The 72089-nt window shown below is 46.1% G+C and overlaps 4 protein-coding genes and 1 long non-coding RNA gene across 5 annotated transcripts; all 5 read left to right on the top strand.

Annotated features, from left to right (window-relative positions):
* The first annotated feature begins 9052 nt into the window (after window positions 1–9052).
* On the top strand, window positions 9053–32828 carry LOC125554185 (uncharacterized). Its single transcript, XR_015601602.1, has 3 exons — window positions 9053–9545; window positions 10121–10234; window positions 32628–32828. It is a non-coding gene; the product is annotated as an uncharacterized LOC125554185 (long non-coding RNA).
* On the top strand, window positions 31096–32565 carry LOC147976607 (uncharacterized). Its single transcript, XM_087519391.1, has 2 exons — window positions 31096–32503; window positions 32559–32565. The coding sequence occupies exons 1-2, from the start codon at window positions 31185–31187 to the stop codon at window positions 32563–32565; spliced, it is 1326 nt and encodes a 441-aa protein (XP_087375517.1). The 5' UTR covers window positions 31096–31184.
* Window positions 32829–32880: 52 nt separating the features above from the next.
* Window positions 32881–33887, top strand: LOC147976606 (uncharacterized). Its single transcript, XM_087520917.1, has 2 exons — window positions 32881–33630; window positions 33786–33887. The coding sequence occupies exons 1-2, from the start codon at window positions 32881–32883 to the stop codon at window positions 33885–33887; spliced, it is 852 nt and encodes a 283-aa protein (XP_087377043.1).
* A 9813-nt stretch (window positions 33888–43700) lies between these two features.
* On the top strand, window positions 43701–45473 carry LOC147976605 (uncharacterized). Its single transcript, XM_087520916.1, has 2 exons — window positions 43701–45031; window positions 45458–45473. The coding sequence occupies exons 1-2, from the start codon at window positions 43701–43703 to the stop codon at window positions 45471–45473; spliced, it is 1347 nt and encodes a 448-aa protein (XP_087377042.1).
* Window positions 45474–65064: 19591 nt separating this feature from the next.
* On the top strand, window positions 65065–66396 carry LOC147976604 (uncharacterized). Its single transcript, XM_087520915.1, has one exon. The coding sequence runs from the start codon at window positions 65065–65067 to the stop codon at window positions 66394–66396; it is 1332 nt and encodes a 443-aa protein (XP_087377041.1).
* The last annotated feature ends 5693 nt before the right edge of the window (window positions 66397–72089 follow it).

Below are 72089 nucleotides of genomic sequence, written 5' to 3'. Positions count from 1 at the left end.
TTGCACTTTCCCGATTTTCTCTTGATGCTTAGGGTTTCCCCCTTTTATCTACTCTACTATGATCTGCGCAGGTGCTTTCTGTCATACTAGCATTACTCCACCCTTCAAGCTAAACAACACAACACTCAAAATTTGAAAGCTTAGTTGTTCAAATATGATTGTGATATGATACTGATATTAGTTAACCAACACATTTAATTGGTTAGCTAGAGGTCCCACTTGAGTTTCCAAATGCATGTCGCGACATATTGAGAGACAGCATAATTGCATTTCTTTGTCACTTGTTGACCGTACTTTCTTGTCCATACCAAATCTTAGTTGTTATTTCAAAGCAAACATCGGTTGCTAACTACCTTTGCGTGGTTTGCAGCTTCAGATCTGCCATCCCACTGCCATGGTCAACACTATACTCATCATGCTTATGTTTTCCCCATTTTATGATGACCACAATTAGCCTACGTGGTTCTGTCATAATAGCACTGCTCCACCCATCGAGCTAAACAAGATTAGTTGTACAAATTCATATATGATATTATTGCTGATATTAGTAAAACTAAGAGATGTTTAATTCGTTAGATAAATGTTCCTACTTTAGTTTCGAAATGCATGTGAGCCACATATGGAGAGACCGGAAAGAATAGTATTTCTCTGTGCGCTCTGGTTCATCATGGGTGGCCAACCGACATTGTATTGAAAGACTTGTAATATCTTCAATATGCTTGCTCTTCTGCTCTTCTTTAATATGATACTCTTCTCTTGCGGTCGACTGTCAGGTCGAGTTGTTCTCCCTTAGTATATTTTGAATCTGTCAGGTCAGGTCGACTTGTTCTTCTTTACTATATGTTGAAGCTATCATCTGCGAAGTGTCATCACTTCTGGAGCTCTCATATTTTGAGTAGTAGGCCACATTATATTAATGCACACAACAAATTACAGCATGCATGGCATCTTCTAAAAGAATTGCAGAGATAGCACAAAGGGGTTTACAGGGAGGCAATATTGGATTAGAATCACTTCTGCATTACAAAGAAAATCTCACTTGTTTTTATGTTTTCATGCATGTCAGATATTGAATATTATCAAAATGAATATGAGAATGGGCGCACGAGAGGAATATTGCGGAACGATCCACTGGCTAACAAACTTGGCATGGTGGAGGATGGCCTATCTTATTCACCCATCAAGGTGCTTGCTCTAACTTTGCAAAGTTGTATTGGTCGCACATATTTTGCATCTGACCTCTAGCATTACTTCTACTTTGTTACACCATCTGCTTAGTTTAAGCATCATATATGAGTATATGCCATACCTATCCATTTTCTGTACCTATTCCATGTGTCGTCACACTATGTTTTTCCAGTCAAGTGTTGTTCTTTCATAATAGATGTCCAAAAGGAAGAGGGTGAGTGCAGATCCTCAAGGAGTACAAACTAGGTATTTGGAAAAGGTAGTGATACCTGTTAAATCAGATAGATCAGCAGCCACAGAAAACACAGGCCCAACTGTACCACACTTTACCCCTACTCCAGTGGCCAAACCCCTATTAGAACTGCTGGGAGCCCAGCGTCAGGTACTTTCTATGATATCAATTCAAAATTTGAACTCCTAAATTTCTGCTTGTGCCTTACCTTCTCTCTTGTATGAAAACTAAATTCAGATGAATCTCCTTGCTCAAAGGATCATATGATCTCAAAACAATAATGGGATCTGCATTGCTCTTGTCAGTACCTCTCTCCCTTTTGCCTTGTAACGTTGTACCTAATTAATTGCTATTTGATTATGTATCATCAGTCTGCACCTGAGCTTCATTATCCTCTGTTTCTTCCAATATTATTTGATCTATATTTACTCTTTGCAAAATGTAGAATAATGGCAACGCTTATAAAGAATTTTCTTTGGGGAATTTATTGAATTATCCTTCCATCAACATGGAGAAGGGCTTTGTCCAGCCCGTATTAACATGTAATGTAAGTTCATCCTTCTCAAGCCTTTAAACTTTGTTGTAGTATAGATTTGGATAGGCATCATTTCCTCCACTGCTGTTTGCTTTGCTGTTTACATCTGATTGGATGTTTGCAACAACTACCAGTTTCAAATTGTAGTTGTAAAAACATGTTCCTTATGCAGAACAGATCCATTTATTTGCTTATATAATTGTGAAATCTGTTACGTATCTCCTTGTTTCTCTTTCAGACTCGTATCTCTTACACCAAGCAGAACTTTAGGGAAGATAGTGAGCCAAACCATCTTGAGGACAGCGAGATGACCCCAAGGTCCTGTCTTGATGAAGATAGTGAGTTGAAGCTACTCACCAGCAGGTGTGAGACAACCTCTGTGCAGTCGCTGCCTCAATCAGTTCGACTTCTTCAGTCTAAACTTAAAGCGGAAAGGCTTGCTTCAACCCAGCTCCGACTTGAAGTCAAAGATGCAATGAAGATGTCAGAGGACTACCGTGCGGACCATCATGCCTTAAATCTAGTGTTGATGCATCTATCGTTGACACAACTGAGGTCTACTCAACTTCTTCAGCTGTTTGGGGGCCCCGACCTGGCCAGGCCTAGTGCCTTCTGAAGTGCTCTCAGTTTTGTATATTCTTTTGTCGGCGCGTTTATTTGCACTGGTGGCGAACTTCGATGCCCAGTGGATGTAATATGTGTGATAGTCGTGATAGCCTAGCATAAGTTGCTTGCTTATTTATTCCCTTGTTGTCTTGTTTATTTGTTTTCCTGTAGTCATTGCAGTTCTTTTTCCGCGGTTTGCTAGTGGCTGCAATAACCTATTTTTTAAAACTAGGCCACAATAACCATGGGCTAATATTTACTGTAGTGACACTGGGCCTCCTACGGGCCGTAGAAACAGTGGGCCTTCTACGGACCGTAGAAACAGTGGGCCTTCTACGGACCGTAGAAACATTGGGCCTTCTACGGGCCATAGAAACAATGGGCCTTCTACGGGCCATAGAAACAATGGGCCTTCTACGGGCCATAGAAACAATGGGCCTTCTACGGGGCGTATCATCAATGGGCCTTATACGAGCAGTATGATCGATTGGCCAAACATGGGCCAATAACAGGCCGCATTATGGCCGTAAACAGGCTAGAGTTGGAATCGTCCGTTCATGGGCCGACCATAACGGGCCATCGTTAATAGGCCGTATTTGATGACGCTATGAAAATGGCCCGACGTATTAACGGGCCGACTGTAACCACGGGCTGAATTTGGCCCACAAGCAGAAAATGACAGTAATGGGCCGTAAGTAAACGAATGCTGGAAAGGAGCCCAAGAATAAATGGGCTCTGAGAAGGCTGAAAGATAACATGGGCTGGAAACGGCCCAACAGAATAACGGGCCGTTAATGGGTATAAAGTGATACACTGTTCATTACGGGCCAGTTTCACCACAGGCCGTTAATGGGTGTAAAGTGATACACTGTTCATTACGGGCCAGTTTCACCACGGGCCGTTAATAGGCCAAGAGTTACATAGGGCCTCATATGGGCCGAAAGACGTCATGGGCCATACATGGGCCAGAAGTGAAAACGGGCTGGAATCATATTGGGTGGCCCAGATGACGCTATTGGGCCTAATTCGGATAGGGCGTAACGGGCCTTTGGTTAGCGGGCTATAAATGGGCTATATGCGAACATGCCGTTAACAAGCTTTACATGGGCCGACCCGCGACCTTTTGACCAATTCAAACGGGCCGGCCTTTTCACAGGAATGGGCCTCTGTTGGACCATGCCACGTGTCGACGTATCATAGGCGCCTTTTGTCCAATGAGTGGATGACATCTGTCCCAACGATGACACGTGTTTCCTCCAGCCAATGATGATTTTACACGTGGAAAATCCCCATTGGTCGGGGCTGTTAACGGGTTATCGGATCCAAAACCCAACCCGATAGCTTAACGGCGTTCCGTTACGGTGGATGCCACGTGTCGGTCACCCTTGACGAAAGCACTTCTGTGACGCGGGATTTATCGTCATGGAAGTGGACACTTCTGTGGTGATAATTTTGGTAATGTCATGGAACACTTCTACGACAGCACAGGTATGACTATCTTGATTCTGTCATAAAATCGTCATGGATGTACATGCATGACAGAAAATGCGACCTACTGTGACAAACACGTATCATCACGGAAGTGTATTTTTTTTGTAATGCCTCCACCATAATCCACCTCGGTCATATCACCGTAGTGCTTAGGCGAAGCCCTGCGCCGGTAGCTTCATCATCACCATCATCACGCCGTCGTGCTGACGAAATTCTCCCTCGACACTCAGCTGGATCTGGAGTTCGCGGGATGTCACCGAGCTGAACGTGTGCATATCGCGGAGGTGCCGTACCTTCGGTGCTAGGATCGGTCGGATCACGAAGACGTATGACTACATCAACCGTGTTGTCATAATGCTTCCGCTTACGGTCTATGAGGGTACGTGGACAACACTCTTCCCCTCTCGTTGCTATGCATCACCTAGATAGATCTTGCATGTGCGTAGGAAATTGTTTGAAATTACTTCGTTCCCCAACAGATGTGTGCCTTGCTATTAGTTTAGCAGGGAGGTACCAAAGTAATCCAAGAGTGGATCACTGGACAGCGGTCAAGAACATCCTAAAATACGTGAAAAGGACTAAGGATATGTTGCTCGTTTATGGAGGTGACAAAGAGCTCGTCGTAAATGGTTACGTCGATGCAAGCTTTGACACTGATCCAGATGACTCTAAGTCACAAATTGGATATGTATTTTTATTAAATGGTGGAGCTGTCAGTTGGTGCAGTTCTAAGCAAAGAGACGTGGCGGGATCTACATGTGAAGCGGAATACATAGTTGCTTCGGAAGCAGCAAATGAAGGAGTCTGGATGAAGGATTTCATATCCGATCTAGGTGTCATACCTAGTGCATCGAGTCCAATGAAAATCTTTTGTGACAATACTGGTGCAATTGCCTTGGCAAAGGAATCCAGATTTCACAAGAGAACCAAGCACATCAAGAGACACTTCAATTCTATCCGCGATCAAGTCAAGGAGGGAGACATAGAGATTTGCAAGATACATACAGATCTGAATGTTGCAGACCCATTGACTAAGCCTCTCTCACGAGCAAAACATGATCAGCACCAAGACTCCATGGGTGTTAGAATCATTACAATGTAATCTAGATTATTGACTCTAGTGCAAGTGGGAGACTGAAGGAAATATGCCCTAGAGGCAATAATAAAGTTGTTATTTATATTTCCTTATAAATGTTTATTATTCATGCTAGAATTGTATTAAACAGAAACTTATTACATGTGCGAATACATAGACAAACAGAGTGTCACTAGTATGCCTCTACTTGACTAGCTCATTAATCAAAGATGGTTAAGTTTCCTAGCCATAGACATGAGTTGTCATTTGATGAACGGGATCACATCATTAGAGAATGATGTGATTGACTTGACCCATCCGTTATCTTAGCATTATGATCGTTTAGTTTATTGCTATTGCTTTCTCCATAACTTATACATGTTCCTATGACTATGAGATTAGGCAAGTCCCGAATACCGGAGGAACACTTAGTGTGCTATCAAACGTCACAGCATAACTGGGTGATTATAAAGATGCTCTACAGGTGTCTCTGATGGTTTTTATTGAGTTGGCATAAATCGAGATTAGGATTTGTCACTCCAATTGTCGGAGAGGTATCTCTGGGCCCTCTCGGTAATGCACATCACTATAAGCCTTGCAAGCAATGTGACTAATGAGTTAGTCACGGGATGATGCATTACGGAACGAGTAAAGAGACTTGCCGGTAATGAGATTGAACCAGGTATGATGATACCGACGATCGAATCTCGGGCAAGTAACATACCGATGACAAAGGGAACAACATATGTTGTTGTGTAGTTTGACCGATAAAGATCTTCCTAGAATACGTATGAACCAATATGAGCATTCAGGTTCCGTTATTGGTTATTGACCGGAGATGTGTCTCGGTCATGTCTACATAGTTCTCGAACCCGTAGGGTCCGCACGCTTAACGTTCGATGACGATATGTATTATGAGTTATGTGATTTGATGTACCGAAGGTTGTTCGGAGCCCCGGATGAGATCACAGAAATGACGAGGAGTCTCGAAATGGTTGAGACATAAAGATTCATATATTGGAAGGTTACATCCGGACACCGGAATGGTTCGGGTCATTTCGGAGTACCAGGGGTTACCGGAACCCCCCCTGGGAAGTTATTGGGCCTTATGGGCCTAGTGGTGGAAGAGAGGAGGCAGGCCAAGAGGTGGCGTGCGCCCCCCCTAGCCCAAACCAAATTGGACTAGGGCTAGGGGGGCCAGCCCCCCTTTCCTTCTCTTCTTCCTCTCCTTCCTTCTTCTCCTACTTGGACTAGGCAAGGGGGAAACCTCCTCCTACTAGGAGTAGGAATCCCCCCGTTGGGCGCGCCCCTTGAGGCCGACCCTCCTCCTCCTCCCCTCCTTTATATACGGGGGAGGGGGCACCCCATAGACACACAAGTTGATCTTTAGCCCTGTGCGGTGCCCCCTCCACAGTTTTACACCTCGGTCATATTGTCGTAGTGCTTAGGCGAAGCGCTACGTCGATAACTTCATCATTACCGTCAACACGCCGTTGTGCTGACGGAACTCACCCTCGACCTTAGCTAGATCAAGAGTACGAGGGACATCACCGAGCTGAATGTGTGCAAATCACGGAGGTGCCATGCGTTCGGTACTTGATCGATTGGATCGCGAAGACGTTCGACTACATCAACCGCGTTACTAAACGCTTCCGCTTTCGGTCTACGAGGGTACGTAGACACACTCTTCACTCTCGTTGCTATGCATCTCCTAGATAGATCTTGCGTGATCGTAGGAATTTTTTTCAAATACTACGTTCCTCAACAGATTGTTCCTGTGTGGAACCGATGCTTGTTACCTTTGAGGACTGTGCATCCTCCAGACGGTAAGGCGTCATGGTCTAGAGCATCCAAGAGGAAATTGTGGATTGCCGAGCGACCGAGTCTGTGAAGGTTTGGAAGTCACCTAAAGACTTACCACGAGTGATTGGGCGAGGTCTATGTGACCTTAGCTCAAGGAGAATATGCTAAGGACTGTGTGTCCTCAGGTTTAAATACCTAGCCGCTCCAACCAGACGTACGACCGTCACATCAGTTGGAACTGGTCTACCAAATCATTGTCTTCACTGAGCTAACTGGTTCTATTTCCTCAACCCCTTCATTTCCTTATTTTGTGTTGTTGTACTTGATCGTTACTGTTTGAAGACTTTGACTGAAGACTTTCTCAATTTCCTCAGTTTAAATTCTTCAGTCAGTTTGTCTTCAGCCTGCTTATCCTGTGTTTACGCTTCTTGTACTCTGTGCTTGTTTTCATTTCATCATGATGACTATGCTACTACTCTATTATGCTTGCATCTGACTACTTATTCCGCTGCTAAGTAGTTCGTTGCTTAGGAATTTCCTCACCCTGAAATTCCCTAGTGACAAATTTGTAAAAATCGCCTATTCACCCCCTCTAGTCGATATAACGCACTTTCAAAGGGTAAGTGCAATAAGGATATCACAAAGGAGAACATTAGTGGAAGGATGATGACTTTGGATCATCACTATGAGGTCGTAAGCAAAATCCATTTCTCAAAGTGGTTTTGGTTGGTATTGGACCAATAATAGGCTATCAATGGATAGTGATGATGTTTGGGCTAAATATGTGGAGGTAACCAAGGCATATTCTTTATATAGTTTGCATATGTAGAATAACAAGGCATCAACTTTACTATTGGCTTGTGTTTATTGTGCAGGCTAACAAGACATGCAAGGAGATAAAGTCTTACAAGAACAAAGTAATCAAGAACTGCGAGTCCATTTGCATCATATATCAAAAGATCATGCTAATGGTGAGGGTGCGAAGACAAGTGTTGAGATTGCTGCAGAGCCATTAGAAGAACCGATCGAAGTCTCTACAGAAGTAGCGCCGAAGAGGCAGCGAACAGGTGATGCTATTCTTTGCATGCTTGGAGATATGAAGAAGGACTTAGTTGATGCTTTCAAGACAACTGAGTCCATTCCATTACCAAAAGTTATCACTCCCGCTGAAAATACTTGATGCACTTAAGTTGATACCTGATTTAGCCAAACAAAACATGCTTCGATGTTATGGAAAATTGGTACTCAATGATCGACTGTTTCAACTCTAAGGAGCTGCCCATCACCATGAGAAAGACATGGCTGCTAATGTTGCCTTGAAGACTAATGCTTTCCTGATATGTGTGTGTTCTTTTATGTTTTGTTGAACTTCGAACTATCTATTATATGTCCTATTGTAACCTGGAACTATATATGAACTACTGCCACGCACTATTTATGTCAAGCATTTGGACCTATCTATTTAAATCATTGTGATTTATGTCATGTACGAGAGTACGCGTTGTTTATTTTGTTTTGAGTTTTGTGTTATGGTATTGTAAGAAAATATTGTTTTCATTATATGACCATTTGCGTTTTCCTGATGCATTTCTAGAATATTTATTTATTTTCATTGTTATATATTTATTTATTGTCAGACTTCATTTTTGAGTCATGTGGAACAAGGTAGAATCTGGTAATATAGCTATGCAATTCCAGAGTTTGTCATCCAAACAAGATTTGATATTGAAATCTAGAGGCATTTCAATGGTTAATTCACTGGACAACCAAATAGCTGAATTCATATTCGTGCCATTTCAATTTCCTCACTAATTTAGAATTGAGACCAATTCAATACGGCGCTCTCTAATGTAGACATCCAAACAAAGCGTGTGTTTTCTTTATCGTGTATGCTAGCGGTGTGCTGCTATGTATCCGCCTTCAGGCATGTATCTTTTTTACTTTACTTTGTTGCTCGCTGAACATTATGTCACTCTGGCGGACATGATTAGTAAGGCCTCAGTTTAAGGCCGGGTAAGCGCCTCCTTTTTAAAAAAATCTCTATAATTTGCCACATTTTTAATATAGAAAAGCTAGTATTTTTTTTTGGTATAGGGAGGAAAACTACTCCGCTGACACAGCCTGGACCGAATAGACCAGCCACCACCGCTCACTCCCCACTCTCTCCTCCTACTCGTCGGCGGCAATGGCCAAGGGCGGCGGTTGCCTTTCCAAGAGCCAGCGCCTCTCACCCCCGCTGGGCCCGCACCGACGCGAATTTCATCCCTGCCCCCGCCGCACCGGCGCCGCGCCCGGTCCGCATCTACGTCGTCTTCTACACCATGTAGGGCCACGTCGGCGCCTCGCGCGCCGTGCAGTCCGGGATGGGCTCCATCCCCGATGCCCCCGGGATCGCGTTCCGCGCCGCGGAGACCCGGCCCACCCCGTGCTCGCCCGGATGGCGCTGACGGACGCCGGTGAGATGAATATGGGGGAACCCCCGCGGTGGACCACGACGGCTTCTTCTTCGCCACCGAGCTCCAGGCCATCTTCCGCTGCGCCGCTGCCACCCTCGCTGCCGCGGGCCTCGATACAGGTTCCCTCCCTCCGCGCCCCCAGCCCCTGATCTCCCCTGAGTGAGTCCCATCCGTCATCGCCCCTCTTTTGGGACCGTGGTGCACCTGCCGGTGAAGTTTGATATCTAAAGACATACATAATCACGGGTTTGAGCTAAAGCTAAATTGCAACTCAAAGGCTCCTGTATGTATACGGTTAGGATGTGGCCTAAATCTGGGATATAATCATAACTAACTCTTAGATACACTGTTAGGATCAAGCTTTTGGCATAAATTTAAATTAGGGGCTAATTTAACAAGCAAAAATGTCTCTTGTGGTTTACTACATTCGCCCAATGCTTTGTCCAAATGAGCCGTTCATAGAAGAAATAACTGGATGCACAATTTCTGCCATTTTGCATGCTGCTTATGTAATGATGTGATAAAAGAGATAAGTCTAGCTTTTCCAGGAAATTAGCTAAGATAGAAGAATTAACATTATTGTCGATTTCATATGATGACGTGAAGTGGTGACCTGACTGAAAACATAAAAACACACAAACTACTGCTCTGCTATTGGTATTCGGAAGAAAATTTTGGCATCCCAGAGAATTCAATTACTCAAGGCATTAACATATTCTTGCTGAATTTCTCAGGGGATTCTGCCGAATTATTTCAGCTCAGAGTGGTCATTTGCTTAGATTGATTTACCAGAAGTCTTACATCTTAACTTTTGGTGCTCAGAACATTGTACTGATCCTTGATGGCAGGTACTCAGCAGTTACCTTTAAGAACATTGTACTTATGCATCTCTATTTCAAACTCGTCGGGGCCGAATTTTGCGACCATGGCGGTGGTGAAAGCCTCCCTTGTGGGTGTGCGGTGCTGCTGGCGATACGCTTGTGCGCCACATGGTCACCCAGTGGCTGATCGGCACGCGGTACAACTCAAAATAGGCCACACACCGATCAATCCAGAGCTTGGGTGCTACGCCGGTGAACCTTGGGAAGTCGTGCTTGGGGGGCTTGACGTAGTGGTCCTCCACTAGCGGTGCGGGCGGGTAGGCTGGCGGTTGCCCGTGTGGAGAGGAACGCGTCATCGGTGGCACCTCCGTGAGCGTGACGGTGGGTCTTGTAGGAAACAACGGCAGCCCGTCGTTGACCAGCCGCGCAAATCGGTCGAATCCGTTGGATCCACGCGGCTCGCGTGTGAGTCCCCCCAAACCCCCCTGTGTTACTGAAGTAAAGCATTCGTAGGCACTGAAGTAAAAGGTGTTGGTGAACGTTGCAGAAAACAAAAAATTTCCTACGGTTTCACCAAGATCCATCTATGAGTTCATCTAGCAACGAGTGATCGGATCCATCTACATACCTTTGTAGATCGCGAGCGGAAGCGTTCAAAGAACGGGGATGAGGGAGTCGTACTCGACGTGATCCAAATTACCGGAGATCCTAGCGCCGAACAGACGGCACCTCCGCGTTCAACACACGTACGGTCAGCGAGACGTCTCCTTCTTCTTGATCCAGCAAGGGGAAGGAGAGGTTGAGGAAGATGGCTCCAGCAGCAGCACGACGACGTGGTGGTGATGGAGCTGCAGTACTCCGGCAGGGCTTCGCCAAGCTCTATGGAGGAGGAGGAGGTGTTGGAGAGGAAGAGGGAGGCACCAAAGGCAAAGGTAAGAGGTCCTCCATCCCCCCACTATATATAGGGGGGCCTAGGGGGGGGGACGGCCAAGGGGTGGGGGGCTTGCCCCCCAAGCAAGGGGCGCCCCCTTTTTAGGGTTTCCCCCACCCTAGGCGCATGGGCCCTAGGGGAAGTGGCGCCCCAGCCCACTTTGGGCTGGATCCCTTCCCACTTCAGCCCATGGGACCCTCCGGGATAGGTGGCCCCACCCGATGGACCCCGGGACCCTTTCGGTGGTCCCGGTACAATACCGGTGACCCCGAAACTTGTCCCGATGGCCGAAATAGCACTTCCTATATATAATTCTTTACCTCCGGACCATTCCGGAACTCCTCGTGACGTCCGGGATCTCATCCGGGACTCCGAACAACATTCGGGTTACTGCATATACATATCCCTACAACCCTAGCGTCACCGAACCTTAAGTGTGTAGACCCTACGGGTTCGGGAGACATGTAGACATGACCGAGATTGCTCTCCGGTCAATAACCAACAGTGGGATCTGGATACCCATGTTGGCTCCCACATGCTCCTCGATGATCTCATCGGATGAACCACGATGTCGAGGATTCAAGCAACCCCGTATACAATTCCCTTTGTCAATCGGTATGCTACTTGCCTGAGATTCGATCGTCGGTATCCCAATACCTTGTTCAATCTCGTTACTGGCAAGTCACTTTACTCGTACCGTAATGCATGATCCCGTGACCAGACACTTGGTCACTTTGAGCTCATAATGATGATGCATTACCGAGTGGGCCCAGTGATACCTCTCCGTCATACGGAGTGACAAATCCCAGTCTTGATCCGTGTCAACCCAACAGACACTTTCGGAGATACCCGTAGTATACCTTTATAGTCACCCAGTTACGTTGTGAAGTTTGGTACACCCAAAGCACTCCTACGGTATCCAGAAGTTACACGATCTCATGGTCTAAGGAAAGGATACTTGACATTGGAAAAACTCTAGCAAACGAACTATACGATCTTATGCTATGTTTAGGATTGGGTCTTGTCCATCACATCATTCTCCTAATGATGTGATCTCATTATCAATGACATCCAATGTCCATAGTCAGGAAACCATGACTATCTGTTGATCGACGAGCTAGTCAACTAGAGGCTTACTAGGGACATGTTGGAGTCTATAATTCACACATGTATTACGATTTCCGGATAACACAATTATAGCATGAATAAAAACAATTATCATGAACAAGGAAATATAATAATAATGCTTTTATTTTTGCCTCTAGGGCATATTTCCAACAGTCTCCCACTTGCACTAGAGTCAATAATCTAGTTACATTATGATGAATCGAACACCCATGGAATTCTGGTGTTGATCATGTTTTGCTCTAGGGAGAGGTTTAGTCAACGGATCTGCTACATTCAGGTCCGTATGTACTTTACAAATATCTATGTCTCCATCTTGAACACTTTCACGAATGAAGTTGAAGCGACGCTTGATGTGCCTGGTCTTCTTGTGAAACCTGGGCTCGTTGGCAAGTGCAATAGCTCCAGTGTTGTCACAGAAGAGTTTGATTGGCCCCGACGCATTGGGTATGACTCCTAGGTCGGTGATGAACTCCTTCATCCAAATTGCTTCATGCGCTGCCTCCGAAGCTGCCATGTACTCCGCTTCACATGTAGATCCCGCCACGACGCTCTGCTTACAACTGCACCAGCTTACTGCCCCACCATTCAAAATATACACGTATCCGGTTTGTGACTTGGAGTCATCCAGATCTGTGTCGAAGCTAGCATCGACGTAACCCTTTACGACGAGCTCTTCGTCACCTCCATAAACGAGAAACATTTCCTTAGTCCTTTCCAGGTACTTCAGGATATTCTTGACCGCTGTCCAGTGTTCCTTGCCGGGATTACTTTGGTACCTTCCTACCAAACTTACGGCAAGGTTTACATCAGGTCTGGTACACAGCATGGCATACATAATAGAACCTATGGCTGAGGCATAGGGGATGACACTCATCTCTTCTATATCTTCTGCCGTGGTCGGACATTGAGCTGAGCTCAATTTCACACCTTGTAACACAGGGAAGAACCCCTTCTTAGACTGATCCATATTGAATTTCTTCAATATCTTATCAAGGTATGTGCTTTGTGAAAGACCTATGAGGCGTCTTGATCTATCTCTATAGATCTTGATGCCTAATATATATGCAGCTTCTCCAAGGTCCTTCATTGAAAAACTCTTATTCAAGTAGGCCTTAATGCTGTCCAAGAGTTCTATATCATTTTCCATCAAAAGTATGGCATCTACATATAATATGAGAAATGCTATAGAGCTCCCACTCACTTTCTTGTAAACGCAGACTTCTCCATAAGTCTATGTATACCCAAACGCTTTGATCATCTCATCAAGGCGAATGTTCCAACTCCGAGATGCTTGCACCAGCCCATAAATCGAGCGTTGGAGCTTGCACACCTTGTCAGCATTCTTAGGATCGACAAAACCTTCCGGCTGCATCATATACAATTCTTCCTTAAGGAAACCATTAAGGAATGCCGTTTTGACGTCCATTTGCCATATCTCATAATCATAGAATGCGGCAATTAACATGATTCGGACGGACTTTAGCTTCGCTACCGGTGAGAAAGTCTCATCATAGTCAACCCCTTGAACTTGTCGACAACCCTTAGCGACAAGCCGAGCTTTATAGATGGTCACAATACCATCCGCGTCTGTCTTCTTCTTAAATATCCATTTATTTTCTATGGCTCGCCTCTCAACGGGCAAGTCAGTCAAAGTCCATACTTCGTTTTCATACATGGATCCTATCTCAGATTTCATGCCTTCTAGCCATTTGTCGGAATCCGGGCCCGCCATCGCTTCTTCATAGTTCGAAGGTTAACCGTTGTCTAACAACATGATTTCCAAGACAGGGTTGCCGTACCACTCTGGTGCGGAACGTGTCCTCGTGGACCTACGAAGTTCAGTAGCAACTTGATCCGAAGTTTCATGATCATCATCATTAACTTCCTCTCTAGTCGGTGCAGGCACCTCAGGAACATTTTCTTGAGTTGCGCCATTTTCCGGTTCAAGAGATAATACTTCATCAAGTTCTACTTTCCTCCCACTTACTTCTTTCGAGAGAAACTCTTTCTCTAGAAAGGATTCATTCTTGGCAACAAAGATCTTGCCTTCGGATCTGAGGTAGAAGGTATACCCAATAGTTTCTTTAGGGTATCCTATGAAGACGCATTTTTCCGACTTGGGTTCGAGCTTTTTAGGTTGATGTTTCTTGACATAAGCATCGCATCCCCAAACTTTTAGAAACGACAGCTTAGGTTTCTTCCCAAACCATAATTCATACGGTGTCGTCTCAACAGATTTCGACGGAGCCCTATTTAAAGTGAATGCGGCAGTCTCTAAAGCATAGCCCCAAAAAGATAGCGGTAAATCGGTAAGAGACATCATAGATCACACCATATCTAATAGAGTGCGATTACGACATTCAGACACACCATTACGCTGAGGTGTTTCAGGCGGCGTGAGTTGTAAAACTATTCCACATTTTCTTAAGTGTGTGCCAAATTCGTGACTCAAGTATTCTCCTCCACGATCTGATCGCAAAAACTTGATTTTTCTGTCACGTTGATTCTCAACCTCACTCTGAAATTCCTTGAACTTTTCAAAGGTTTCAGACTTGTGTTTCATTAAGTAGACATACCCATATCTACTCAAGTCATCAGTGAGGGTGAGAACATAACGATAGCCACCGCGAGCCTCAACGCTCATTGGACCGCACACATCAGTATGTATGATTTCCAATAAGTTGGTTGCTCGCTCCATTGTTCCTGAGAACGGAGTCTTGGTCATTTTACCCATGAGACATGGTTCACACGTGTCAAATGATTCATAATCAAGAGACTCTAAAAGTCCATCTGCACGGAGCTTCTTCATGCGTTTGACACCTATCTGACCAAGGCGGCAGTGCCACAAGTATGTGGGACTATCATTATCAACCTTACATCTTTTGGTATTCACACTATGAACATGTGTAGCATTACGCTCGAGATTCATTAAGAATAAACCATTCACCATCGGAGCATGACCATAAAACATATCTCTCATATAAATAGAACAACCATTATTCTCGGATTTAAATGAGTAGCCATCTCGAATTAAACGAGATCCCGATACAATGTTCATGCTCAAAGCTGGCACTAAATAACAATTATTGAGGTTTAAAACTAATCCCGTAGGTAAATGTAGAGGTAGCGTGCCGACGGCGATCACATCGACCTTGGAACCATTCCCGACGCGCATCGTCACCTCGTCCTTCGCCAGTCTCCGCTTATTCCGCAGCTCCTGCTTTGAGTTACAAATGTGAGCAACTGCACCGGTATCAAATACCCAGGAGCTACTACGAGTACTGGTAAGGTACACATCAATTACATGTATATCACATATACCTTTTGTTTTGCCTGCCTTCTTGTCCGCTAAGTATTTGGGGCAGTTCCACTTCCAGTGACCACTTTCCTTACAATAAAAGCACTCAGTCTCGGGCTTGGGTCCATTCTTTGGCTTCTTCCCGGTAGCTTGCTTACCGAGCGCGGCAACTCCCTTGCCGTCCTTCTTGAAGTTCTTCTTACCCTTGACTTTCTTGAACTTAGTGGTTTTATTCACCATCAACACTTGATGTTCCTTTTTGACTTCTACCTCTGCTGATTTCAGCATTGCAAATAATTCAGGAATGGTCTTTTCCATCCCCTGCATATTGAAGTTCATCACAAAGCTCTTGTAGCTTGGTGGAAGCGACTGAAGGATTCTGTCAATGACTGCGTCATCCGGGAGATTAACTCCCAGCTGAGTCAAGCGGTTATGTAACCCAGACATTGTGAGTATGTGCTCACTGACAGAACTATTTTCCTTCATCTTACAGCTGAAAAACTTGTTGGAGACTTCATATCTCTTGACCCGGGCATGAGCTTGGAAAACCATTTTCAGCTCTTCGAACATCTCATATGCTCCATGTCTATCAAAACGTTTTTGGAGCCCCGGTTCTAAACTGTAAAGCATGCCGCACTGAACGAGGGAGTAATCATCAGCACGTGTCTGCCAAGCGTTCATAACGTCTTGGTTCTGTGGGACGGGTGCGTCACCTAGCGGTGCTTGTAGGACATAATCTTTCTTGGCAGCTATGAGGATGATCCTCAGGTTCCGGACCCAGTCCGTATAGTTGCTGCCATCGTCTTTCAGCTTGGTTTTCTCCAGGCTCGTCAAGTCAACCTAAGTGTTTGCATGTGTAAATCTGTCTTACACCCGTTGTATGTGAACGTTGGAATCTATCACACCCGATCATCACGTGGTGCTTCGAAACAACGAACTGTCGCAACGGTGCACAATTAGGGGGAACACTTTCTTGAAATTATTATGAGGGATCATCTTATTTACTACCGTCGTTCTAAGTAAACAAGATGTACAAAACATGATAAACATCACATGCAATCAAATAATAATAGTGACATGATATGGCCAATATCACATAGCTCCTTTGATCTCCATCTTGGGGCTCCATGATCATCTTGTCACCGGCATGACACCATGATCTCCATCATCATGATCTCCATCATCGTGTCTCCATGAAGTTGCTCGCCAACTATTACTTCTACTACTATGGCTAACACGTTTAGCAATAAAGTAAAGTAATTTACATGGCGTTTCTCAATGACACGCAAGTCATACAAAAATAAAGACAACTCCTATGGCTCCTGCCGGTTGTCATACTCATCGACATGCAAGTCGTGATTCCTATTACAAGAACATGATCTCATACATCACATATATATCATTCATCATTCATCACAACTTTGGCCATATCACATCACAGAACACTTGCTGCAAAAACAAGTTAGACATCCTCTAATTGTTGTTGCAAGTTTTACGTGGCTGGAATAGGGTTCTAGCAAGAACGTTTTCTTACCTACGTGAAAGCCACAACGTGATTTGTCAACTTCTATTTACCCTTCATAAGGACCCTTTTCATCGAATCCGCTCCAACTAAAGTGGGAGAGACAGACACCCGCCAGCCACCTTATGCAACTAGTGCATGTTAGTCGGTGGAATCGGTCTCACGTAAGCGTACGTGTAAGGTTGGTCCAGGTCGCTTCATCCCACAATACCGCTGAAGCAAGATAAGACTAGTAGAGGCAAGAAAGTTGACAACATCTACGCCCACAACAAATTGTGTTCTACTCGTGCAAAGAGAACTACGCATAGACCTAGCTCATGATGCCACTGTTGGTGAACGTTGCAGAAAACAAAAATTTTCCTACGGTTTCACCAAGATCCATCTATGAGTTCATCTAGCAACGAGTGATCGGATCCATCTACATACCTTTGTAGATCACGAGCGGAAGCGTTCAAAGAACGGGGATGAGGGAGTCGTACTCAACGTGATCCAAATCACCGGAGATCCTAGCGCCGAACGGACGGCACCTCCGCGTTCAACACACGTACGGTCAGCGTGACGTCTCCTTCTTCTTGATCCAGCAAGGGGGAAGGAGAGGTTGAGGAAGATGGCTCCAGCAGCAGCACGACGGCATGGTGGTGATGGAGCTGCAGTACTCTGGCAGGACTTCGCCAAGCTCTATGGAGGAGGAGGAGGTGTTGGAGAGGGAGAGGGAGGCACCAAAGGCAAAGGTAAGAGGTCCTCCATCCCCCCCACTATATATAGGAGGGCCTAGGGGGGGCGCCGGCCCTAGGAGATGCAATCTCCTAGGGGGGCGGTGTTGGGGAACGTAGCATAAATTCAAAATTTTCCTACGTATCACCAAGATCTATCTATGGAGAAACCAGCAACGAGGGGAAGGAGAGTGCATCTACATACCCTTGTAGATCGCTAAGCGGAAGCGTTCAAGTGAACGGGGTTGATGGAGTCGTACTCGTCGTGATTCAAATCACCGATGATCCTAGTGCCGAACGGACGGCACCTCCGCGTTCAACACACGTACGGCCCGGTGACGTCTCCCATGCCTTGATCCAGCAAGGAGAGAGGGAGAGGTTGATGAAGATCCAGCAGCACGACGGCGTGGTGGTGGATGCAGGGCGTCACAGTAGCAGGGCTTCGCCTATACTACGAGAGAGAGACGTAACGGGGAGAGAGGGAGGCGCCAGGGGCTGGTGTGTCAAGTCCCTCCTCTCCCCCACTATATATAGGAGGGCCAAGGGGGGGTGGTGCGCCAGCCTAGGAGATCCAATCTCCTTGGTGCGGCGGCCAAGGGGAGGTTTCCCTCCCCCCCAAGGCACCTAGAGGTGCCTTCCACCATTGGGACTCTTCCCTTAAGTGGAACCCTAGGAGCATGGGCTTTTGGGGCTGGTGCCCTTGGCTCATGCAGGCCAAGGCGCACCCCCTACAGCCCATGTGCCCCCCCGGGACAGGTGGCCCCACCCGGTGGACCCCCGGGACCCCTCCGGTGGTCCCGGTACAATACCGATAACCCCGAAACTTGTCCCGATGGCCGAAACAACACTTCCTATATATAATTCTTTACCTCCGGACCATTCCGGAACTCCTCGTGACGTCCGGGATCTCATCCGGGACTCCGAACAATATTCGGGTTACTGCATACACATATCTTCATAACCCTAGCGTCACCGAACCTTAAGTGTGTAGACCCTACGGGTTCGGGAGACATGCAGACATGACCGAGAGTTCTCCGGTCAATAACCAACAGCGGGATCTGGATACCCATGATGGCTCCCACATGTTCCACGATGATCTCATCGGATGAACCACGATGTCAAGGACTTAATCAATCCCGTATACAATTCCCTTTGTCTATCGGTATGTTACTTGCCCGAGATTCGATCGTCGGTATCCAATACCTAGTTCAATCTCGTTACCGGCAAGTCTCTTTACTCGTTCCGTAACACATCATCCCGTGATCAACTCCTTGATCATACTGTGCACATTATGATGATGTCCTACCGAGTGGGCCCAGAGATACCTCTCCGTTTACACGGAGTGACAAATCCCAGTCTCGATTCGTGCCAACCCAACAGACACTTTCGGAGATACCTGTAATGTACCTTTATAGCCACCCAGTTACGTTGTGACATTTGGCACACTCAAAGCATTCCTACGGTATCCGGGAGTTGCACAATCTCATGGTCTAAGGAAATGATACTTGACATTAGAAAAGCTTCAGCATACGAACTACACGATCTAGTGCTATGCTTAGGATTGGGTCTTGTCCATCACATCATTCTCCTAATGATGTGATCCCGTTATCAACGACATCCAATATCCATGGTCAGGAAACCGTAACCATCTATTGATCAACGAGCTAGTCAACTAGAGGCTTACTAGGGACATGGTGTTGTCTATGTATCCACACATGTATCTGAGTTTCCTATCAATACAATTCTAGCATGGATAATAAACGATTATCATGAACAAGGAAATATAATAATAACTAATTTATTATTGCCTCTAGGGCATATTTCCAACAGTCTCCCACTTGCACTAGAGTCAATAATCCAGTTCACATCGATATGTGATTAACACTCAAGGTCACATCCCCATGTGACTAACACCCAAAGAGTTTACTAGAGTCAATAATCTAGTTCACATTTACCATGTGATTAACACTCGATGAGTTCTGGGTTTGATCATGTTTTGCTTGTGAGAGAGGTTTTAGTCAACGGGTCTGAATCTTTCAGATCCGTATGTACTTCACAAATCTCTATGTCATCTCCTAGATGCAGCTACCACGTTCTATTTGGAGCTATTCCAAATAACTGTTCTACTATACGAATCCAGTTTACTACTCAGAATAATCTGGATTAGTGTCAAAGTTTGCATCGGCGTAACCCTTTACGACGAACTCTTTTACCACCTCCATAATCGAGAAAATTCCTTAGTCCACTAGTTACTAAGGATAACTTTGACCACTGTCCTGTGATCCGTTCTTGGATCACTCTTGTACCCCTTGACTGACTCATGGCAAGGCACACTTCAGGTGCGGCACACATCATAGCATACTGTAGAGCCTATGTCTTAAGCATAGGGGACGACCTTCGTCCTTTCTCTCTATTCTGCCGTGGTCGAGCTTTAAGTCTTAACTTCATACCTTACAACTCAGGCAAGAACTCCTTATTTGACTGATCCATCTTGAACAACTTCAAGATCATGTCAAGGTATGTGCTCATTTGAAAGTACCATTAAGCGTTTTGATCAATCCTTATAGATCTTGATGCTCAATGCTCAAGTAGCTTAATCCAGGTTTTCCATTGAAAACACTTTCCAAATAACCCTACATGCTTTCTAGAAATTCTACATCATTTCTGATCAACAACATATATTCATCAGAAATTCTATAGTGCTCCCACTCACTTCTTTGGAAATACAAGTTTCTCATAAACTTTGTATACACCCAAAATCTTTGATCATCTCATCAAAGCATACATTCCAACTCCGAGATGCCTACTCCAGTCCTTAGAAGGATTGCTGGAGCTTTGCATACTTATTAGCATCTTTCAGGATTGACAAAACCTTCCGGTTGTATCACATACAACCTTTCCCAAGAAAATCGTCGAGGAAACAATGTTTTGACATCCTATCTGCAAGATTTCATAAATAATGCAGTAATCGCTAATATAATTCCAACAGACTCTTAGCATCGCTACGAGTGAGAAAGTCTCATCGTAGTCAACTCCTTGAACTTGTCGAAAAACATCTTAACGACAAGTCGAGCTTTCTTAATGGTGATACTTACCATCATTGTCGGTCTTCCTTTTAAAATCCATCTGTACTCAACAGCCTTACGACCATCAAGTAGTTCTTCCAAAGTCTACACTTTGTTTTCATACATGGATCCTCTCTCGGATTTTATGGCCTCGAGCCATTTATCGGAATCTGGGCCCACCATCGCTTCTCCATCGCTCGTAGGTTCATTGTTGTCTAGCAACATGACTTCCAAGACAAGATTACGTACCACTCTGAAGTAGTACGCATCCTTGTCATCCCACGAGGTTTGGTAGTGACTTGATCTAAAGTTTCATGATCACTATCATAAGCTTCCACTTCAATTGGTATAGGTGCCACAGGAACAACTTCCTGTGCCCTGCCACACACTAGTTGAAGAGACGGTTCAATAACCTCATCAAGTCTCCACCATCCTCCCACTCGATTCTTTCGAGAGAAACTTTTCCTCGAGAAAGGACCCGATTCTAGAAACAATCCCTTATCGCTTTCGGATCTGAGACAGGAGGTATACCCAACTGTTTTGGGTGTCCTATGAAGATGCATTTATCCGCTTTGGGTTCGAGCTTATCAGCCTAAAACTTTTTCACATAAGCGTCGCAGCCCCAAACTTTTAAGAAATGACAGCTTAGGTTTCTCTAAACCATAGTTCATACGGTGTCATCTCATCGGAATTACGTGGTGCCCTATTTAAAGTGAATGTGGTTGTCTCTAATGCCTAACCCATAAACTATCGTGGTAATTCGATAAGAGACATCATGGTATGCATCATATCCAATAGGGTGCAGTTATGATGTTCGGACACACCATCACACTATGGTGTTCCAGGCTGTATTTTAGTTGTGAAACAATTTCCACAATGTCTTAATTCTGTGCCAAACTCGTAATTCAGATATTCATCTCTATGATCATATCACAGATATTTTATCCTCTTGTCACGACGATCTTTCAACTTCACCCTGAAATTACTTGAACCTTTCAATAATTTAGACTCGTGATTCATCAAGTAAATATACTCAACATCTACTCGAATCATCTGTGAAGTAAGAACATAACGATATCCACTACATGCCTCAGCACTTATTGGACTGCACACATCAAAATGTATTACTTCCAACAAGTTGCTTTCTAGTTCCATTTTACTGAAAACGAGGCTTTCAGTCATCTTGCCCATGTGGTATGATTTGCATGTCTCAAGTGATTCAAAATCAAGTGAGTCCAAACGGTCCATTTGCATGGAGTTTCTTCATGCATATACACCAATAGACATGGTTCGCATGTCTCAAACCTTTCAAAAACGAGTGAGCCCAAAGATCCATCAACATGGAGCTTCTTCATGCGTTTTATACCGATATGACTTAAGTGGCAGTGCCACAAGTAGGTGGTACTATCATTACTATTTTTGGCATGAACATGTGTATCACTACGATCGAGATTCAATGAACCATTCATTTTAGGTGTAAGACCATTGAAGGTATTATTCAAATGAACAGAGTAACTATTATTCCTTTTAAATGAATAACCGTATTACGATAGACATAATCCAATCATGTCTATGCTCAACGCAGACACCAATCTCGATGGTAGAGGGAGCGTGCGATGCTTGATCATATCAACATTGGAAACACTTCCAACACATATCGTCAGCTCACCTTTAGCTAGTCTCCGTTTATTCCGTAGCTTTTATTTCGAGTTACTAACACTTAGCAACCGAACCGGTATCTAATACCCTGGTGCTACTAGGAGTACTAGTAAAGTACACATCAACACAATGTATATCCAATGTACTTCTATCGACCTTGCCAGGCTTCTAATCTACCAAGTATCTAGGGTAATTCTGCTCCAGTGGCTGTTCCCCTTATTACAGAAGCACTTAGTCTCGGGTTTGGGTTCAACCTTGGGTCTCTTCACTAGAGCAGCAGCTGAATTGCCGTTTCATGAAGTATCCCTTCTTGCCCTTGCCCTTCTTGAAACTAGTGGTTTCACCAACCATCAACAATTGATGCTCCTTCTTGATTTCTACTTTTGTGGTGTCAAACATCACGAACATCTCAAGGATCATCATATATGTCCCTGATTTATTATAGTTCATCACGAAGCTCTAGCAGCTTGGTGGCAATGACTTCGGAGAACCATCACTGTCTTATCTGGAAGATCAACTCCCACTCGATTCAAATGATTGTTGTACTCAGATAATCTGAGCACAAGCTCAACAATTGAGCTTTTCTCCTTAGTTTGCAGGTTAAGAAAGTCATCGAAGGTCTTATACCTCTTGACGTGGGCACGAGCCTGAAATCCCAATTTCAGCCCTCAAAACATCTCATATGTTTCGCGACGTTTCAAAAACGTCTTTGGTGCCTCAACTCTAAACCGTTTAACTGAACTATCATGTAGTTATCAAAACGTGTATGTCAGATGTTCGTAACATCCACAGACAACGTTCGAGGTTCAGCACACTGAGCGGTGCATTAAGGACATAAGCCTTCTATGAAGCAACGAGGACAATCCTTAGTTTACGGACCTAGTCCACATAATTGCTACTATCAACTTTCAACTAATTTTTCTCTAGGAACATATCTAAACAGTAGAACTAAAGCGCGAGCTACGACATAATTTGCAAAATCCTTTTGACTATGTTCAGAATAATTAAGTTCATCTTATGAACTCCCACTCAGATAGACATCCCTCTAGTCATCTAAGTGATTACATGATCCGAGTCAACTAGGCCGTGTCCGGTCATCACGTGAGACAGACTAGTCAATATCGGTGAACATCTTCATGTTGATCGTATCTTCTATACGACTCATGCTCGACCTTTCGGTCTTCTGTGTTCCGAGGCCATGTCTGTACATGCCAGGCTCGTCAAGTTAACCCTAAGTGTTTCGCGTGTGTAAATCTGTCTTACACCCGTTGTATGTGAACGTTAGAATCTAACACCCGATCATCACGTGGTGCTTCGAAACACGAACTGTCGCAACGGTGCACAGTTAGGGGAGAACACTTCTTGAAATTTTAATGAGGGATCATCTTATTTACTACCGTCGTTCTAAGAAAATAAGATGTATAAACATGATAAACATCACATGCAATCAAATAGTGACATGATATGGCCAATATCATATTGCTCCTTTTGATCTCCATCTTCGGGGCTATGCATCATCGTCACCGGCATGACACCATGATCTCCATCATCGTGTCTTCATGAAGTTGTCACGTCATCTATTACTTCTACTACTACAGCTAATGGTTAGCAATAAGAGTAAAGTAATTACATGACGTTTAAGTTGACATGCAGGTCATAAATAAATAAAAACAACTCCTATGGCTCCTGCCGGTTATCATATTCATCGACATGCAAGTCGTGATTCCTATTACAAGAACATGGTCAATCTCATACATCACATATATCATTCATCACATCCTTTGGCCATATCACATCACATAGCATACCCTGCAAAAACAAGTTAGACGTCCTCTAATTGTTGTTTGCATGTTTTACGTGGCTGCTATGGGTTTCTAGCAAGAACGTTTCTTACCTACGCAAAGACCACAACGTGATATGCCAATTGCTATTTACCCTTCATAAGGACCCTTTTCATCGAATCCGATCCGACTAAAGTGGGAGAGACAGACACCCGCCAGCCACCTTATGCAACTAGTGCATGTTTGTCGGTGGAACCGGTCTCACGTAAGCGTACGTGTAAGGTTGGTCCGGGCCGCTTCATCCCACGATGCCGCTGAATCAAGATAAGACTAGTAACGGCAAGCATATTGAACAAAATCAACGCCCACAACTACTTTGTGTTCTACTCGTGCATAGAATCTACGCAATAGACCTAGCTCTGATACCACTGTTGGGGAACGTAGCATAAATTCAAAATTTTCCTACGTATCACCAAGATCTATCTATGGAAAAACCAGCAACGAGGGGAAGGAGAGTGCATCTACATACCCTTGTAGATCGCTAAGCGGAAGCGTTCAAGTGAACGGGGTTGATGGAGTCGTACTCGTCGTGATTCAAATCACCGATGATCCTAGTGCCGAACGGACGGCACCTCCGCGTTCAACACACGTACGGCCCGGTGACGTCTCCCATGCCTTGATCCAGCAAGGAGAGAGGGAGAGGTTGATGAAGATCCAGCAGCACGACGGCGTGGTGGTGGATGCAGGGCGTCACAGTAGCAGGGCTTCGCCTATACTACGAGAGAGAGACGTAACGGGGAGAGAGGGAGGCGCCAGGGGCTGGTGTGTCAAGTCCCTCCTCTCCCCTACTATATATAGGAGGGCCAAGGGAGGGTGGTGCGCCAGCCTAGGAGATCCAATCTCCTAGGTGCGGCGGCCAAGGGGAGGTTTCCCTCCCCCCCAAGGCACCTAGAGGTGCCTTCCACCATTGGGACTCTTCCCTTAAGTGGAACCCTAGGCGCATGGGCTTTTGGGGCTGGTGCCCTTGGCCCATGCAGGCCAAGGCGCACCCCCTACAGCCCATGTGGCCCCCCGGGACAGGTGGCCCCACCCGGTGGTCCCGGTACAATACCGATAACCTCGAAACTTGTCCCGATGGCCGAAACAGCACTTCCTATATATAATTCTTTACCTCCGGACCATTCCGGAACTCCTCGTGACGTCCGGGATCTCATCCGGGACTCCGAACAATATTCGGGTTACTGCATACACATATCTTCATAACCCTAGCGTCACCGAACCTTAAGTGTGTAGACCCTACGGGTTCGGGAGACATGCAGACATGACCGAGACGTTCTCCGGTCAATAACCAACAGCGGGATCTGGATACCCATGATGGCTCCCACATGTTCCACGATGATCTCATCGGATGAACCACGATGTCAAGGACTTAATCAATCCCGTATACAATTCCCTTTGTCTATCGGTATGTTACTTGCCCGAGATTCGATCGTCGGTATCCAATACCTAGTTCAATCTCGTTACCGGCAAGTCTCTTTACTCGTTCCGTAACACATCATCCCGTGATCAACTCCTTGATCATACTGTGCACATTATGATGATGTCCTACCGAGTGGGCCCAGAGATACCTCTCCGTTTACACGGAGTGACAAATCCCAGTCTCGATTCGTGCCAACCCAACAGACACTTTCGGAGATACCTGTAATGTACCTTTATAGCCACCCAGTTACGTTGTGACGTTTGGCACACCCAAAGCATTCCTACGGTATCCGGGAGTTGCACAATCTCATGGTCTAAGGAAATGATACTTGACATTAGAAAAGCTTCAGCATACGAACTACACGATCTAGTGCTATGCTTAGGATTGGGTCTTGTCCATCACATCATTGTCCTAATGATGTGATCCCGTTATCAACGACATCCAATATCCATGGTCAGGAAACCGTAACCATCTATTGATCAACGAGCTAGTCAACTAGAGGCTTACTAGGGACATGGTATTGTCTATGTATCCACACATGTATCTGAGTTTCCTATCAATACAATTCTAGCATGGATAATAAACGATTATCATGAACAAGGAAATATAATAATAACTAATTTATTATTGCCTCTAGGGCATATTTCCAACAGGCGGCGGCCAAGGGGTGGGGGGCTTGCCCCCCAAGCAAGGGGGCGCCCCCTTTTTAGGGTTCCCCCCACCCTAGGCGCATGGGCCCTAGGGGAAGTGGCGCCCCAGTACACTTTGGGCTGGATCCCTTCCCACTTCAGCCCATGGGGCCCTCCGGGATAGGTGGCCCCACCCGGTGGACCCCCGGGACCCTTCCAGTGGTCCCGGTACAATACCGGTGACCCCGGAACTTGTCCCGATGGCCGAAATAGCACTTCCTATATATAATTCTTTACCTCCGGACCATTCCGGAACTCCTCGTGACGTCCGGGATCTCATCCGGGACTCCGAACAACATTCGGGTTACTGCATATACATATCCCTACAACCCTAGCGTCACCGAACCTTAAGTGTGTAGACCCTACGGGCTCGGGAGACATGTAGACATTTCCGAGATTGCTCTCCGGTCAATAACCAACAGCGGGATCTGGATACCCATGTTGGCTCCCACATGCTCCTCGATGATCTCATCGGATGAACCACGATGTCGAGGATTCAAGCAACCCCGTATACAATTCCCTTTGTCAATCGGTATGCTACTTGCCCGAGATTCGATCGTCGGTATCCCAATACCTTGTTCAATCTCGTTACCGGCAAGTCACTTTACTCGTACCGTAATGCATGATCCCGTGACCAGACACTTGGTCACTTTGAGCTCATAATGATGATGCATTACCGAGTGGGCCCAGTGATACCTCTCCGTCATACGAGTGACAAATCCCATTCTTGATCCGTGTCAACCCAACAGACACTTTCGGAGATACCCGTAGTATACCTTTATAGTCACCCAGTTACGTTGTGACGTTTGGTACACCCAAAGCACTCCTACGGTATCCGGGAGTTACACGATCTCATGGTCTAAGGAAAGGATACTTGACATTGGAAAAACTCTAGCAAACGAACTATACGATCTTATGCTATGTTTAGGATTGGGTCTTGTCCATCACATCATTCTCCTAATGATGTGATCTCATTATCAATGACATCCAATGTCCATAGTCAGGAAACCATGACTATCTGTTGATCAACGAGCTAGTCAACTAGAGGCTTACTAGGGACATGTTGGAGTCTATAATTCACACATGTATTACGATTTCCGGATAACACAATTATAGCATGAATAAAGACAATTATCATGAACAAGGAAATATAATAATAATGCTTTTATTATTTCCTCTAGGGCATATTTCCAACAAAAGGTCCCTTACTTGTCGTGCCCTGTTCCACCTTATTATTTATTTTTTGATTCTGCACCTTCAGCTTCAAGGGAGACGTGACTACGTTTCTCTCTTGCAATTCATCAGCTTTTGGTTCGACAATATTGGCTTTAGCAGAGGGGTGGGATCCCCCTTTTTCGTCATCACAGTGTGAACATCTGCCACTTGATTGTGAACTTTGCGTTGATGGAACCTGAAAAACTCTTCTTCTTATCATCCTTTACACACAGGGAGCTTACCCAGCATCCCTCTCACCTGGTGTTGGGCATTCCATAGAAGAGTGTCCCAGCAAGACACATGGGAAGCAGTAATGTGGAAGCCTCTCATACACTACCTCATAACTCATAAGTGTCATATTCTTGGTGCTTTTTGGAATATAAGTTGTAACCCACCTTAACAGAGATTTGGAGATATCCACGGTTACTCTTGACTCATAGACAGTCCCCCCAAGCTCTACCCTAGCTATCCACATCAGCAGTCTCCACTGTTCCTAGCTTTGTTCCAAGCTTTTCTCCCCAAAGTTTGTTCATCAGTTCAAATCTTGGGTGTTTTATAGCCCAAACAATTAATCTGATGGTCTCTGTCTAGCATCAAAATTGTTAATGAGCACTGCATGCTTGCCAACAGGCCATGGAGCTCCGACTTCGACTCGCATCTTCATCTGTCTTAGTTGCAAACTCAACAATGAACATATTGTCTCCAGTAGATCTAGGGTTCATGCCTTTAGGATTTCTGCAAGGTGGCCTCAGTGCCGCCATAATCGTCTTAATATGGAGAGTGTTTGGGGATAGTACCTTTCCTATGATTGCCCACTCCAAGGACACCTAATCTTCCTCATTTTCGTCCTCCAAGATGGCTGCTGTGGCTTCTTCATATGTGAGATTGAGCTTCTCCATTAATTTTGCCGTATTCTCTTCCGCTTCAGATGGGACACTACCAGTCCCACCTGCCAGATTGTTCTGCTTGTCCACTGCCACCATTGCCAAGCGAGGGGTGGACACAGCCTCCATGGCATAGCCCGCAACGCCGCCAAACGCCCACCAAACTCACCTCGTCACCCATGACCAGGAGTGAGCAGCGGACTTGGGGTTGCTCCGATGTCACTCTGAATCACGGTAGATCATAGCCTCAGACGAGAGCGCCCATCGCCACCAGAGGGAATGAGAAGGTTCTAAGGAGGCAGAGTCTCTTGCAGTTCGGTTCAAAATCGAGCAGTTTGCAGCGGGCTTCTCGCGGATGATTTTGAGACGCATCTCTCCACCATGAGATAAAAGCAAATCAACGGCAACGAATCAACGTCATATGAGTGCTCTAACGAATGCTTTAAAGGTCACTGCTAGGCGTCATCCGACTGCTGCGGGGCAAAAAATCGACCGCCTCGTGGGCCGTTGGATCAGGTGTTGTATGGCCATCGGATCACACCAGTCATCGTCATCTCAAGCAGCTACTCCTGCATGCACCCCGCATTGCCAAAAGGAAGAAAAAGAACAGCATGTTGAGGAACGAAAAAGATAGCACCATGCAACACTTTTTGCTGCCACCATCGAGCTTCATCGTAGCACCGCTGCCACGCTCTTGCAAAAACGGCACTGGCGTTGCAAAGCCAGCTTCCAGGGCCGACACTCTGCTGAAGGCGAGCTCTGATACTATAACCCCCCGGCCACCGCTGACATGCCGGCAGCAGAGCTGCGCTGCAGCAGGCGAGGCCGCCGCTGCCATGCAACGACGGCAATGCTGCTTTGCAGCAGGTGGTCTGCTGCAGCCCGACGGCCGTGCTGCTTCGCAGCAGGTGGTTGGCTGCACACCGGTGGTGCCGCAGCCACGTGTCAACGGCGGTGCTGCTTTGCAGCAGGTGGTCAGGTGAAGACGGCAGTGCCGCTGCCATGCCTCGATGGCGGTGCTGCTTTGCAGCAGGTGGTCCGGTTCAGTCGCGCATGTGACGAACGGCGGTGCTTCGTTGCAGCAGGCTTTCCACTGCTGATCCGGTGGGTGTTGGCGATGCTGCGTTGCCATAGGTCGTCCAGTGCAGACGTCACTGCGGCGGTGCTGCAGGGTGGAACAAATCATGGTGCTATGAGGGGGCGACCGGCCGCAGCGGCGGTGCTGCTGCAAGATGGCGCAGGGCTGGAAACTAGAGCAGATGGGGGCGCGCAAGCGGCGTTGCTTGCTCGGTGCGGTGGCTACGAAATAGAGATGGGGTGCTGCAACGGGGGCGCGGTGGCTGCAATTGGAGAGGAGCTGCTGCGAGTCTCCAGTGCCTCTCGCCGGATTTAAGGGAGATCGAGATAACTGCCGCCGAGATTCATCGGAGATAGAGATACAGTTAGAAGAGGTCAACACGTGGGACTCGCGTGAGGAGAAAGAGAAGCGGTGCCTGGTCCCACTGGATTCGTGGCACGCGCTGGACGCGACTGATTTCTTCAAGGGATAAGTATATTTTTCGTCCTCGAACTTTTCCGGGAGTTTAGAAATCATCCCTCAACTCAAAATCGGATAGTTTTTGTCCCTCAACTATCAAAACCGGATAGTTTTCGTTCCTCAACTATCAAAACCGGATAGTTTTCGTCCCTCATGCCACTTCGGGCGGTTTTCGTCCGCATGAACAGTAAAATGATGAACAGTAAATTTAAAAAAAATAGCAAAAATGTCAAAAACATCTGGAAATTTGTGGGATCAAAGTTCCTCGGGTGCACAAGGTGCGTATTTTTTTCTATTTAAACATTCAAGGAGCTCGTGACAACGAAAGAACCATAAATATGTACGCCGGTGAACAGTAAATTCGGAAAAAAAATAGAAAACAAACTAAAAAATATATGAAAAATGTTGACATACAAGATGCTCGGGTGCTCAATGTGTCTGCAAAATTTCATTGTGTTTGAACATTGTGGGAGCTCGTGGCAAAAAAAATTGGCTGAGAAAGAAACTTCGAAAAACTGCACTATTTTTTTTTTGCTAGAGCTCCTCCTATGTCATTTGAGCACGAAAATATGCACGGACCTTGCACACCCATGCATCTTTGATGCCAAAAAATTTCATATTTTTTTGCTATTGTTTAATTTACTGTTCACAGACGTACATATTTACAATTTTTCTTTCTCATGAGCACCTGGAATGTCCAAACAATAGGAAAAAAATTACGCACCTTGCGCACCCTAGGAACTTTGATCCCACAATTTTTCAGTTTTTTTAATTTTTTTTCTGCTATTTTTTCGAATTTACTGTTCACGACGGACGAAAACTGCCCAAAACGGCATGAGGGACGAAAACTATCCGGTTTTGATAGTTGAGGGACGAAAATTATCCGGTTTTAAGTTGAGGGATGATTTCTAAACTCTTAGAAGAGTTCGAGGACGAAAAATATACTTATCCCTTTCTTCAAAGATGAGCGTTTCCACATCGGACGTCTGAAGGGATGTGTTTACCAACCCTAAAAGCATCCTACAAGTTCACGTACGGTTTGATGTTTCCGTTCCCAATCTGCTGACTAGCAACCATGGACGACGGACACTTCCTCGCCCCTTCCTTCCAGCCCCCCGTCGTCACTCGTGCCAGCGCCCGCTACGCCCCCTGGGCTCTCCTCGACAAGAGGGCCTACTTCGCCGTCCGCGAGAACGCCACCACCGCCGAAGCCGTCACCAGCACAGGCAACGCATTCAAAGTCACCTTCTGCCTCGCCGACCCGCCGGCCATCTCCCACTTCTGCGTCCACGGCCCTGAGTTCCAGCGCGACGACTTAACGACCGAGCCCCGGGTAGTCTTCTCGGCCAAGGACCTCGTGCTCCTCTGCTTCAGTCCCGGGAGAAACCGTCGGGGATCTTGCCTCGACGAGTACTTCGTCTACAAGGCCGACTACGGCAAGCCGTCGCTCACACCGATCCCGCTGGGCACCAGAAACTCGTTCCACGTGTGCATCTTGCCCCTGGACGACGATGACGGGGGATTTGTTCTCGCAGATCTCTGCATGACAAACCTCCCACCAGACTACGATCTTCATGTCTTCTCTTCAAAGACAGGCAAGTGGGCAATTACACCGTTACGGTTGCAACCATACCCTGGGGTGAGGAAAGAGAACCTGCCGGGCCCTTTTCTCAACAAGGTGGTCGCGCTTGGAGGAGGTGCTGTCGGCTGGATCGACCTCTGGAGTGGCATTCTCACCTGCAATGTGTTTGACAAGAACCCTGTTCTAAGTTTCATCCCGATACCCATGCTTGCATATTGTAATGAGCAACGGGCTAGTATCCCACAGCTTGTCCGGGATGTCACCTGCTCCAATGGATTCATCAAGTTTGTCGAGCTGGAAGCTATTACTAAAAAGAGCAGTGACACAACAGAGGATAATCTTGACAGCGTCGACCATGTCATCCATGATTCTGAGCTGCTCTTCCACAATGAGAATGCCTGTGCCAGCCCCGTGAGACTACTTGCTACCCGTGTTGGTTGGAAGCTCCGAACATGTACTAGGCATACCACCTGGAACTATTGGCGCAAGGGGCACCCTGTTGATATCCATGGCATCTCGGCTCACAACCCTGATCGTTATATGTTGCTCCCACAGCCCTGGGAGGCCGCGGCTGGAAGATTGTCACCAAGGAACCTGTGTTTATCTTACCCCATCCTAGGCATGGACAGCGAGGATGTTGTTTACATCATGTCTAAACTGACACGTGATGATAAGAACGCATGGATGGTTGGTGTTAACCTTGGAAAGAAAATGACGGACGTGTGTGTACCAGTTTCTAGTGCGAGAGTCTGCTATTTCGATCTGGACCTCCTCATCTGTAAATTCTCTGAATATCTGAATGCAACTCCAAGGCAAATTTCTTTGTTATCTTTACGTAACTTGTTTCCTGGTTACACACAATACAAGATTGTAAAAAATTGTAACAAATTCCTATTTCTACATCTGACATGTCTGTTTTCTTCTTATTTGCTTCAGTTCAAGTACCGGTGAAGTCAAACGTGTGCCAGATGCGGAACATAATTGTCAACTTTGATCAGACGGTATTACTGAAAAAAATCTGGTACACTATGGTCATTGTTAGAGTAGTCATTATGGTATACGGATTTGTACCCCTTCCTCAAGTCGGTTTGTACTCTTATATATACCCTTGTATGCCGCATCAAATCATAATAAGAAACAGTTTTATTCAGCTTTCATGGTATCAGATACCGGTCCTAGAGTTTAGGGTATGGCTCCGCCTACGCCGCCGCTGCCGCCGCCCGGCTACTTCGAGCGCCGGGCCGCGCTCATCGCCAAGGCTGCCAACGCCGCCGCCGCTTCTCTCTCGACCCTCACCATAGCTCCACAAAACTACCCTGCCCCCATCCTCGCCACACCAATATCTCTTGCTGACACAATTTCCGACGTCAGCCCTTACATCCCCATCGTTCTTGATCTCGCCGCCCACAACTACTATCATTGGAGACATCTCTTTGATCTCCACCTCGGCCGCTGCAACCTGCGCTCGCACGTCGCTGCCAATTGTCTTCCCCGCCCCGATGATCCGCAATGGTTGAAGGACGATCTTGCGATCGTCCAGTGGTTCTACACCCGCATCACCACCGAGATCTTCGACATGCTCGATCATGACGGCGCCACCGCTGCCAACATCTGGCACTCCCTCCGTCGGCTCTTTCAAAGCAACACCGACGCTTGCAAAAACGCTCTCCACACCGAGCTTCGCAATATGGTGCAAGGAGACGCCCCGGTGAACCTGTTCTGCCAGCATGTTAAGTCCATTGGTGATGAGCTTCGCGAACTCGGCGATACAGTCAGCGACTCGCAGCTAATCAACATCGTCGTCGTCGGCCTCAGCGAAGACTTTGACAAGCAAGCCTCGTTCATACCGATGATACGGCCTCCTCCTACCTTCGCTGAAGTGCGTTCCCTGCTACAACTCGCGGCGGAAACACAAGCTCGCAAGGACTCTCGCCCCAAGGTCTTTCATGCTGCGGCTCGTCCTCCTCCGTCGTCTACACCAGCGCCGCCTTCCATGCCGGCTCCTGCCACCGGGCCGTCCGCGTCGTCATCTGCTCAAGCGCCCCCAGGCTGGCGTCCCAGTCCGAACTACCGCGGCAAAAACCCTATCTACAGGCCGTCGTCGACCCGTTCGGTTCCGCCTACGACATCTCCAGCACCGAGTCCCGCACCAACCACCAGTGCTCCATCTACGGTTCCATGGCAGCCTCCTCATGATCCTTGGACGGGGCTCGTTCAGGCATGGCCCATGCCCTGGTCCGCTCCATCCGCCCTCGGTGCTCCGCCGGCTTACTCCGGTGCCTGGCAACCCGGCCCTAGGCCGCCTACTGGTGCTCCCGGGGTTCTCAACCCCCGACAACCGGCCAATGCCTATCACGCCGCCCCGACATATGCTCCTTATGGTCACTACTCCAACGACGGCGGCGCCTACTACACTCCACCGCCGGCCCTACTGCCTTCACCATCGTCTCCGCCGGCACTGCTCCCGACGCCACCCTCACCTGCGACGCCGAGCTGGGATCAAGCTGCTTTTGTCCAGGCCATGAATAATTTTGCTACACAAGGAAACTCAGGTACGGATTGGATATTTGATTCAGGGGCTTCCAGTCATATGTCTGCATCTAGTAATATGTTATCATCTTGCACTAAATCTCCTTTCCCTTCCATTACCCTTGGAGATGGATCATCTATTCCTGTATATTGTGTTGGTCAGGCTCAACTTCCCTCTTCTACTAAACCTCTTTTACTTTGCGATGTTCTAGTTGCACCCGCCCTCATCAAAAATCTTATTTCTGTTCGCCAATTTACTTGCGACAATCTAGTTTCGGCTGAATTTGATCCGTTTGGTTTATCTGTGAAGGATTACCTGACCAAGGCCGAGATCGCTCGCTTCAATAGCTCCGGAGATCTTTATTCTCTTCATGGAGTTCCTGCCGCCACTCCTCCAACCTCCATGCTGGCCTCCGTCGATCTCTGGCATCGTCGCTTGGGCCATCCCAATCCTGCCGTCTTAGCTTCTATGCTTAGTGAATTTACCATACCATGTAATAGGGACTCTCATAATTCTGTGTTTTGCGAGTCATGTCAATTAGGCAAACATGTGCGTCTTTCCTTTAGTTCCTCTAGTTCTTGTAGTACTTATCCCTTTGAATTAATACATTGTGATTTATGGACCTCTCCCATTGCAAGCGTTTCGCGTTTTAAATACTATCTTGTTATCCTTGATGATTTCACCCACTTTGTTTGGACTTTTCCACTACGCAACAAATCCGAGGTCCATTCCCTTTTTCTCAATTTTCAACGCTATGTGTCTGTTCACTTCTTCCTCCCAATTCGCTTCATTCAATGTGACAATGGTCGTGAGTTTGATAACATTAAAAATCGTACTTTCTTCTTACAACATGGCATCCTGCTTAGGTTCTCATGTCCCTACACCTCCCCTCAAAACGGTAAAGCCGAACGTTCTCTTCGCACCCTCAATGATATCGTTCGCACTCTTCTCATTCAATCATCTATGCCTCTCAAGTTTTGGGCTGAAGCCCTCCACATGGCCACCTTCCTTCTAAATATTCGACCTTCTAAAACTAAACCCAACACTACTCCCTATTATTCTCTCTTTCTTTCCCACCCCGACTACTCCGCGGTTCGTGTTTTCGGTTGTCTTTGTTTTCCCAATGCCTATGCCACCTCTGCAAATAAATTGTCACCACGATCTATCCCATGTGCTTTTCTTGGCTTCTCTGACGAGCACAAAGGCTATCGCTGTCTCGACCTTCACACCGGACACGTTCATGTCTCTCGTCATGTTACGTTTGCCGAGCACATTTTCCCTTTCTCACAACGCACTACTCGATCATCCAACTCCTCTACCTCCGCAAACAACCCCTCTCCCCGTCCCTTCCAACTATATACTCCCCTACCTGCCGAACACACCATACCACCACCCACCATAGCTGATCCCAACCCTAATCTCACCCCACCCGAGCCCCCCACACCACCCAGCCCTGCTCTCACTCCACCACCCAGCCCTGCTCCCACTCCATCACCCAGCCCTGCTCCTTTGTCCGACCCTTCCGCTGCGCTGGACTCACCAGTACCCACCATACCCCCTCGTGCTATTCCTACCACAGCCCCGATTAATGATCATCGCATGCGTACTAGGGCCAAATCAGGATTTCATCAACCTCAAAACCGCCTAAACCTTACCTCCGTATCTCTCACTTCCCTTCCAAAGAATTACAAAACTGCTCTACTTGATCCCAATTGGGCTGCTGCCATGCAAGAAGAATATAATGCTTTACTTCAAAACAACACCTGGCAACTTGTTCCTCGTCCTCCCAATACAAATATTGTTTCTGGCAAATGGATTTTTCGCCAAAAATTCCACTCCGATGGGAGCCTCTCACGATATAAAGCCAGGTGGGTTTGTCGTGGCTTTTCTCAGCAACAAGGAATTGATTACGAAGAAACCTTTTCTCCTGTTGTTAAACCTACCACCATTCGCGCCGTTCTTAGTGTTGCTGTCTCCTCTTCCTGGCCTATTCACCAACTTGATGTAAAAAATGCTTTCCTCCATGGTTCTCTCCAAGAAACTGTCTACTGCCAGCAACCTCTGGGTTTTGAAAATCCATCCTTTCCAACTCATGTATGTCTTCTTCAGAAATCTCTCTACGGTCTTAAACAGGCCCCACGAGCTTGGTTTCAACGCTTCTCCTCCTTCATACAAACAATAGGATTCACTCCATCTCTCTCCGACACCTCTCTTTTTGTGTATCATCAAACTTCTGACACTGCCTTTTTACTTCTCTATGTGGATGATATCATTCTTACCGCATCCTCTCAAAAGTTCTTAGATCATATTGTATCTCTTCTTAGATTTGAATTTTCTATGACTGACCTAGGCCTCCTTCATCATTTCTTAGGCATTGCTGTTGTTCGAGATTCCTCCAGCCTTTTTCTTTCCCAACGCCAGTATATTCTTGATCTTCTTAATCGTGCTGGTATGCTTGACTGTCAATCCTCTCGCACTCCTGTCGATACTGGTTTTAAACTTTCGGCTACCGGTGACCCCTTTTCCGATCCTACTCTCTATCGTAGCCTAACAGGTGCTCTCCAATATCTCACCATTACTCGTCCTGAAATCTCTTTTGCTGTTCAACAAGCATGCCTATATATGCATGACCCCCGGGTTCCTCGCTATAATCATGTTAAACGCATTCTTCGGTATTTAAAAGGAACTCTTAATCATGGTCTCCACCTCAATAATTCTTCTCCAAACTCACTTACCGCATACTCTGATGCAGACTGGGCTGGTTGTCCTGACACTCGAAGATCCACTTCCGGTTTCTGTGTTTTTCTTGGTAACAATTTGATTTCTTGGTCTTCCAAAAGACAGGTTACAGTCTCACGTTCGTCGGCCGAGGCTGAGTATCGCGCTGTGGCACATGCCGTTGCAGATACAATCTGGATTCGGCAGTTACTCTCTGACCTACACAGGCCTATTGAGCAGGCCACTATTGTCTACTGTGACAACATATCAACACTCTACATGACGGGCAATCCAGTTCAACACCGACGCACAAAGCATATTGAGATTGATATTCATTTTGTTCGTGAAAAGGTTGCTCTTGGTCAGGTTCGGGTGCTTCATGTTCCCTCTACGGCTCAGTTTGCCGACATTTTCACCAAGGCTCTGCCTACTAAGCCGTTTCAAGACATCTGTTTCAGTCTCAACGTCGTCGAGCCTGCCGTTGATACTGCGGGGGGATGTTAGAGTAGTCATTATGGTATACGACTTCTAGTTCAAGTCAGATTTGTACCCCTTCCCCAAGTCGGTTTGTACTCTTATATATACCCTTGTATGCCGCATCAAATCATAATAAGAAACAGTTTTATTCAGCTTTCAGTCATCATAATTTTTGCTGTGGGTTAATTTCCCACTTTTCAAGCAGTACAATTTTAACTGTGTGCTTGTACCTTGGAATAGTAGCTACTACAATCAGAGTTCCTATGAGAATGAACCTTTGGTTGCATTGTTAGTAGGATGGTCGTACCTGCAGGCTGCAGCTCATCAGAACACTTGACTCTTTGATGTTTCATAAATATGGATTATCCTTTCAGTAGGAGATGACGTTTTCATCGACAGCGGGACACCCATGGTGACTTCATCAGTTTTGAAGCTCAACAACTCCGACCCGGTCTTCAATAGGCAATGTGTGTGGGTGGGTGGGTGGGTGGGTCGGGGGGTGATGTGAGCGTGTGCGTCTATATTGTAATCAGTGTTTCTAAAAAGAAAAAAAATGTTTACCTATGGATACCCTAATGTTGCATAGGCTACGGACAAGCCTATAGTGGCATACATATTATTGAAAATGATATCAAGAACTGACCATATGAATATGTCATGTATGATGACGAAGGATAACTTCCATGTTATGATTCAGGTAGGTCTTTTCACCAATCAATCTGAAACTTATATTGTAGCTAGAAAAAACCTTATGAATCTTGATGACTAGATTCACCATGAGTAGAAAAAATCAATATGACTAGATTCACCATGACATATAATTTCATATTATATTTATTTAGTATTATGAATCTTGATATAATATTCTATAAACTTGGTCATACATAGGAACCTTTTGACTTTAATAAATAATTATTACACCTTCTGGTTTGGGTTAAAATAAGAGTTTATATGGATGTGCAGATGCTGCACACCCAAGCTCCGGCTAGCTACCTCTCTAGTGGCATTTATTGAATTGTTCGTTTTTTGTTGTTACCTAACATTTTCATCACATCAGAAATTTACCATATGAAAATGTTGTGTGTGATGAGGAGGTGATTTCCACGTTACGATTCTGATAGCTCTTGTCGCCAATCGATCTGAAAAAAAGAATTATACCTTCTTCTTGACACCTTTATCAGCGGGGATAGTTAGGGATAATATTTAACTCTTCCCTCCATTTCAACTTACTTCAAGTCCTAAGTCAAACTTCTTCTGCAAGAAAAAAAAACTTCTTCCAGTTTAAGAAAATTTATAGAGAAATATAACAACATCTACAACATCAAATCAATTTCATTAGATTTATCGTAAAACGTATATATTTTCATATTATATATGTTCAATAGTGTGGATATTAGAATGTATTGGAAATAAAAGTAATATATGTTCAATATTTTCGGTGGGCGTGTGGAGGTGTGTCTCTGGCAGATTTGTCTTTGGTCGATTTGCTCGGATCTGTTCGCCGTTCGTCTATGTTCGTGTGTCTTCACGTTGGATCCTTCTGATCTACACTCTTCATTGGCAGCGGTTGCTGTTCTTGTGCGTTGGTTTTATGGGGCCTTAGCACGATGACTTCCCGACTATTTACTATAACAAGGTATAGCCGGCTCCGGCGAGGAAGGGGCGATGATTGAAGATGTAATTTTGTTATTTCTAGTATTCGTTGTACCTTTTTTTTTCTCGAATACGCTACGGACAGCGTATCATTTCATTGATAGAGAGGGGAGAACATACAAGTTAGGTATCAGGGGCACGTACACTACAAGGCGTGTCCGAGATGCACAGTGAGCATGGAATGGGATGCTCGGCCCAGATATCAGTCTATGTTACAGGGATGATACTACTCAATCCTTTGGCTCCTGCACAGACCCAGAAGCGGGCGTCATCCTGGATCGCAGCAGAGGGAGGCGGAGGAGGGAGTGATTTTGTCGAAGATGATCGCATTGCGGTGGCGCCAAACGGACCAGACCGTCAAGGCGACAATGGTGGAGAGCCCTCGTCTTTTATCATGAGTCACCATAGTAAGGGCTGAGTTGAGCCAGTCTAGGAAGCCAAGGGAGCCATCTGGTATGGTGATCTCGGGGCAACACCAGGAGAGGATGTCATGCCATATCGTGCGGGAGAAAACGCACTTGACCAGGACATGTTGAAGGGTCTCAGCATGTTGGGCACATAGCACACAAGCAGGCTTGTGCGGAAGGCCACGCCGCTCCAGCCGGTCAGCCGTCCAACATCGGTTGACGGAGGCAAGGTAAATGAAGAACTTGACAGAGAGGGGGGCGCTCGACTTCCACACGATGCGCCAGTGCTCGGACGTAGTAGAGCTGGTGAATAGGGCATTATAGCAGGAGGAAGCGGAGTAAACCCCGTTTTCAGTCCACTTCCAAAGAATGGTGTCGGGCTCCTGGGATGGATTGATAGTCTGCAGGCGACACCAAAGGTCGAAGTACTCCAGCGCAGCCGCCGGGCCAAGGTGGTCGTGGATGTCGCTGATCCACGCGCGATCCACAAGAGCAGCAGCGACGGTACGCGATCGACGTCGCCGGCTTGGGACAAGAGCGGTAAGGTTCGGGGCGAGATCACTGATAGAGCAGCCCTGGAGCCATTTGTCGGTCCAGAAGCGACAAGATGTGACATTCCTGATGGACCAAGTCGTCTAGGCGTGGAAGAACTGAAGAGCCTCGGGTCCGGAGGGCGGCTGGAGATGTGACCATGGGCGGGAGCCATGAGAAGGGCGGAGCCAAAGCCATCGGACCCAAAGGGAGATGCCGGTGCGGTGAAGATTACGAATTTCGAGCCCGCCAAGCTCGAGAGGACGACAAACTCTTGCCCAGCTAACGAGGCAAGATCTAGCGCGGGCGTCTTTACGGCCATGCAATAGGAAGTCACGGATGATCCGGTTCGCCTTCTTGAGGATAGGTGGGGACAGTGACATGACCAGAAGTATGTGCACGGGCATAGCCATAAGAACTTGCTGGACCAAGGCGAGGCGTTCCCCTCACGAGAGAAGCGCGGCCTTCCAGGTTGCCAACTTGCGAAGTAACTTGTCGATGAGGGGAAGCAAGTGGGTGGCAGGCACCTTGCCGAGGGAGAGGGGGAGGCCTAGTTATTGGATGGGGAAGGCCACGACCGGGCAGGTCAGGGAGGAGCCAACCGCATCGGAAACCTCAAGAGTGCACTGGATTGACGCCGCCGAACACTTAGCAGAATTGGTGCGTAGTCCGGACACAACCCCAGTATTCGTTGTATTACTATAATTGAAGATGAATAGATCATAAGTTTTTCCCGCTGAAAGAAAGATTGAAAATGAATAAACATGACAACCGTAGATCTTCTGCCTTTGGGTTTCCTTCTCATCCTGGCTTCTCAAGCTAGTCTGCTAAGTCAGTCGACGTGCCCCATGCAATGGAAATTGATCATGGCATCCCAGAGTGCCATAGCCTTTTTTTAAAGAATCCGGAGTGCCATAGCCAGCGGCAACAGGTTCCACAAGCTTGAGGTGCCAGCAATGGCGGGGCCAGGCCTCGCGGGGGGAGCGGCGACACTCAAATCCTGAAGAGAGGGGCGCTGGGTCCGATGGGTCCACGACGGAAACAAACATGAGGTCATGTACGGTCTGCGGATAGATAGTTAATGTTTTTGCTACTATATAGTAGTATGAGGTACGTACAGTAGTTTCCGAAATCCAATCTGCGCCCTCCGCCCGCGGCGCGACTAGCAAGTACCGGCAACCATGGAGGTATACTTCCTCGCCTCCTCCTTCCAGCCACCCGTCGTCACTTGCGCCAGCGCCGCTACACCTCCTGGGTTCTCCTCGACAAGAAGGCCTACTTTGCGAGGAGGGTTTTTGCGGTTTCAGTGTGTGCGCGCACAGTTATGAAGGTGGTGGAGACGAATAGTCTACTAGTTCCTGAGTTTCGGTACTCGGCATACGAAGGCGAATAGTCAAGTAACCGTTGACATGTCATCACTGGACCCGCCAGTCAGAATGGTACCGACTGTTTTGCGGTGAAGAACTCGGCGTATATGTGCGTTTTTTTAGAAACAAAAAAATTGTGGGAATACTTGTTAACCCGGTGGCCGCACGAAATTGGTGGTATAAATTTAGTGCTTTTATAGTGCACTAGCACATATGCCCGTGCGTTGCAACGGGGAAAATTGATGTTTTGCACAAGCATAATGTCCCACAGCATCGGATTCATTATGAAGAACATGTTGTAACGCAACATCGTCCTTCTACAAAATGAATATAAAAAAATACGTCGCAATTTAGTCGTGTTCATATTTTCTTTGCGGGGCGTAATGTCCCACTGATTTCATTTAAATACAATCCTCTTTAATGGCATTTAAGTATGATCCTTTTATTAATTACCATGAAGACCTCGTCCGTTTTAGTCGGGAATCAAATCCTTACTTTTCTAATTTAGTAGCCCCAACACATTAATGCATATAGATCCTTTCTTTTAATTATCCTACCTTTTTACCTCAAATCCTTCACGTAGAATTTATTAAGACCACAATCTTTCTAATAGTTATTCCACCGTTTTACCCATAATCCTTTCTTTAATTAGCCTCATTCATTTAAATATTATATTTAAGCCCACAATCCTTCCTTTGTTAGCTCATTCGCTTAATTAGCTCTCCCTAAACATGAGCCTTGGACCTCACCCTTCCCCATCTACAGGAACAAAGGGCGATTTGTGCGAACCCCGGGCTCTCCAGCTCGCCGTTGCCGAATCGACGGCTCCTTCACCCTCCGCCAGACGCTCCGGCGGCGGGAGGACGGGGGAGGCCCGATTTGCAGCGTGTACATAGTGTAGGAGTGCCTAGGGAGCCAGCTGGTGGCGTCGTGGAGGCGGCGGTGCGTGTGGATCCGCTTTTTGCAGGTGTTGGTCTCCCCTTCGGCGGCGATGTTCCGGTGGAGCTCCGCGATGGACCAGCTCCTTTCTTTGTGCTCGCTGCTCGGTGGAGAGGTCGTGCATGGTTCCCCCGTGCCGGAGATCGAGAGATGGCGATTCCGGCGGTTGAAGATCTGGAGAAGGAAGGCAATGTTGAGCGGTGCAACGACGATGACGGCCATGGGTGTAGGTCCTCAGGGACCGTTGATCGGAGACTTCCCGTTTTGCCCGGGGGCTGCTTCGATCCAAGGCGTCAGCGAGCAACGGCGAACGGCGTGTCACCGGCTCGTCCACGGCGCCGGCGTAGTCGGGTTGCAGAGGGGCTTGGTTGTAATTTCCTTTTCTATGTGGACCTTTCAGTAATTTGGTCGTTTTAATATCAACTCCTTTTTCTCGTAAAAAATAAATAAATAAACATGATGATTGTCACTCGTATATTTAGAGTGAGTTGGGATTAGTAATTATGAAAGGTACATAAGTCTTTGGTTGTTACATCTAAGAGATAGACAGAAGGTCTTGTGTTCAATTCCCACAATGTTGATTTATTTTGACCCAATTATTTTTGCGGTCTCTCTATGAAAGCCCATAAAAGGCCCATCAACATACAAGTAACTGGTCCAGACCGCTTAACGTGTGTAAACCAAACGTAAAAGACTAAACCAAACCAAAAATACCTATTCCGATTCTAGGGTTTAATGCCAGAAATTTCAATCCGCGCCGTCGCCACGTAAAACCATGGACATATAGAGCTGGATGTCCCTGCATGTGGCCCTCGGTCCATGCCCAGGCCCTGCGCGCCCAACCAGGAGGGAGGGCCCAGCACTGGGGCCACGGAGAGGCCGCCGGCGTGCGGTTTGTTGCCCGTTTAAATCCCCAGAAATTATCGAGGAGGGGGACGGGGCGGGGGATTCACAAGACCTGGCACGGTGTATAAAAATGAGGCACGTATTACCATAAAAGGACAAGTCTACCCAAGCTGCCTAGCCTATATGGACACAACATGTTTGCTTTCCTTGTTTAACTCAAACACCACGCATGGCATGCAAGCCAACCTTGTAAAGCACACCTGCCTAGAACAGTACGTAATATATCTCCTGATCTAACCTTGCACTGCTAGAACACGTACTACTAATCGGCCTATCCTAGTATTGGCACAAGATTACCTAGCATAGATCATGGATCGTATCCGAGTGAGGTCAAAGTGTCAAACCCACCCACGGGGACTATGGCGCTGGATTGGGGTTGGGGCCCGATCCCTGCGGGGCACGTTTAAATCCACGGCCGCCTTGCAGCCGAACAAAATCTAAAGATCAGGGTATCCTCCTTCCAGCCTGCCGATTAGCAACCATGGAGAGATACTTCGTCGCCTCCCCCTTCCAGACCCCCGTCATCACTCGCGCCAGCGCCTGCTACGCCCCCTGGGTTCTCCTCGACACGAAGGCCTACTTCGCCGTCCGTGAGAACGCCACGACCGCCGAAGCTGTGACCAGCACCGGGAAGGCATTCAAGGTCACCTTCTGCCTGGCCTACCCGCCGGCCATCTCCCACTTCTGCGTCCATGCCCCCGAGTTCCAGCGCGACGACTTAACGCCCGAGCTCCTGGTCGTCTTCTCTTCCAAGTACTTGGTGCTCCTCCGCTTTATTTCCGGGAGAACCCGTTCGGGATCTCGGCTCGAGGAGTACTTCGTCTACAAGGCCGACCACGGCAAGCCGTCGCTCACACTGATCCCGCGTACTCCTCCGGGCACCACAAACTCGTTAAGCTTGTGCGTCCTGCCATTCGACGACAATGATGGGGGATTTGTCGTCGCAGATCTCTGCAAGACACTAGTGTCCCCGTCAGACTACAAGCTCCACGTCTTCTCTTCCAGAACAGGCAAGTGGGCCACTACGCCTTTGCGGTTGCAAACATATGCCGGGGTGAGGAAAGAGGACCTGCCGGGCCATTTTTTCAACAAGGTGGTCGCGCTCGGAGGAGGTGCCGTCGGCTGGACCGACCTCTGGCGTGGCATTATCACCTGCAATGTGTTTGACAAGAACCCCGTTCTTAGTTTCATCCCGATACCCATGCTTGCATACTGTGACGAGCAACGGATAAGTGGCCCGTGGCTCGTCCGGGATGTCACCTGCTCCAATGGTTACATCAAGTTTGTCGAGCTGGAACTTATTACTCAAAAGAGCAGCGAGACAAGAGAGGATAATCTTGACAGTGTCGATATCATCCACGATTCTGAGCTGTTCTTCCACAATGAGAATGCCCGCACCAACAAAAAAAAGCGCCTAATTGACGCCTGTGTTGGATGGAAGCTCCGGACGTGTACTAGGCATACCAGCTGGAACTATTGGCGCAAGGGGCAACCTATTGATATAGATGGCTTCTCGGCTGACAACCCTGAGCGTTATATGTTGCTCCCACAGCTCTGGAATTCTGCGGCTGGAAGATCGGCACCAAGGAATCAGTGTTCAGCTTGCCCCACCACCCTAGGCATGGACAGCGAGGATGTTGTTTACATGATGTCGAAACTGTCACATGATGATAAGAACGCATGGATGGTTGGTGTTAACCTTGGAAAGAAGACGACGGACGTGCGTGTACAAGTTTCTGGTGCGAGAGTCCGTTATTTCAATCTGGAGCTCCACATCTGCGAATTCTCTGAATATCTAAATGCAACTCCAAGGTAAATTTCTTTGGTTATCTTTATTATACGTAACATGTTTCCTGCTGGTTACACAACAATACAAGATTGTAAAAATTAATTGTACCAATTCCCTATTTCTACACCTGACATATATGTTTCCTTCTTCTTTGCTTCAGGTCAAGTACTGGTGGAGTCAAACATGTGCCAGATGCGGAACATAATTGTCATCTGTGATCAGACAGTATTACTGAAAACAATCTGGTACACTATGGTCATCATAATTTTTGCTGTGGTTAATTTCCCATTTTTGAAGCAGTGCAATTTTAACCGTGTGCCTGTACCTTGGAACAGTAGCTACTACAATCAGAGCTCCTATGAGAATGAACCGCTGGTTGGATTGTTAGTAGGATGGTGGTACCTGCAGCTCATCAGGACATTTGACTCTTTGTTGTTTCATAAATGCAGATTATCCTTTCAGTGAAAGATGACATTCCTGTCGATAGCAAGACGCCCATGGTGACTTCGTCAGTTTTTTAGCTCAGCAACTCCGACCCGGTCTTCAATAGGCAATGCGTGTGGGTGGGTGGGTGGGTCAGGGGGTGATGTGAGCGTGCGTGTCTACGTTGTAATCAGTGTTTCTGAAAAAAAAAATGATTACCTATAGATACGCTAATGTTGCACAGGCTATGGATAATCTTATAGTGACGCACATATGTTTCTCATGAAAATAGCAAGTTAACTCAAAGAATTTATCACACAAATAGTCAATATGTCATGTACGATGACGAAGAATGACTTCCATGTTATGATTCAGGTAGGTCTTTTCACCAATCAATCCGTAACTTATATTCTAGCTAGCAAAAAAACACATATTGTAGCTTCTTTTGGGTACCACTAGCAAATTTGCCCATGCGTTGCACCGGTTGAAAACAAAATCCTCACACTTCCAGATCGATCCATCTGTAATGAGAAGTGTCACTTCTCATCTTCAATACCATCATTGATAGTTGTTACGTTGTGCACCTATTCGCGATGAATGTGGTCAATTTTAAGATGACAAGCTTCGTCGTTAACACACCGCTTTTGTGAGCCCATTCCTGCACCGACTTGTAATTCTATGGACAACACTTGTGTTTTGCTATGAAATACATATGAGCCCAACTTGTCATGCATATGGTGTCGGGTGGTCTTCAATCATCGGGCGCTCAGAAGGTGAGTACACAATGACGGACACTAGTTGGTCGACATGGTCATCAACGATGAAGACACGGTCCCCCGCAAAAGAAACGCTTGGACCGGGTTGAGAGGAAGTCATTGATATTATTCATCATGATTGTAACATTTGATTTTAAGTAATAAAGAATTATTTCACACAAAAAAACATATATGCCTAGAAAGAAGTGGTGTTTCTTAACCCTTGGGATCGGAAGAGGAGCGATCAGTAAAAAACATATGAGGCCGACCCGATCCAACAAATCCAGTCTTCCCATCGGGAACGACGTACACATGGGAGCTAGCTTGGCATGACCAACACCTATTTTTGTCCCCGAGGCCCAATGCAAAGCTGGAGTCCAATAGAACATGCCTGTGAGTGGCCTAAACCGTATGGATGAAACGAGTTATTTGATTACTTGAGACCACATACGAATGTACGAATCGGGCGAATTTTGCCAGACCAATTCTTCTTTTTGGGGAATCCAATTCTGCGTGTAGGTCGCTTGTAGGTCCTCTTCTGGGCCGCCCATTCCGGGTGCTTCCCCATACCAGTTTAGGGAACATCTTTTTCTATTGTCTTTTCTTCTGGTTTTCCTTTTTGTTTCTTTTTTTAGTTTTAATTTTTCTTTTATATATTTTTTTCTCTTTTTCGTGCTGCAAACATATTTCCAAATTCTTGAAGATTTTTTGAAATCATCAACATGTTTTCAAATTCACAAAAATATTATTTTAAACTTGTATATTTTTCAAATTTGAGATTTTTTTAAAACGTGAGTTGAATTCACAAACATTTTCTATGAACTTGTATACATTTTTTAAATTGATGAGAATTTTAGGAAACTATATTTTTTAAATCGGCAATTGTTTCTTTGAATCAGCAAACTTTTTATCAATTGATGAACAAATTTTTGAATCGATGAATTTTTTTTGAATCAGTGAACTTTTTTTGTATCAACGAACATTTTTCCGGAATGCACGAACAGTTTTTGAATCTTTGAACTTTTTCTTTGTAATTGACAATCATTTTTTTCATTTCCTTGAACATTTAAAAAAATCATGGACATTTTCTGAATTCACAAATTCAAATTCACAAATATTTTTTCAGTATGAGAACATTTTTCCAAAATCATGATCTTGTTTTAATCCACAAATATATTAGGCTTTCCAGGGGAAAATCAGATTTTTTTAAAACAAATTGGAAATTTTTTAAGTCAAGAATTATTTTAAAGAAGAAAAAAACATAAGAAAAGCAAAAGAGCAAAAAAACGAAATGAAAAAAGAGACGGTGTCCCGGCCAGGTCAAGGGCCAGCCCAATGGTGGCGGGGTATAGGTCGCCTTCTTTTTAACCTGCCTGCCTTTCTTTTTTCACAGGAATAACGCTAGATAATTCTAAAAATAAAAGAATAACGCTAGATGAGTTGGTTAGCTTATAATGTACGAAACATATTTGTAGACCAAAAAAAATGGAGAAACAATCCTTCTTTTAATATTAGGTATATAGATCATCAACGGGGATTGGGATAGTATTCAAGTAGATAGCAAAAACCTTATATTGTAGCTTCTTTTGGGCACCATTATCAGCGGGGTTTGGGATAATATTCAAGTAGCTAGTGTAAGTGCATCTAGTGCCACCCCTAATTGGTTTTGGAGTATTGACGACAAACCTAGTTGAGGGACTAATGTGTTTGTGAGAATTGCAGGAAAACACAGGTAGAAGTCCCTCATTGATTCGGTTTCACTACCAGAGATGACCCCTAAAAATGTACGAAGACATTGAAGACAATGGTGGTTTATGAAGATATTCATATTGAAGACAATGACACGAGAAGACTCCCTATGAAGCCTTTGGAACTCGAAGACCTAGATCCTTCGTAGTTTTATTTCATTCATGTTGTGTCATAGAAACCACCGTACTGTTAAGTGGGGTCGAAGAGAACCAGTCAGAATGACTGAAGTGATGCCAAATTCAAATCCTATGTCTTCGAGCGAAGACTTTGAGAGAAAATCTTGTCCGGAGTTAGACAAGTCAGCTTTACTTGTAGCCCAAGTAAAGTTGCCGTGTGAGTTCAAAATTCGACCGTTGGTACACGTGTCAGTTCCTTAGTGACCCAGGGTCATTTCAGACAGATCAGGTCGGGTTGCCAAGTGGCTATAAATAGTCCACCCCCACAACCTTAAATGGTTGGCTGCTCAGATTTCAGTGCACGGCTTTTGTCGTTTGAGAGCAACCCACCTCGAAGCCTTTGAAAGAAAAATTCCCAGTGAGGAGAAAAGTCCTAACCAACCAGAGCCAGAGTAAATTGGGCATCACTTAAGTCTTCGTGTCTGTGTGATTTGAAGACTTATTACACTTGAGGACTGTGCATCCTCCAGACGGTTAGGCGTCGCGTTCTGAGCATCCAAGAGAAATTGTGGATTGCCAGTGAACGAAGTCTGTGAAGGTTTGGGAGTCTACCTTGAAGACTTACCAGAGTGATTGGGCGAGGTCTGTGTGACCTTAGCTCAAGGAGAAAACGGTGAGGACTGGGTGTCTTGGACTGGGTGTCCGGGACTGTGTGTCCTTTGGTTTAAATACCTAGCCGCTCCAACCAGACGTACAGTTGTCACAGCAACTGGAACTGGTCCAACAAATCATTGTCTTCAACGTGTCACTGGTTTCATCTTCACTTCCCTTCACTTACAGTTATTCATTGTGAAGTCATTGCATGCTTGCTTTATCTTTTGTCTTCACAACATGAATGTATGATCTGTTCGGCTTCATAACTTCTTCCTACCTGATCCTTATTACACTGAAGCTGTTTGTCATTGCGCTTTCACTCTATTAAATACATGACCATGGCTGGCCTAGTGTAATCTAACTTCCGCTGCATAGTAATAGGCATAATCTTCACTGTTTGTCTTCATAACTCTCACGTTTTGAAGACTTTCATAAAAATCGCCTATTCACCCCCCCTCTAGTCGATATAACACACTTTCAATTGGTATCAGAGCGAGGTGCTCCCTTGTTCTGTGTGATTCGGTTTAACCACCTGGAGTTTTAGCTATGTCGACTGCAGGGATAATCAAAGTCTCCGCTGCTTGCCCCGTCTTCGATGGAACTGAATATCCCTACTGGAAGAATAAGATGCGCATGCATCTTGAAGCCATTGACATCGACCTATGGTATGTCGTCGAGAACGGCGTTCCCAAGGCTGGAGAAGGTGTCACTGCTGCTGATGTCAAGAAGTTCACTCAACTGGACTCCACTGCCAAGAATATCATGTGTGGTGATCTGACCAAAGGACAGTATGGCCGTGTGAGTGCTTTGAAGACATCCAAACTAGTCTGGGACTGGCTCTCAAAGGTCAATGAAGGCATCTCAACCCAGAGAGATCAAAGAATCAGTGTTCTTCGCAACCTCTTCAACCGCTTCAAGCGAAATGACAATGAGAATGTCCAGCACACATTTGACCGGCTCACTGACATCACAAATGAGCTTCAAGCCCTCGGTGCCACTGAGATCAGCAAACATGAAATCGTCAAGACGCTGCTGAGATCACTTGATAGTTCGTTTGACATCCTGGCCCTGATGATTCAAGAACGTCCTGATTTCAAGACACTCGATCCGTCTGACATACTTGAGAGGCTCAACACACATGAGCTTCAACTTTCTGAGAAAAGAGATATCTACGGCCCAAACTATGGGCGAACTCGTGCCTTGAAGGCAAAAGCTGTCTCCTCATCTGAAGAAGAATCTGACTGCAGTTCTGATGATCCTGAAGACATTGGAAGAGAACTTGCAATGCTGGTGAAGAAGTTCCAAAAATTCACTAAGAAGAAAGGCTTCAGGAAATCTTCATGATCAAGCTCAAGGAATGATGAAGCTTCTGCTCATGACTACAAGAAGAAAACATGTCACAAGTGCAAGAAAACTGGACACTTCATCTCTGAGTGTCCACAGTGGGACAATGAGAACAGAAGGAAGAAGAAGAGCAAGGAATATGATTCTGATGACAAGAAGAAGAAGAAATACTCAAAGTCTTCTTCCAAAACTTCATCAAAGTCTTCATCACACAAGAAGAGCTCATCTGGCAAGGCACGTGCGTTTGTTGGAAAGGAGATGGATTCAGAGGAGGAGTCCGCATCTGAGGAGGCAGAGGTGGAGTTTGAGGAGGAGTCTGATTCTGGCATTGCGAGTCTGGCTACAGCATACGTCGCCAAGTCCATCTTCAATACTGAAGACAATGACTGCATCACCGACACCGACGCAAATGACAAGAACGACTCCACTCCTACCTACTGCTTCATGGCACGCGGTGCCAAGGTAAACACACGCACTACTCGCTATGAAACATCTAGTGACGATGACTCTGAATGTGATTCAAAACCTAGCTACAAAACACTTGCTAAAATTGCAACTGAACAACAGAAAGCTATGGAACATATTCAAAAATTGTTAGACAGAAGCGATGATCTGTTGGGTGCTGAAATGACTCGATCTGAATCCTTAATTGAAGACATAAAAAACCTTCACGTTAAGTATCAGGAACTTGAAGATCGTCATGATACTCTCTCAACAACTCATGAAAAGCTTTCCTATGATTATCTTCAAAGGAAGCAAGAACTTGAGAAATTGAGGGTGGCTCATGAAGATCTTCAAAAGGAAAACGAGTCACTTCGCGCTGAACAGATCAGTCCCGCTCAGGAAGGATTTGAACCACCATGTCTTAAATGCATTGAGCGTGATAATGCTGCTTCTGTTGCTGAATGTTCCACTGCTACTACTGTTTCAATATCTTCAACTGTTGACGTGGTAACTAACCCCTCTGCTGAGGATACCACTGCTATTGCTGATGAGAATGCTAGGTTGAAGACATTGCTTGAAACAGGGATGTACAAAAGTCTGAAAGGGCATCAGACATTATGTGATGTCCTTAAGAAGCAGATTCTGAACCGAAACCCTAGGAAAGAGGGTGTTGGGTTCGTGAGGAAAATTAATGCAGATGGGTCTTACTGGAAACCTGAGCAGTACCCCAAAACCACATGGGTTGCTGCAAAGGAATCCTCAGCAGATCCATCCAATCTGTCTGGCTTCACTTGTGCTAACCCAATTATCATTGATGAATCCTTTGATGCAAACTATAAACTGTTTAAGAATCAGAATGATAAAGTGTTTGCCAGGTACATTGGTACTAACTGCAGGAATGGACCGCCTATGAAGAAGATCTGGGTTCCGAGAACATGTCTGGAAAATCTTCCTGTGAATGTCTTCATGACACCTCACTTGAAGGAGACAAACCTCAGACCAAAGGCTTCATATGGTCCAAATGCTTCATACAAACAGGGGACTCACCTGAGTCGCACTAACGCAAATGTTTTGCAGGGGAACCATACTCAGGCATATGAATATGAGAGTGGTTCATCGAACCGTCATGTTCATATAACCAAAAATTATTCTGCTTATTCCTATGAGTATTATTGTCCACCTGCTAGACTGTTTGCTAAGGTTTCAAAGCCAAAATTCTCAGATGCTGCACTTAGACTTATAGCTTCTAAGCCACCCTTGAAGATGTGGGTGGTTAAGAAAGCTTAACTCTCCTTTGCAGGGAAAGGTCTCCAGCACAAAAACAAAATCTTCTGATGCTATTGCTGGGGACCATAAAAATCTTGTGGGGCGCAAGATAAAATGCCCAAATGGCATCATTATGTACTTCGTTCCTGAATCGCATGCTACTCTCCCCATTAGTCCTAATCTGGATCTAAGTTTTCATAACCCACTGGTTCGTCAGATGTTTATGCTTCACAACACTCTTCGTGAAGCCTATCCCCCTAACTGCACTGTAGGGTACGATACCAGCGACTTCAAAGTCTTTAGAATGGATTATTGACAGTGGGTGTACAAATCACATGACTGGCAGAAGAAGCCTTCTTATGGACTCAACTTTACGTCCATCCAACAAGAGCCACATTACATTTGCTGACACTGGTAAAAGTAAGGTATTGGGTCTAGGTAGAGTTGCAATCTCAAAGGATCAACACATGGATAAAGTCATGCTTGTTGAATCCCTTGGCTTCAACTTAATGTCTGTCTCAATGCTTTGCGATTTGAATATGATTGTAATGTTTGGCAAATATCGCTGCCTGGTGCTAATGGAATCTGACAAATCTCTAGTGTTTGAAGGGTATAGGAAAGGTGATTTGTATGTGGTAGATTTCTCAGCAGGACCACAACTTGCAGTATGTCTTCTTGCAAAAGCTTCAGAATGCTGGCTTTGGCATCGAAGGCTTGGGCATGCTGGCATGAGGAACCTCCACACCCTTGCGAAGAAAAAGCACGTCATAGGCATCGAGGGCGTCAAGTTTAAGAAAGATCACTTATGCGGTGCTTGTGAAGCAGGGAAGATGACAAGGGCAAAACATCCTTCGAAGACAATCATGACTACTACACAACCCTTCGAACTGCTTCACATGGATCTTTTCGGTCCCACTCACTACTCAACTTTTACTACTTCTGCATGCCTCTATGGCTTCGTAATTGTTGATGATTATTCTAGATATACTTGGGTGCACATAATCCTTTACAAGACTGAAGTGCAGGATGTCTTCAGACGCTTCGCAAATCGAGCTATGAACAATTTTGGCGCCAAGATAAAGCACATCAGAAGTGACAATGGCACTGAATTCAAGAATACTGGCCTTGATACATATCTGGACACCTTGGGCATCACACATGAATTCTCAGCTCCATACACGCCACAGCAGAATGGCGTCGTCGAACGCAAGAACAGAACACTCATTGAGATGGCCAGAACAATGCTAGATGAATACAAGACTCCAAGAAAATTCTGGACTGAAGCCATTGATACTGCATGCCATACAATCAATCGTGTTTATCTTCACAAGCTTCTGAACAAGACATCCTATGAACTCCTAACTGGCAAGAAGCCAAATGTCAGTTATTTCAGAGTATTTGGCGCAAAATGCTGGATCAAGGATCCACACCACACCTCAAAGTTTGCACCAAAAGCACATGAAGGCTTCATGCTTGGATATGGAAAGGATTCGCACTCCTACAGAGTCTTCAATCTCTTTCACTACAAAGTGGTTGAAACAATGGATGTGCGATTTGATGAAACCAATGGATCACAAAGAGAGCAATTGCCAAATGTGCTAGATGAAGTTCCAGCAAATGAATCAATCAAGCTTATGGGAACTGGAGAAATTGTACCTTCTGAAGCTCAACCCGAAGAAGAACTTATCATCTCAGCACCTGATCCACATGAAGACAATGCTCAGCCTGAAGATATACCTTCAAATGACCACATAGATCAGCAAGAGCAAAGTCTTCGCCCCACACACCCTCGTGTTGCAAATGAAGTACAAATTGACAAAATATTGGACAGCATCAATGCACCTGGTCCACTCACTCGTTCAAGGGCAACTCAGCTAACAAACTTCTGTGGGCATTTCACATTCGTCTCAATATCAGAACCCAAGAAAGTTGAAGAAGCCTTCATGGAACCTGAATGGATTCAAGCTATGCAAGAAGAGCTTCAACAGTTTGAGCTGAATAATGTATGGGAACTGGTTAAGCGTCCTGATCCACGGAAGCACAACATAATAGGCACCAAATGGATATACCGCAACAAGCAAGATGAGCATGGTCAAGTTGTCAGAAACAAAGCTCGTCTAGTTGCTCAAGGATATACACAAGTGGAGGGCATTGACTTCGATGAAACATTTGCTCCTGTGGCTAGGCTTGAAGCCATACGCATACTGATGGCCTATGCAAATCATCATAACATACTTCTATATCAAATGGATGTGAAAAGTGCCTTTCTCAATGGCAAGATTGAAGAAGAAGTGTATGTTGCACAACCACCTGGCTTTGAAAATCCAAAACATCCTGATATGGTATACAAGCTCAACAAGGCACTATATGGCCTCAAACAAGCCCCTAGGGCCTGGTATGATACACTCAAGTACTTTCTGAAAAGCAAAGGCTTCATACCTGGTTCCCTGGATCCCACTCTTTTCACGAAGACATATGATGGTGAACTGTTTGTGTGCCAAATATATGTGGATGACATTATCTTCGGCTGCACCAATCAGAAGTATAGTGAAGAGTTTGGATATATGATGCAAGAGCAATATCAGATGTCCATGATGGGGGAGCTGAAGTTCTTCCTCGGTCTTCAAATACGGCAACAACGCAACGGCATCTTCATATCTCAAGAGAAATATCTTAAAGAGTGCCTGAAGAAGTTCGGTATGCAAGACTGTAAAGGCTTCACAACACCAATGCCAGCCAAGCATCATCTGGGTCCCGACGACAATGGTAAAGAGTTCGATCAAAAGGTATACCGCTCCATGATTGGGTCTTTGCTTTATTTATGTGCATCTAGGCCAGATATCATGCTTAGTGTTTGCATGTGTGCTCGATTTCAAGCGACACCAAAGGAGTCGCATCACTTAGCTGTGAAGCGAATTCTTCGATATTTGGCTCACACCCCAACTCTAGGATTATGGTATCCAAAGGGCTCAGAGTTTGATCTGGTTGGATTTTCGGATGCTGATTATGCTGGTGACAAAGTTGATCGCAAATCTACATCAGGCACATGTCATTTTCTGGGACGATCACTTGTATGTTGGTCTTCAAAGAAGCAGAACTGTGTATCTCTCTCCACTGCTGAATCTGAATACATTGCTGCTGGATCTTGCTGCGCTCAGCTTCTGTGGATGAAGCAAACACTCAAGGATTATGGCATTCATCTGAAGCAAGTGCCACTTTACTGCGACAACGAAAGCGCCATCAAGATTGCCAACAACCCAGTTCAGCACTCGAAGACAAAGCACATTGAAATTCGTCATCACTTTCTCAGAGATCATGTTGTGAAGGAAGACATTGATATCATACACGTCAACACTGAAGAGCAATTGGCAGATATCTTCACAAAGCCCTTGGATGAGAAGAGATTTTGCAAGTTACGGTGTGAGCTAAATATCTTGGAATCCTCAAATGTCCTGTGATCAGGCACACATCCTAACACTTATGCATATTGATGACTTAGATGTGCAACACACGAAGTAGCGTATATCTTCAATCAATGAAGACATACATTCTAAGTGTGAATACATTAATGTGGAATTTGACTTCGGAGCGCCACGATAATTGTGCGCCGTGTCTGGGTCTAATACTTCCTATACAGTGGGTAACGCCACCACCAAACGTTCCATTTTGAAGTGTTTCTCTCATGGCGTTACCTCTCAATGTCTTCACAATTGGTTTGGCTTCATTCTCTGTATGTCTTCATGATTATCTTCACTGCGTTGATTATATGGATATATATGTACTGATGTTCTGTCCTCTACAGCATTCACTTATAGCTATGTCTTCTTGGTTGAATCTTTTTGAACTAAGTGAATGTGATCGGACCCTAACCTCTCTATGCTTTCTATCTCAAACTCTATCTCTCCAAGTCATATGCATTCTGTTGAAACTGTCGAATGTCTTCACTGTGTCCTTGTCAACTGAAGACATAATGACAACCATAAAAGTCCGTTTTTAATGCTCATTCCTCCACATAAGATCCGGAGAAGCAGGAACGACCTCCCGACAATTTAGGCGTGCGTGGGACGTGGAACAAATCCCAATCGTCCTCTAACTGGCCACGCGTGCCTCAAATGCGAACCGCCAGGGGTACCTGCGTAATAGCGCAGTGCCGCCTCTATCCCTATAAATATACGATTCACTGCGGTCATTATCTCCTTCTTCCACCCTCACACGAACCCTAGCGCCACCGCTAGCACTCGACGACGCCGGCGACGAAGCGCTTCACTGCCGCAACCTCTCCGACGCCGTTTTCACGCCGACAACGGACATCGCTCTCTCCGCCGTCGCCGTAGGTGTCTTCCGTTGCCAAGTTAGGGCACGGAGGATTGAACTGCTCGACCTCAACTCTCACTTCGTCTAGCAGTTCCAAGTGTGGTAAATAAAACCTCTTTTTACAGCCTCTTTTGATCCTACAGTTCAGTCACTTTCTGCCACAAGAAGTTTCTCTTCACACCAGTTATATCTCTCGCTGCATCTCATAACATGCCTAGTATATTCACTTGTGCTTCATAAAGTAGTTAGATTCCTCACTTGTACTGATCTACGGGTTCGTACAAATCTGGAACCAACTTCTTATCTATAAGTGAATGTCTTCACATAATGAGGTCAATGTCTTCTAAACCGATTTATCTTCAAAATCTTCTGAGAATGCATATGACCTCTTCCCCTTCCCTCGCACCTTAATGCTGTCACAGGTACATGTCCGTGGGAGAATCCTTTGGTTCTCATAGTCTGCATTCATTTGCAGAGTACTTCCAGCATCACATCAACTCGCCTGAAGCCAGTTCTTGCAAAAAGAAGCCTTTGAACATCTTGAAGCCTTCCAAGTTATTCATGGCTTCAGAAACAGTAGCAAGGAAGGGAGGCAGACAGCGACGTGGTGAAACGTCCAAAAATCTGCCTGATGAATTGGCAGAGATGTACAAAACTGATCCTGAAGAAAGCTATGGTCAGCGCAAGACACGAATCCAATGGATTCGAAGATATTGGGCAGAGCAATGGTTCCACTACCGCTTCGTCACTCAGGAATATGCGGAGAAGTGCGCCATCAAGAGACCGTGGGGAGATGTATTATACAAAAATCTCGTACCCAGGTCCAGAGACGAAGCCATTGCTCAAGGCTTCTATCCATGCATGGTGAGAGGACCGCAGCCAGCTGAGGCACATCCGTCATCACTTCTCTGGTGTCGCGATGATAATCTCTTCAAGCGCAACTTTCAGTTTGCACAACAGTCAGCAAAGATAAACAAGAAGAAATTTGGGCTTGACTTCAACCCTGGTCCCTCCTCACCAAGGGCAGATGGCACATGCAACGCCGATCCCAATATCATCGGGCCGTATGCCAATCTTGCAGGCCTCATCACTCGCATCCTAGTCCAAGGGACTGCTGTGAATGACCCTCCAGCAGATACTGAGTCAGATGACGCCCCTGCTGCTCCTAAGCCAAAGCAGAAGAAGCCAAAAGCTCCAAAAGCTTCAAAGCCAGCCGCTTCTCCCAAGATCGCAAGAGTGAAGCCTTTAGCAACTGCACCTCCTGAAGCCAGTGTGCAGTCAGAAGGCTTATCACGAGTGTCCAAGCCCCAAGAAGCCAAGAAGCCTCAGCCACACATAGGCAAAGAGCTCACAGCTGCTGACATTCTGCGCTGCGAAGCCATTGATCTCTCAAGCGATGAAGATCTTGGAGATGATGCTCTTGAGCAGCTCATCAAGAGCAAGGAGGAGGCTGAAATCTTCAACAATCTGCCTCTGTTTGATGTCGCCATCATCCACAACTTCATCGATGAATGGTTTGACATACCAGACATAAGCTTCAATGATCTGCAGCTACCTACAGGCCTCAGCGTTGTCTTTCAAGGTGCAATTGCTTCAGAACTTGCAATAGCCCAGCGCATTGTAGAACTGAAGCAGAAAATTGATTATGAAAAGGCGCAGTTCAAGAAGCACGTGGCCAAGCTCAGTGTGCAAGAAGTGAAAAACTTCAAAACCATGTTGCATGAGCTGAAAGAGAGCTTCCTGAAGACGCGTGCTGAAGCTCAAGGCTCGCGAGAACGCATGAAGACTTTGGCTGATCACTGCGTGCAGGCCTACAATGAGGCAGAAAAGCGCAAGGCGCTTGGGCGTCCCGGCATTGACCCCAGGATGGCCGCGAAGAAGAAAAAGAAGGCGGCTGTGCCCGAACCTGAAGCGCCAAGGTCAGAACCTGATGCTCCGATTGTCTTCCCCGCTGCAACGACTGGCTCGAAGCCAAAGAGTCGATCAACCGCCTCACAGCACAAGAAGACACGGACTGCAGAGGCTAAAGCTAAGAAGAGAAAACATTCTGAAGCCTCTCCTTCTGAACCCATCATCAAGAAGCGCAAGACAAAGAAATCTCGGGCTGCTCCCATAGAGCCCCTGATAGTTGAACCACTCTGCGTCCGCTATCCTGACGCAGATCGTCAGTTGACAGTGCATGAGCCTGCTTACATAGAGGCTCCGCACGCTGAAGACATTCCAGCAGCCAACCCCAATGCTGCTGAAGACATTGATCCCCAAGACAATGTGCAAGGTGATGCAGCCCTTCCTCAGCTTGAGACAAGCGAACAGATCAGTATTGGTCGTCCATTGATGCCAATCACACAAAATGCGTCGTGGGCAGATAGCCCACAGGAGGAAGATGAGCCCCATCCCACTGCAACTCCACCAGCGCCTACACTCCATAGGCTTCGCAAAGGGCCAAGGGCTCAGGCTGCTGAAGACATTCCGGCTGCATCAGCCGAAGAGCAAGCAGAAATACCACAAGCTCCAACTCCCCCGCACCAACAAGAAGCAGTTCTCAAGGAGAACGTGCCTGAAGCTGAAAATGTTGAGGCTGCCACAAACAACGCCGAAGCAAATGTGGAGCCCTCCCCAACAACAGCTTCAGAAGACACCGAAGCTACTGCTCCTGAACATTCTGTGCCTGAGTCTGCTGCCGGACCACAATTCAACTATCATATTGCGCACAGGCCCCAGGTCCAGAAGCCGATCCCACGACTACCAAGGTTCCCAGGTCCTGCATCAGCTCCTGGTTCCTTCAACATCAACGGCTTCAGGGCAGATAACACATTTTTCGACCGCTCCAAGAACCCTTATTCAAGGGAACGGATTGTATCAGATAGGTTCTGGAGCCATCAACAGCGCAGCTATTATTCATGCATCCTTTACAACCAAGGCCGCATCTTTCCTCACAAGTGCCTTGAGGTTGAAGCTGTTGCAGGTCTGCCTGGTCTGGAAGAAGCACTGGATTGCTTCAAGCAAGTGGGTTTGCTGCCATTTATTACTGACGAAGAGCACTGGAACGAAGAGCTTCTGCTCCAGTTCTATGCGACTTTGCATATCAAAGGCTATAACAGAGATCCGAAGACATGGATCCTGGAGTGGATGACAGGAAATATCCATCATGAAGCCAATGCTTTCGACCTAATTGAGCTTACCGGCCTTCCCACTCCTGGCGAATTCTTTGAAGAAGGGTGCCAACTCCATGCTGAAGCAATTGAGAGCATATTTCAGCGTCCTGAGCCAGATATGAGTCAGATGCTCTCAATGATGAAGCCATTTCCTCCAAATGCACCCTATCCAACTAGGTTCTTCGTTGAAGACTTAGAGTACCTGCCCAGAACAATATACCACATCATAAGGCGGACTCTCTGGCCAGTCAAGGGACCCTCTCGATATGCAACGATTGATGGTGCAATGAAGACTCTCATCTTCTGTATTCTTCATGGCAAATGCTTCAATGCACAGGATCTCTTCATCCGTCAATTTGCAGCATCTGCTTCAGAACTGTTTGGATTAAAGTTTTATGCTCCTTTGGTTATGAGGCTGATCAAGCTTCACTCTGCAATCTCCTATCAACCCTCAGCCCGCAATCATAGGATATTTTTGCCAGATGTGGACACATCTGCTGAAGCAATATATCCAGAGCCGGCCAAGCAACCACTAAGTCTTCAGAATGCAGAACACCAGAGCTTCACTCAAAATATTGAAGGTGTTGAAGCTCTCTCCCGAGTGTATCCAATGGCTGGCACCACACGTGCCCCTGCATCAACTGAAGCCACCAACAGCACAGCGGCAAAGAGACCCAAGAAGCGCGCTCGTGCACTCAATGACAGAGAGCTTCTTGTGGCTCTTCACCAAAAGCAAGACAGGCATCACGACTGGCTCAAGAGGCAGATGAGAAGCATCATGCAAGACGTCAATCGCATCAGAAATATGGCAACCAAGAATGCATTTGTCACACACGAGACCTGTCGCCGCACTTGGAAGGGCCTCACCATGATGTGCCCTGAAGCTGAACTGCATGAGGATGGCTTCACAGAGCACTTCAAATTTGACTCCACGCCTCTAAGAAGAGCGGTGATGCGCAGCACACCATCACTTGAAGAGTCAGAGTTCTCTTCTTCTGCTGCCACCGTGTCTGCCCGGATTATTGAAGAAGAAGACGACGCGACATCATCTCCACCTACTTCAACGCGCGTCGAATCTGCACCAAGCTCGTCTGCACCGCCGCCCAACAACTCCACCGACCCTGCTGCGCCTGGGAACGCGTAGAAACCTCTATGTCTTCAAACCTTTTTGGTCATCACTGACAAAAGGGGGAGAAGCATATGATGGTCATAGTCTTCAAGCGGGTCACTATGGGCGGGTGCCTTCATATTTTGCTACATTTTGCTTCGTGCTTACAACTCCCGTTTTTTTGCTACATCTGCTTCATTGAGTTGTAACACTTAGCCTTGATGGTCGTCTGCTACCTGTTTGTCACTCCGTTTTGCGAAGATAAATTCCGCATGTGCGACGATAAATTCCGCACTCATCTCATTCTGCAGACGTCCATTTTCCATTATGCATGTCATTATCTTCATATACTTTCACATGCATAGTGGATTGTCATAAGTTGAAGTGGATCTCCACAAGTACAACCTGCCATGTGCATTTGCATTCAAGAAGCAAATTACTTATATGCACATCTTCAGGGGGAGCCCTTGCAACTTATGAAGACAATTCTTTTACAATTTCGCAAATTATGTTTCCCGTTGAAAACTTCAACTAGTTTGTCATCAATCACCAAAAAGGGGGAGATTGTAAGTGCATCTAGTGCCACCCCTAGTTGGTTTTGGAGTATTGACGACAAACCTAGTTGAGGGACTAATGTGTTTGTGAGAATTGCAGGAAAACACAGGTAGAAGTCCCTCATTGATTCGGTTTCACTACCAGAGATGACCCCTAAAAATGTACGAAGACATTGAAGACAATGGTGGTTTATGAAGATATTCATATTGAAGACAATGACATGAGAAGACTCCCTATGAAGCTTTTGGAACTCGAAGACCTAGATCCTTCGTAGTTTTATTTCATTCATGTTGTGTCATAGAAACCACCGTACTGTTAAGTGGGGTCGAAGAGAACCAGTCAGAATGACTGAAGTGATGCCAAATTCAAATCCTATGTCTTCGAGCGAAGACTTTGAGAGAAAATCTTGTCCGGAGTCAGACAAGTCAGCTTTACTTGTAGCCCAAGTAAAGTTGCCGTGTGAGTTCAAAATTCGACCGTTGGTACACGTGTCAGTTCCTTAGTGACCCAGGGTCATTTCAGACAGATCAGGTCGGGTTGCCAAGTGGCTATAAATAGTCCACCCCCACAACCTTAAATGGTTGGCTGCTCAGATTTCAGTGCACGGCTTTTGTCGTTTGAGAGCAACCCACCTCGAAGCCTTTGAAAGAAAAATTCCCAGTGAGGAGAAAAGCCCTAACCAACCAGAGCCAGAGTAAATTGGGCATCACTTAAGTCTTCGTGTCTGTGTGATTTGAAGACTTATTACACTTGAGGACTGTGCATCCTCCAGACGGTTAGGCGTCGCGTTCTGAGCATCCAAGAGAAATTGTGGATTGCCAGTGAACGAAGTCTGTGAAGGTTTGGGAGTCTACCTTGAAGACTTACCAGAGTGATTGGGCGAGGTCTGTGTGACCTTAGCTCAAGGAGAAAACGGTGAGGACTGGGTGTCTTGGACTGGGTGTCCGGGACTGTGTGTCCTTTGGTTTAAATACCTAGCCGCTCCAACCAGACGTACAGTTGTCACAGCAACTGGAACTGGTCCAACAAATCATTGTCTTCAACGTGTCACTGGTTTCATCTTCACTTCCCTTCACTTACAGTTATTCATTGTGAAGTCATTGCATGCTTGCTTTATCTTTTGTCTTCACAACATGAATGTATGATCTGTTCGGCTTCATAACTTCTTCCTACCTGATCCTTATTACACTGAAGCTGTTTGTCATTGCGCTTTCACTCTATTGAATACATGACCATGGCTGGCCTAGTGTAACCTAACTTCCGCTGCATAGTAATAGGCATAATCTTCACTGTTTGTCTTCATAACTCTCACGTTTTGAAGACTTTCATAAAAATCGCCTATTCACCCCCCCCTCTAGTCGATATAACGCACTTTCAGCTAGCAAAAAGTTTCGTTCAGAACTGCACAATGCTCTGATGTGTCAAATGAATAAGAGAAATCGTTAACTACGTATGAGGATTTCTTAGTAATCAATTGAAGGTGTATGCCATCTTTCCTTTAAAGGTGGAACCAAATATAATATGTTTTTTTGCATGGAAATATAATATGTTTATCGAGCACTATAATAAAGCTGAATATATTATCTTCTGTAGAATACGTAATAAAGAAGGCAAGCGTCACGAGCAGCTTCAGGTCATATACTGATGAAGTCAAACGTGCACCCAATGGGGCGCATAACTATCTTTCTGCGGAATGCATTGCTCAAAACAACCTGGTATGCTAATTATAAACCGGGGCACGGCAGCGCGCGGGCAGGTCTGGTGGCGGTGTTGCGGTGCCTCGTCCTGCGCGTGGAGGGCCGGACACGGCGGGGGCTGCGGGATCACCCAGAGGTGACAGGGGCGGCTTAGGTTTTGGATCCGCGAGCAGCGGGTAGGGCGGCGTCCCTTGCCTATGCGGCGGCTGCCAGATCCATGGCCGGCATGGTGCTCTTCCCCTCGGTGGAGTCTATGCCTGGAGATGGGTGACGGAAGCCGCGGATCTGGCGTCCCGTCCAGATCCACCCCGGCGTGGCAACCGGTGGCGCGTGGAGGACCGGTGAGGGGCGACTGGAGGCTCCCAGCCGGCGTGCCGATGGCGGCTTTGTTCTTCACGACGAAGCTCCGTTCGGTTTTAGTCAGCTACGAGATCGGGGGGCCGTGATTTCCGGTGAAAATCGAGCCGACCACGGTCATGGCAGACGATGACGGCGTCTATGACGTCGTTCCCTTCTTGAGGCAACGTTGTTGTAGGTCATGGCACCCCACTCGTGATGCTCCGGGGTCTACCGGATCGGACGATGATGGCACCTTCGATGCCGTTGTCCCTCCTGGGGGCATCGTTTTGGAGCACGTGTTGGCTGAAGGGGCAAGAGGAGGAGCGGTGTTACATCTACGGCAAGGCCGACTGCGGATCCCGGCGGCATGGCGCCCCGGAGGTTCGGCGATGGACACGTATTGGAGAAGGACTCGCGCAGGAGGAGGAAACTATCTGGCGTCATGGTGGCCTTGATGGCAGAGAGGCTTGGCAAGGTCGGTGCATTAGGCCTGCTCTGAGGATGGACCGAGGGAAGATGGAGGTGACGCCCCTTGTAGCATGCAGTGCTCACTGGGAGTGTGCCAGACCGGTGTGGGACCCAATCCAGATAGTGGCTTGGATGGGACACTCGGCTTTAGATGTTAGGCTTTGGTGCGATGTCTGTTTGGTATTAGGCCCGGACATTCGACACGCCTTCATCAAGGGGATAGGACTAGCAATAACGTTGCCAAGATGGTGGCTTCAGGCTTATTGATGTATCACTTTGTATGGTCTTTGTGAATAATTAATAATATGGCTGCATGTATCGTCCAGATACAGAGCCTGGGGGTGCATCCTCCTTTTCTAAAAAGAAATGCTAATTATAAACGTTGACGCATTTCTTTTCTACACTGCTAAACTAAACTATGTGTACCAGTAGATACTACTCTATTCATTCTAATATAAGGTGCATAATTTTTGGAAAATTCACCAAGTTTAGAGAGCAAGGTATCAATAACTACAACATGAAATCAACATGATTAGATTCACCATGGCATATAGTTTCATATTATATTTATTTGGTATTATAAATGTTGATACAATATTCTATAAACTTGGTCATACATAGGAAACTTTTCACTTTAAAAAAGAATTATTGCACCTTCTGGTTTGGAACTGAGAGGGTACAATAAGAGTTTATATGGATATGCAGATGCTGCACACCCAAGCTCCGGCTACCTCTGCAATGGCATATATTGAATTGTTCCTTTTTGTTATTACCTAACATTTTTATCGCATCAGAAATTTACCATATGAAAAGAAAATGTGTGATGAAGAAATGATTTCCACGTTATGATTCAGATAGCTCTTTTCATCAATCAATCTGAAAAAAATTAGACCTTCTTTTATTTTTTGAGGGAAATGCCATCATGGCGGTCTATATTTCATGTGAAAAAAATTATACCTTCTTTTTGACACCTTTATCAATGTGATAGCTAGGGATAATATTTAACTATTCCCTTTGTTTCAACTTACTTAAAGTTGAAGGTTTATCCTAAGTCAAACTTCTACCGCAAAAAAATAACCTTCTTCCAGTTTAAGAAATAAATCTCTAGAGAAATATAACAACATCTACAACATCAAATCAATTTCATGAGATTCATCGTAAAATGTATATATTTTCATATTAAATATGTTCAATATAGTGCATATTAGCATGTGTTTTTGGAAATAAAAGTAGTAATAAGGATGAAAATGAATAAACATGACAACCATAGATCTTCTGCCTTAGGGTTTCCTTCTTATCCTGGCTTCTCATGCTAGTCTGCAAGTCAGTCGACGTGCGGCACGTGCCCCATGCAATGGAAATTGATCGTGGCATCCCGGAGTGCCATAGCCAGCGGCAACAGGTTCCACAAGCTCGAGGTGCCAGAAATGGCGGGGCCAGGCCTCGCGGGGGGAGCGGCGACACTCGAATCCTGGAGGGAGGGGCGCTGGGACTGATGGGTCCACGACGGAAACGAATCTGAGGTCATGCACGGTCTGCGGATAGATGGTTATGTTTCTGTTATATATCAGGTACGTACTACCTTGGTTTCCAAAACGAAAGCAAGGTTCTTTCCAAAATCCAATCTGCGCCCTCCGCCCGCCGCCGCGACTGCCAAGTACTGGCAACAATGGAGGGATACTTCCTCGCCTCCTCCTTCCAGCCACCCGTTGTCACTCGCGCCAGCGCCCGCTATGCCCCCTGGGTTCTCCTCGACAAGAAGGCCTACTTCGCCGTCCGCGAGAACGCCACCACCGCCGAAGCCGTTACCAGCACCGGCAACGCCTTCAAGCTCACCTTCTGCCTGGCCGACCCGCCGGCCATCTCCCACTTCTGCGTCCACGGCCCCGAGTTCCAGCGCGACGACTTAGCGACCGAGCCCCTGGTCGTCTCCTCGGTCAAGGACTTCGTGCTCCTCTGCTTCAGTTCCCGGAGAAGCGGTCGGGGATCTTTCCTCCTGGAGTACTTCGTCTACAAGGCCAACTACGGCAAGCCGTCGCTCACACTAATCCCACGTACTCCTTCGGGCACCACAAACTTGTTCCACGTGTGCGTCTTGCCAATCGACGATGATGAAGGGGGATTTGTCGTGGCAGATCTCTCCATGACAGTGCCCCCATCAGGCTACGAGCTCCACGTTTTCTCTTCCAGGACAGGCAAGTGGGCCACTACGACGTTGCGGTTGCAAACATATCCCGGGGTGAGGAAAGAAAACCTGCCGGGCCATATTTTTGACAAGGCGGTCGCGCTCGGAGGAGGTGCTGTCGGCTGGATCGACCTCTGGCTTGGCATTGTCACCTGCAATGTCTTTGACAAGAACCCGGTTCTAAGTTTCATCCCGATACCCATGCTTGCATACTCTAACGAGCAACGGATAAGTGGCCCGTGGTTCGTCCGGGATGTCACCTGCTCCAATGGTTACATCAAGTTTGTCGAGCTGGAACTTGTTACTCAAAACAGCAGCAAGACAAGAGAGGATAATCTTGACAACGTCGATATCATTCACGATTCTGAGCTGTTCTTGCAGAATGAGAATGCCCGCCCCAACAAAAAAGAGCGCCTAATTGACGCCTGTGTTGGATGGAAGCTCCGGACGTGTACTAGGCATACCAGCTGGAACTATTGGCGCAAGGGGCAACCTATTGATATAGATGGCTTCTCGGCTGACAACCCTGAGCGTTATATGTTGCTCCCACAGCTCTGGAATTCTGCGGCTGGAAGATCGACACCAAGGAATCAGTGTTCGGCTTGCCCCACCACCCTAGGCATGGACAGCGAGGATGTTGTTTACATGATGTCGAAACTGTCACGTGATGATAAGAAGGCATGGATGGTTGGCGTTAACCTTGGAAAGAAGACAACGGACGTGCGTGTACGAGTTTCTGGTGCGAGAGTCCGCTATTCCAATCCGGAGCTCCTCATATGCCAATTCTCTGAATATCTCAATGCAACTCCAAGGTAAATTTCTTTGGTTATCTTTACGTAACATTTTTTCTGCTGATTACACAGCGATACAAGATTGTAAAAATTAACAGTTTTTGTACCAATTCCCTATTTCTACATCTGACATATCTGTTTTCTTCTTATTTGCTTTAGGTCAAGTACTGGTGGAGTCAAAAGTGTGCCAAATGCGGAACATAACTGTCATGTTTCATCATAATGTTTGCTGTGGGTTAATGCCCCATTTTCATGCGGTACAATTTTAACTGTGTGCTTGTACCTTTGAACAGTAGCTGCTACATACAATTTGAGTTCCTTTGAGAACCAAACCGACCTCTTATTAAATGATGGCCGAAATCACTGTTCTGACCTTGTCAACGTTTATCGTCACAAATTGAATCTAAGATGAAAGTATTTACAATTTGACCTTTTTAGAAATGCCCGAGTCCGCGGCGTTTCTGATAAACATTGAAACGCCGAGCTAGCTAACATTTCTTCCCTGGGCCACTGCCCGGCCGAGAACGTGTTGCTTGCTGACATGGCGGGCTAAAACGCCGAGGCAGCTGAAGTTTCTAGAAACGCCATTGCCTATGGCGTTCCTGGTGCAGATATTTTAGGTACCCGTGGGGCTTTCACCCACCACTCATCACTCACTCTCTTCTCCCCCATTGGCCTATCCCGAACTCTTGCCCTTTTCCTCCTTTGTGTCCCTCTCTTAGCCCCTCTCAAATCCTTGCAAATTGATTGGGTTGGTCCGTGGATCCGGTGTCATTTTCATTCGTTGAGGTAACCTCCTTCATCTCACAAATTTTTATTGGTTGGATTTATCTATTTGGATTGTTTTGTTCATGTGGTTCCTAACCCTAGTTTTGAACATGGATCTATAATGTGATGTTCTTGAGTATTATTGTTCCAATAGAGTTGCATTGTGATGTTGGCACTAGTAGAAAACATGGCTTTGGTTGAGGCCTGGGCAAGGGCATTAATCCCGGTTCACTCACGAACCGGGATCAAAGAGGGCATCAGTCCCGGTTCATGATGCCAAGGCGCCGACCGGGCCTCGGGGGCCATTGGTCCCGGTTCGTCTGACCCCTTTGGTCCTGGTTCTAGACGTGAACCGGGACCAATGGGCCTCGCTACTGGCCCACAACCTTTAGTCCCGGTTGGTGGCTGGAACCGGGACCAAATGTAGTCCTTTAGTCTCAGTTTTAGCCACCAACTGGGACTAAAGAGAGGCCTATATATACCCACACCCCTGCCCGCGAGCAGAGCCACTGTTCTGTTTTTTGGCCGGCCGTGGGAGAGCTTTGTGGTGCTCTAACTCACCTGCTATGCACATGAGGTGTTCGATGAAATGCCTGAGCCACACTTAAGCTTTCTCCTCTCGAAACTCCTTGTCCAAACTCCATTTTCCTCAAGATTTATCTATGTTTGGCGGTCCGTGCTACCCCGTCCCCGTCCTCACCGCCGTCGATCGCCCGCGCCGATCTCGTCGCCGGCACCATCATGGTGAGCCTCTTGTTCTTATCTTGTTTTAAAAGAAAAAAAATCTTACTTGTATGATTTAGATAAATACTTGTATAATGTTCTTACTTTTATTATTGTTAGTTATTATATAGTGCGATGGTTTTGGTATCCGCCTTCGTCGGCCCTCTGAAAGAATGAGGATGTCGCCCAGAGGGGGGTGAATAGGCGCTTTAAAATAATTACGGTTTAGGCTTGAAGAAATGCGGAATAAACCTAGCGGTTAATTTGTCAAGCACAAAACCTACAACAACTAGGCTCACCTATGTGCACCAACAACTTATGCTAAGCAAGATAAACAACAAAGTGATAGCAAGATATATGACAAGAAACAATATGGCTATCACAAATTAAAGTGCATAAGTAAAGGGCTCGGGTAAGAGATAACCGAGGCACGCGGAGACGATGTTGTATCCCGAAGTTCACACCCTTGCGGATGCTAATCTCCGTTTGGAGCGGTGTGGGGGCACAATGCTCCCAAGAAGCCACTAGGGCCACCGTAATCTCCTCACACCCTCGCACAATGCAAGATGCCGTGATTCCACTAAGAGACCCTTGAGGGCGGTCACCGAACCCGTACAAATGGCAACCCTTGGGGGCGGTCACCGAACCCGTACACTTTGGCAACCCTTGGGGGCGGTCACCGGTACCCGTCAAATTGCTCGGGGCGATCTCCACAACCTAATTGGAGACCCCAACGCTTTCCCGAAGCTTTACACCACAATGATTGAGCTCCGAACACCACCTACCGTCTAGGGCGCCCAAGCACCCAAGAGGAACAAGCTCAAGGGTACCAAGCACCCAAGAGTAATAAGCTTCTCAACTTGTAACTTCCACGTATCACCGTGGAGAACTCAAACCGATGCACCAAATGCAATGGCAAGGGCACACGGAGTGCCCAAGTCCTTCTCTCTCAAATCCCACCGAAGCAACTAATGCTAGGGAGGAAAATAAGAGGAAGAACAAGGAGAACACCAAGAACTTCAAGATCTAGATCCAAGGGGTTCCCCTCACATAGAGGAGAAAGTGATTGGTGGAAATGTGGTTCTAGATCTCCTCTCTCTTTTCCCTCAAAAACTAGTAAGAATACATGGAGGGATTGAGAGTTAGCAAACTCGAAGAAGGTCAACAATGGGGGGAGAACACGAGCTCAAAGGATAAGGCTCAATGGGGAAGAAGACCCCCTTTTATAGGAGCTCCCGAATCCAACCGTTATGTTCTTAGTCCGCGCATGAGCGGTACTACTTCTCAAGGGAGCGGTACTACCACCCGAGCGGTAGAACATAGAGAGCGGAGCAAAACAGAGGTGCGAGGCAGAGCCGTATGAGCGGCACTACCGCTGGGGCCAGCGGTACTACCGTTGGCAGCGGCGGTACTGCCGCTTGGCCCAGTGGTACTACCACACACGAGCGGCACAACCGCTCCTACTGCCGCTGAACCCGACACGAGAAAACCACGTCCCAAGTCGAGGCGGCACCAGCGCGGAACTAGATCCGTACTACCGCTTATGGCCATGGGCGGTACTACCGTTGTGAGACAGCGGTACTACCGCTTGTGGCGATACACGGTACTACCGCTCTGGCCCCGCGGTACTACCGCTGGCACCAAACATATGCCACTTCCATGAAAACAAGTATACTCCAAGGAAAACCAGAACTGCCATAACTTCTGCAAATGAGCTCTGAATCGAGCAAGCTCAAGCTTGTTGGAAACAAGACGACGAGTAGCATCAAAACAACGACTTGATATAGTAAGAAGAGGCAGGGGAGGTATGCCTAACAAATAGAGGAGTGAAACCTCCAACAGAGAAGAATCGACATAACCTCCAACGTCGAAAACATCATAGAAGATGCGAGTGAACTCCGTTTTCGATGAACTCGAGCTTGTCATCAAGATGACCATAAGCTCCAAAACTCACAAAGAGAAGAACCAATAAATAAGATGCAAGGATGCAATGGTTTGAGCTCTCTACGAAAGATACGATCAGGCTACTCATCGAGATCCCCCCTTGATAGTACGGCAATCGATCCTATAACCCGGTCTCCCAACTACCACTATGGGACTGGTAAAATAGAAAACCTATCAAGGGCAAACCTTTGTCTTGCACATAGTCCACTTGAGCTAGATGATGACGATCTTGACTTCCTCAAGTTGGACCACCTTTCTTGATTGTGTTGGCTCGATGAAGACTAGTTGATTGCTCCCCCATACTCCACTATGGGTGAGCCACTCTTCGGCACATCTTCATAAATCCATTATTACCATAATGGATGGCAAGCTTCAAGCATTTTATCTCTTCATGATGCTCCACTTGAACTTTCACATCGCAGCCTAACCCCACAAAGAACTCTCACGAAAACCATGGGTTGGCAAACAAGGCGTAATGGACAATGCTTATCATACCATGGGATCACTTGATCCCTCAGTACATCTTGCCATCCATGGGATCACTTATCATACCATGGCAAGCTTCAAGCATTTGATCTCTTCATGATGCTCCACTTGAACTTTCACATCGCAGCCTAACCCCACAAAGAACTCTCACGAAAACCATGGGTTGGCAAACAAGGCGTAATGGACAATGCTTATCATACCATGGGATCACTTGATCCCTCAGTACATCTTGTATGCTTTGCATGTTGATCAACTTGATTCATTCTTGACTTAATCTTGATCAACCTTGAATCTTTCCAATTCTCTTCATTTGGATGATGTCTTGAAGGTAGACATGAATGATCACACAATCTTCTTCTTCAAGACATGCTTGCAATAGGCTCAACGCTCACATGACCAATCTTTGGATAATTCCTTGAATAGCACCTTGGTCGACACAAACTCTCCTTGAAACCAACACATGTACTCCAAGAAAAGCCTATGGACAAAATCTTCAAATATAACTCAAGGCAACCATTAGTCCATGGAGATTGTCATCAATTACCAAAACCAAACATGGGGGCACCGCATGTTCTTTCACCCTCGTCCTGTCTATGATTCGGATATGGTATATATTATATTTTATAACTATTTGTTTTATTTAGTGTTTATGACAATTATGCCGACCAACGTGACATAGATGTTTTTATCTAGGAGGTATGTGAACAAGAAATTCCAACTGACCCTATTGTCGAGAGGTTGAATTTAGTTGAAAAGGAAAACAATTAATTGAAGAAAAAAATTGAAAATAATTGAGGAGGAGAAGATGAGATTGGAGTTGCATGTTGCGGATGTCGTCGATGATCACAAGATCAAGATGAATACAATGCGCTTGAAGATTAGAAAGATTAGAAAATATGCCATTCATACTGAGGCTTGGTATCATTATGCCGTTGGATCAATTGTTACCTTAGTTGCGATTACGATCGCGTTTGTTGTTGCATTGAAATGTTTTACATAGTTTCAATGTGTTGTTTAATTAGATGCTCTGGAGAGCTATATGTTGTTCAATGAGAACTATGTATGTACTTTGGTTTTAATGTGATGATGAACTTTAATTAATTTGGTCACTTATCTATTCATGATGTTCTGTAATGTTTTTTGACACACTTAATTATATATAATGCACGCAGATGAACTGACAATGGATGTACGGTAACAAACGCACCTCCGAGTACATTAAGGGTGTGTGGCTGAGGCAAACAAGCAGAATGGTTTTAGGTGTTGTCCATGCCCTAGATGTGAGAATACGAAGTCTTACTCTGACTCGAAAACTCTTCACGTCCACCTGCTTGAGAACGGTTTCATGCCACACTATAATGTTTGGACCAAGCACGGAGAAAGAGGGGTTATGATGGAAGACAACGAAGAAGAAGAGGATGATGACAACTATGTGCCCCCTGAATACGGTGATGCTGCAATGGGGGAAGCTGAAGATCAAGAGAAACCAGACAATGCGCCCGATGATGATCTTCGTCGGATCATTGTTGATGGAAAAAGACAATGCGAAAGTGAAAAGGAGAAGTTGATGCGCGGCAGTCGGGAAATACTTCGAGTGATGCAAGGTTAGCACAATGAAGAAGTGGGAAACAAATTCCGCAGCTCGACGAACAAGCGAACCAAATAATGGGCCTCATAATTATCTTCATACACCGGGAAATGTTGATAGCGCATACCCAGACTACAACTACCAGCATCCATCGTCGGGGCAGTCCAATTTGTCCCATGGTACACACCCAGGCAACGGCAATTTTACTT

The sequence above is a fragment of the Triticum urartu genome, chromosome 4A, assembly GCF_056163025.1.
Source record: "Triticum urartu cultivar PI428250 chromosome 4A, HENAU_Tu73, whole genome shotgun sequence".
In the NCBI taxonomy this organism is placed as follows: domain Eukaryota; kingdom Viridiplantae; phylum Streptophyta; class Magnoliopsida; order Poales; family Poaceae; genus Triticum; species Triticum urartu.
This window is presented reverse-complemented; position numbering and strand designations above follow the sequence as displayed.

Coding starts and splice junctions, on each gene's coding strand:
- LOC147976607 (XM_087519391.1), top strand. CDS start 31,185: ATGGACGACGGACACTTCCTCGCCCCTTCCTTCCAGCCCCCCGTCGTC.
- LOC147976606 (XM_087520917.1), top strand. CDS start 32,881: ATGGCTCCGCCTACGCCGCCGCTGCCGCCGCCCGGCTACTTCGAGCGC. Junction 33,631..33,785: donor GCAAGGACTCTCGCCCCAAG/GTCTTTCATGCT, acceptor CCCTATCTACAG/GCCGTCGTCGACCCGTTCGG.
- LOC147976605 (XM_087520916.1), top strand. CDS start 43,701: ATGGAGAGATACTTCGTCGCCTCCCCCTTCCAGACCCCCGTCATCACT.
- LOC147976604 (XM_087520915.1), top strand. CDS start 65,065: ATGGAGGGATACTTCCTCGCCTCCTCCTTCCAGCCACCCGTTGTCACT.